The 64,959-nt window shown below is 43.5% G+C and overlaps 4 protein-coding genes across 7 annotated transcripts in view; 1 reads left to right on the plus strand and 3 right to left on the minus strand.

Moving 5' to 3' along the window:
* The window catches only part of LOC133647333 (phospholipid transfer protein-like), a 10,245-nt gene extending 1,380 nt beyond the window's left edge, over positions 1–8,865 (minus strand). The window contains exons 1-9 of the mRNA XM_062043329.1: positions 8,709–8,865; positions 6,505–6,637; positions 6,254–6,353; positions 6,057–6,185; positions 5,818–5,973; positions 571–634; positions 349–504; positions 100–276; positions 1–32 (exon numbers count right to left, since the gene is read on the minus strand). The exon at positions 1–32 is cut by the window's left edge and continues 28 nt beyond it. Coding sequence (XP_061899313.1) covers positions 1–32; positions 100–276; positions 349–504; positions 571–634; positions 5,818–5,973; positions 6,057–6,185; positions 6,254–6,353; positions 6,505–6,616 — 926 coding nt within the window. The 5' untranslated portion in view covers positions 6,617–6,637; positions 8,709–8,865. The remainder of the gene's footprint in view (positions 33–99; positions 277–348; positions 505–570; positions 635–5,817; positions 5,974–6,056; positions 6,186–6,253; positions 6,354–6,504; positions 6,638–8,708) is intronic.
* Positions 8,866–13,242: 4,377 nt separating this feature from the next.
* LOC133647441 (probable ATP-dependent RNA helicase DDX27) lies at positions 13,243–23,279 on the plus strand. Its single transcript, XM_062043337.1, has 21 exons — positions 13,243–13,455; positions 15,002–15,157; positions 15,236–15,295; positions 15,438–15,624; positions 15,699–15,757; positions 15,857–15,940; positions 16,124–16,229; positions 16,301–16,474; positions 16,541–16,691; positions 16,748–16,847; positions 16,934–17,075; positions 17,141–17,294; positions 18,352–18,433; positions 18,502–18,679; positions 18,756–18,862; positions 18,938–19,031; positions 22,193–22,284; positions 22,379–22,499; positions 22,585–22,678; positions 23,005–23,064; positions 23,146–23,279. Exons 1-21 carry the CDS (start codon positions 13,372–13,374, stop codon positions 23,159–23,161), a joined length of 2,301 nt encoding a protein of 766 aa, XP_061899321.1. The 5' UTR covers positions 13,243–13,371; the 3' UTR covers positions 23,162–23,279.
* A 2,800-nt stretch (positions 23,280–26,079) lies between these two features.
* LOC133647405 (potassium voltage-gated channel subfamily KQT member 2-like) lies at positions 26,080–33,507 on the minus strand. Of its 4 annotated transcripts, XM_062043335.1 has the most exons (19): positions 33,229–33,507; positions 32,079–32,226; positions 31,844–31,934; positions 31,648–31,774; positions 31,398–31,573; positions 30,537–30,662; positions 30,312–30,422; positions 30,140–30,235; positions 29,969–30,063; positions 29,830–29,898; positions 29,721–29,750; positions 29,577–29,656; positions 29,300–29,503; positions 29,054–29,101; positions 28,879–28,987; positions 27,247–27,378; positions 27,055–27,175; positions 26,814–26,989; positions 26,080–26,738 (listed from the first exon to the last, which is right to left on the minus strand). In XM_062043335.1, exons 1-19 carry the CDS (start codon positions 33,359–33,361, stop codon positions 26,105–26,107), a joined length of 2,706 nt encoding a protein of 901 aa, XP_061899319.1. In that variant the 5' UTR covers positions 33,362–33,507; the 3' UTR covers positions 26,080–26,104. The 4 variants fall into 4 exon arrangements, 2 of the variants coding, with proteins under 2 accessions (XP_061899319.1, XP_061899320.1); XR_009825677.1 differs by lacking the exons at positions 26,080–26,738; positions 26,814–26,989 and adding an exon at positions 28,713–28,738 and having other exon boundaries at positions 27,056–27,175; XM_062043336.1 differs by lacking the exons at positions 26,080–26,738; positions 26,814–26,989; positions 27,055–27,175; positions 27,247–27,378 and adding an exon at positions 28,342–28,738.
* A 261-nt stretch (positions 33,508–33,768) lies between these two features.
* LOC133646106 (ral GTPase-activating protein subunit beta-like) lies at positions 33,769–60,559 on the minus strand. The gene is made up of 32 exons (XM_062041125.1): positions 60,438–60,559; positions 60,046–60,207; positions 55,316–55,518; positions 55,085–55,251; positions 54,828–55,011; positions 54,627–54,758; positions 54,458–54,570; positions 54,355–54,396; positions 49,762–49,806; positions 49,643–49,690; positions 49,233–49,577; positions 49,062–49,161; positions 48,699–48,866; positions 48,496–48,610; positions 45,432–45,546; positions 45,302–45,363; positions 45,191–45,233; positions 44,982–45,103; positions 44,721–44,903; positions 44,517–44,665; positions 44,271–44,440; positions 38,535–38,644; positions 38,327–38,485; positions 38,080–38,262; positions 37,857–38,015; positions 36,506–36,605; positions 36,279–36,404; positions 36,160–36,200; positions 36,010–36,091; positions 35,883–35,937; positions 34,103–34,242; positions 33,769–34,026 (listed from the first exon to the last, which is right to left on the minus strand). The coding sequence occupies exons 1-32, from the start codon at positions 60,453–60,455 to the stop codon at positions 33,854–33,856; spliced, it is 4,014 nt and encodes a 1,337-aa protein (XP_061897109.1). The 5' UTR covers positions 60,456–60,559; the 3' UTR covers positions 33,769–33,853.
* Positions 60,560–64,959: the final 4,400 nt, after the last annotated feature.

Raw genomic sequence — 64,959 nt, forward strand, 5'->3', positions numbered from 1 at the left:
GTCCTCAGCAGCATCTCCAGATCTTTTGGCATCTTACAAATCAGACAAAGGTCCTTCAGCATGTACTGCTGACCCGCTACGCCGCAAGGGAGCGCTCACCTTCTCGTTTATGATGTGCATCTGGAAGATTCCTGCCTTGTAGTAAGAGAACAAGCCGCTGTCGAAGAAGAACTCTGACAGAGCCAAGTAGACCATCCTGTCGTACTCTCTGATCAGAGGCTCTGCTGCGTAGTTCACCAATGTGTCGTTCTCCTCGGCCAGGTTGTAAAACATTCCCTACACACGCACACACGATCGTGACAAAACACAAACAAAATGACACAGTAATAGTGTGCGAGTCTGCCTTACTCGGAAGTTCATGTCCAGGCTGCGAGAGGTCACCACGGGATCATCCATGAGGGAATAATCGATCCCAATGTAGTTGTCTACATTTGTCCTCACCGGTATTGTCGCCAGCATAGAGTTGATGTGGACCAGAGCTGCGTGGTTCAGAGCTGGACAGATCTGACAAGCCAGAGACACACAGACATGTCAGAGAGAGAGAGACAGGTCATTGAGACAAATAAATACCTTTTGGTTAAGGAGGATGCGCAGGCCGGTTGTGAGGAACTTGGCAAAGAAGTCATAAACTCTCCTACGGTCAAGAAAAGAGGAAGTGACACATTGGTGAGAGTTCAATCAATCAATCAATCAAAGTTTACTTATATAGCCCTTAATCACAAATGTCTCAAAGGGCTGCACAAGCCACTACGACATCCTCGGCACTGATCCCACATCAGGGCAAGAAAAAACTCAACCCAATGAGAACAACGAGAAACCTTGGAAGGGACCGCAGATGTGGGGACCCAACCCCCCCTGGGTGACCGGTGCAATAGATGCCGAGTGGATACAGTTAATAATGTGATATTTCAGTCCATAGTGGGGTCAGAGGGGTTCCTCTTGCATGTAGACAGGTCGGGGCGCAGAGACGTCACCGACTGATGCATAGGGAGTGGTTACCCCGGGTCCTGACTTCATGTGCAAGTCCAGTCCATTGGGAGACTAGCAGGGGATCATCTTGAATGGAGACAAGTCAGCAGTGCAGAGACGTCACCAACTGATGCAAAGGGGAGTGGCCCATCCTGGGTCCCGACTTTGAACAGCTAGCGCATCATCCTTGGAGGCTGATCCGTGGTCATCTGATAACCTCTCCATGCAGGAGAGGGGGTCAGAGCAGAAAAGAGCAGATCAACTGGTCTAAAAGGGGTCTATTTAAAGGCCTACTGAAATAATTTTTTAAAATTTAAACGGGGATAGCAGATCCATTCTATGTGTCATACTTGATCATTTGGCGATATTGCCATATTTTTGATGAAAGGATTTAGTAGAAAACAACGACGATAAAGGTCGCAACTTTTGGTCGCTGATAAAAAAAAGCCTTGCCCATACTGGAAGTAGTGTGACTTCACCGGAGGAAGGACTCCTCACATTTTACCATTGTTTACAATGCAGCGAGAGAGATTCGGACCGAGGAAGCGACGATTACCCCATTAATTTGAGCGAGGATGAAAGATTTGTGGATGAGGAAAGTGAGAGTGAAGGACTAGAGAGGCAGTGCAGGACGTATCTTTTTTCGCTCTGACCGTAACTTAGGTACAAGGGTTCATTGGATTCCACACTTTCTCCTTTTTCTATTGTGGATCACGGATTTGTATTTTAAACCACCTCGGATACTATATCCTCTTGAAAATGAGAGTCGAGAACGCGAAATGGACATTCACAGTGACTTTTATCTCCACGACAATACATCGGCGAAGCTCTTTAGCTACTGAGCTAACGTGATAGCATCGGGCTCAAATGCAGATAGAAACAAAATAAATAAATCCCTGACTGGAAGGATAGACAGAAGATCAACAATACTATTAAACCATGTACATGTAACTACACGGTTAATAATTCCCAGCCTGGCAAAGCTTAACAATACTGTTGCTAATGACGCCATTGAAGCTAACTTAGCAACGGGACCTCACAGAGCTACGATAAAAACATTAGCGCTCCACCTACGCCAGCCCTCATCTGCTCATCAACACCCGTGCTCACCTGCGTTCCAGCGATCGACGGAAGGACGAAGGACTTCACCCGATCATCCGTGCGATTGGCGCCTAGCGTCGGCTAGCGCGTCTGCTATCCAAGTAAGTCCTCCTGGTTGTGTTGCTACAGCCAGCCGCTAATACACTGATCCCACCTACAACTTTCTTCTTTGCAGTCTTCATTGTTCATTAAACAAATTGCAAAAGATTCACCAACACAGATGTCCAGAATACTGTGGAATTTTGAGATGAAAACAGCTTTTTTGTATTGGATTCAATGGGGTACCAATACTTACGGTTCAACGAGTGACGTCACGCGCATACGTCATCATATATAGACGTTTTCAACCGGAAGTTTAGCGGGAAATTTAAAATTGCACTTTATAAGTTAACCCGGCCGTACTGGCATGTGTTGCAATGTTAAGATTTCATCATTGATATATAAACTATCAGACTGTGTGGTCGGTAGTAGTGGGTTTCAGTAGGCCTTTAAAGGCTGGAGTATACAAATACATTTTAAGATGGGACTGAAATGCTTTTACTGTAGCATCTCTAACTGTTACCGGTAGGGCATTGCGGAGTACTCGAGCCCGAATAGAAAACGCTCTAAAGCCTGCAGACTTTTTTGGGGCTCTGGTAATCACCAATAACATTTGGTACAATACAATCAGCAAGATAGGATGGAGCTAGACCTTTTAGTATTTTATACGTAGGTAGTAAAACCTTAAAGTCACATCTTAAGTGTACAGGAAGCCAGTGCAGGTGAGCCAGTATAGGCGTAATATGATCAAACTTTCTTGCTCTTGTCAAAAGTCTTGCAGCAGTATTTTGTACCAACTGTAATTTTTTAATGCTAGATGTAGGGAGACCCAAAAGTAATAAGTTACAGCAATCGAATGCATGAATAATGATTTCAGTGCGGTGGTGGACAAAGTGGGAAAGATTTTAGCAATATTACAGAGATGAAAGAAGGCTGTTTTAGTAACACTCTTAATGTGTGACTCAAATGAAAGAGTTGGGTCGAATATAATACAAAATTATTTACCGAGTCGCTTTGTGTAATTGTTTGGTTGTCAAATAGGAAGGTGGTAATATTAAATAAGTGCTGGTGTCTAGCAGGACCGATAATCAGCATTTCCCTTTTCTTAGCGTTAAGATGCAAAAAGTTGCTGGACATCCATTGTTTAATTTCATTTAGACACGCCTCCACGTGACTACAATCTGCCTTGTTGGTCAGTTTTAGGGGCATCTAGACTTGGGTGTCATCAGCATAACAGTGAAGGCTAACACCGTATTTTCGTACGATGTCACCAACCGGCAGCGTGTAGATGCTGAAGAGTGCAGGGCCAGGACCCGAACCCTGTGGAACTCCGCATGTTACCTTAACATACTCCAGGGTCACAATGTTATGGGAGACGCACTGCATCCTGTCAGTAAGATAGGAGTTAAACAAAAAAAAGGCTAAGTCTGACATACTGTTGGAAGCATATCCATATTTAAGTGTTACTTCTTTCTAAAAACTCCTATAGTCATATTTACATCAGCTAATGTCTCGTGTGGTACAAAGTGCTTGGATTCGAGTGTCCTTGGTTAGAGTCAGAGCGCTGTCTTTGTTGAGACTGCCATTACATTCCTAAGATAAGGTGCACAGCTAGACTGGGGAAACAGCAGGTGGGGGGGACAGGAGAAGCAGGAAGTAGACAGGAGTTCCGGGGTTTTGGTAGACCGATCTGGACCGGGCTAGGGAACGCTTGGGTGCTGGGTTGGTCTCAGGTTTGTCCTCTAAGCTTTGAGAATAAACTACAAAATACCAACTATTGCCTGGAGATTGAATATAAACATCAGCGTATTGCCATAAAAAGAATCTGGGAGAGACCAGCAATTTGAATTCCCCATCGGAGGAATGCTGGTCGACGCAACAATACGTGTTTTGATATGTTCTAATAAAATGTTATGATCGACGGTATCGAAAGCAGCGCTAAGATCAAGTAGAAGCAACACGGATGATGCATCAGCATCCATAATTAGCAATAGGTCATTAGTAATTTTGGCGAGGGCAGTCTCCTTAGAGCGATTTGCCCTGCAACCGGACTGAAAGGGTTCACAGAGATTGTTAGATGCTAATTGTCCATTTAGCTGCTGCGCAACAATTTTTTAGAACATTTTCGAGATTAAGGGAAGGTGGGACAGTTTACCATGAGGTCAGGATTAAGGTTAGGTCTTTTGAGCAGAGAATGAATAACCTCTTTTTTTAAAGCTTGGGGAAAAGTGCCAAAGGAAAGTGATAAGTTAATAATATTTAGCACTGATGGTCCTAATATTACAAACAGCTCCTTGATAAGCTTCCCAGGAAGTGAGTCAAGTAAACATGTTGTTTGTTTTGTCCCATTTACAAGTCACAGGAGTTCCTCTAATGTGAAATCTTCAAAAAGAGAAGAGACTGTTTTGGGGGGCAATATCCGGCGTACAGACATTCGTATCTGTGTTTATAGAACCCGGTTGGAGCTGGCACGCGTTATCTTTATTCTCTTTTCTAATGAGTTCAATTTTCTTATTAAAGAAATTCATTAAGTCATCAGCCGAGTGGGTGGAGCTACTGGGGGGAGTCCCTTGTTGGGTTAGCGATGCTACTGTACTATACAAATATTTACGATCGTTTTTATTGAGGCGGATGAGATTGAAATAGTAATTTGTTTTAGCTAAGGTAAGTGTGTGTTTATAAGTTATTAAACAATTACTCCATGCTTGATGGAAAACCTCAAGTTTATTTGCTTGTCATTTGCGTTCCAGCTTTCTACATGATAGTTTAAGAGCTCTGGTTTCTTCTGTAAACCAGGGGGTACGCCTTTTAGGGGCCTTTTTTTAATGCTTTAGCGGTGCTATACCATTAATGGCGTTGCGCAGGGCATCGTTAAAGTTGTTAGTGAGGTTATCAATAGAGCCCACATAATTTTGGAATGGTGCCATTACCGAAGGCAGTAGGCCAGCAAGAGTTGTAGTTGGACAGCAATGATGTTGCAGCTGCTAAAGCAGTGGTTATTAGTAGCTTGTTGAAAATGAGTCAGAACTTCAAATTGTATAAGGTAATGATCGGACATTACTTTAGTGTACGGGAGTACCATAACTTTGGATGTGGTGACACCCCGGACAAGGACTAGGTCTATCGTATTACCGTTGCGATGCGCGGATTCATTTATTATTTGTGTAAGACCACAACTATCAATTATAGTCTGGAGCGCCACGCACGGAGGGTCTGACGGCGTATTCATATGGATATTAAAATCCCACATTATAATTATATTATCTGCGTGTATCACTAGATTAGCGACATACTCTGAAAATTCACTGATAAAGTCAGAATAAGTCCTAGGGTTCAATAGATATCAGCCAGATGGAGAGGTAGGGGTAAGGTTAAGGCTTTCATCGGATATTAGTGCGACCCCTCCACCCCTTTTAAGGGAACGGGCAACATGTGCACTCATAAATTTAAAAGGAGTTGCTTCGTTAAGTGGGAAAAGTTAATCTGGTTTTAGCCAGGTTTCGCTGAGACCAATGACGTTAAGATTGTTGTCTCTAATGACCTCATTACCTAATAACGTTTTGGGTGGGAGACAATGATCTGATGTTTAAAAAGCCCATATTATACGTAGTGGGCTGTTTTAAGAATTTTTTTTAATGGTATTCGTAGTACTGATGTTAACGTTTCGTTAGTTAATGTCATCCATGATGATAATGGCGATGATGTTACCCAAGCGTGCCGCTGAATTTTGCCCTCATCTTATTGATTTTGGCTTCGCAGGTGATGTTGCTGATCTGCAGTCGGCCATCTTGGTCTCGTACCAGCTTGAGCGCCGTGTTGATGTTGACGTCGTCAGCGGAAGCGTTGATGTATCCTGTGTCGTAACTATGACAACAACACCAACATGTCGTCAGTGGTGACGCCCTTCGCCAACTGAGGTTCTAAACAGGTTCTGCGTGGGAACTGACAAGAACCAGTAGAGCAGCTGCCTGTGGAAGCTCAGCGTGATGGACGAGTTCTGGACATCAAAAAGCAGGCCCACCTCGGGCAGGAAGCTGAGATCAGCGTTGTTCAGGTTCAGCTCCGATACTTTCACACTGGAGGAGACACAACACGTTGAAGACGCCACCCAGACAATTTCTGAAGTGTGAGCTACAGTCTGTACTCAGTGATGTTGTAATGGAAGCGTCCCTCGGTGCCCGTCATCTCTGGCATGGTGATGGTACTCAGCTCCTCCTCCACAAACTTCTGAGTCTCAAATTTCACTGGAAAAACAAACATGACTCATTGTTAGTCACGGCAGGTGGACCATGTGACATCTATGCATGCTAGTTTAGCACCAGGGACAGTGCCATCTTTTGATGGACACGCTCTGCGCCCAATGATGGCTGTAGCGGTCGGATTCCCTGAGCTTACGCATGTTCAGTCCTTTGTCTGTGATGCGGATTTTGCAACCGGACGGTTCTGTGGCTGCCATGATGGAGGACGCCAAGAGGAGGAAGAGACGGGACAACAGGGAAGAAGTCATCCTGGTCCAAAAAGCCCGAGCCTGAGAGACACAAGCAGAAGACAGTGACAACACAGCATGGCGTCCAAAGGAATTGAACATTTGAACCACTGACATTTACTGATGTTTACTGAAAAAGGCATGTGGTTGTGTTTTTTTTTTTTCAAAGCCAAAATGTTCTCAGAGGTGTCAGCTGTTGTCGTCCCGGGGTCAAACATCTTTTGTGTGTCCAAATGTTTCTTGTTTGGCTTCAGTTTGAACAACAGTAGCCTCACTTTCACAATCCCGCCTTCTCCTGTTGCTGCCCCAATTCTTCTTGTTAGTGCAGTGCCTCCCCCTCCTGTTGCTGCCCCGCCCCCTGCTTTTATTGCCCCGCCTCCTCCTGTTACTGCCCGCCCTCTTCTATTTACATCCCCACCTCCCCTTCCCTATGCTCCTCTTGACTTTCTTTGCCTTAAATTAAGTCACTTTTGTCACTTTTTTCTCTTGAATTCCTTTTTCTGTATGCAGCAACAAAATCACAAACAAATAAGACAAAGGCATGTTTGTGGTCTAAAGGAATCGTAGCGTTAAGTAGTTCTAAAGTTTGATGATTAACACAACGAACACACACACAGACACACACACAGACACACACACACACACACACACACACACACACACACACACACACACACACACACACACACACACACACACGTAATCATCCTGTAATCTGTCTTAATGACAGCTCAGTGGACCACATGTGGACATCTGGCTAACCGCTAAGTGCTAACCCCCGATGAAAAAGCTTTGCTTCAAAGAGACAACTTTCGGCTTCCGCCCATCGACCTTTAACCTCTGCAGCCTCCGCAAAGTCTCTCTTTTGAGAGGACAGGTTTAAATGTCCAACCCGAGTCATGATATTAGTATTACGGAGTTTGCTCTTATCCAGAAATAACAGCTTCATGTTGATGCTTCACTAGCTTGTAAAGAAAAAATAGCAAGTGTCGTTGTCACGGTAACCTCGCTGCATAAAATTGCCTGGGAACCCCATGTTAGCATCACTCACACAACTTCATACATGACGAACTCAACCAGCTTGTAAGTGACTCTTTACGCCTCTTATTTTGTATATTCCAGAGAACCAGCGTCCTCGACTGTCAACATCTGATTTTGGTCTATTTATTTTGTCAGAGTTACAGGTGACGCTCTGTGGTTTTTAAGGACCTTCTGCAAAAATAGTGGGTCAAAGATCCTCTCGATGACGGCACGCTAGTGTTTTTTCAGAATCTGCTGCAAAAGTGTTTTTTTACTGAACGTAGCAGTTGAATAGCCCAAATGATCAACGAGAGAGGACCTAAAATGGAACCTTGAGGAACACCACTAGTATAACTAGAGACATTGAACCAATGCCTACTGACTGCATCTGAAGTAAACAAGCTACAGCAATACCTTGGTTACATAGATCACATTTTGAGAAAAGGTAACTACCAAAAAGGAGAGGGCTTAAAGGGGCGCCTAAAGGAACGCCTCAGTTATGTAAATCCTAAATTTGGACCCCATTGCTAGCAAGGTTGAATGTCATTGCAAGGATCTGCCTATGTGTTTACAGTGGTCCAAGTTCCTCCACACAACAGGAACACTGTACTTGTTTTTTAGGACTTTGTTGAAAAAATCTTGAACCTAATTCGAGGGCCAGTATGTTGTCATTACCGGTACGGATTTGGTCCCCGGGCCGCCTGTTGAATATATGTGCTTTAGAGCTTTCACATATTTTATGTTTGCATCACTAGCTAGTTTAACTGACACAAGAGTTTAAATCACAACATTGATTAAAACAACTTTAACTTTTTTTTAACTTTCCGTCCAAGCAAATACCCAACCCTCAGTGGTCACTATGTGCGTGCGTGTGAGAGAGAGAACAGCCAATAAATAAATAAATAAAACAACATATAAGAAAAACGTTGGAGACAAACTCACCTGTCCATCATGTCTGTGTGTTTGTGTCCAGTCTGAACAGTGTGTGTGTGTGTGTGTGTGTGTGTGTGTGTGTGTGTGTGTGTGTGCGTGTGTGTGTTTCTGTGTAAGAGGTCAACTTGGAATGTGTCAAAGTGAAAATAAAGAAACTCACTGGTCAGCAGCCGGAGAGAAGACGCACAAAGTTGAGTTGGTTCTGTGGTTGATGTGTTCTTCTCTTCCTCTCAGCAGACTTTTTATCCCCTGGGACTAACTCCTCCCCCCAGCTCCCCTGCGGTGAGGGACACTGTGGTGTAATGTGTGTGTGTGTGTGTGTGTGTCTTTTTAAAGGACTTTATTTTTGAAGAACACATTAATTAGATGTTTTTTAGTGTCTCCCAGAGGCTTTGTTTTCATTTTCTGGTCGGCGGCTCTGTAAGGTCAATGGTGGGTTGTCTCTGAGAAGACCAAAGCTTTCCGAGAATTATTGCTGTTTAAACGAGTGTGGGTGTGTGGGTGTGGGTGTGTGTGTGTGTGTGTGTGTGTGTGTGTGTGTTACAGCTGTTTGCCCTCACACTGAATCCTAACACAAACACAGATGAGTCGGGGCGGGCGAATCAATACAGATATCAGTACTGTATCACCAAGGGTGTTATCTGCATCAGATCTACTGGCATGATGAGATGGATATTTCTCAGGTTTTTTTTAAATGTTTATTTTACCAAACTGCCTGTTTGGGTTTTTTTTTTGTTCTTCATAATGTTATAGATAAAAACTCAACTCAAGGGAACAAACAGTTTTTGCTTTTGTTTAGTTATTTTGCACTATTGACTTTATTTTGCTGGAGCACTTGTATGTCATAAAGGGAAATAAGGAAACATTTCCATATTTTGTTGTATTGTTTGACCTGCATTGTTGTATTGTTGAATTGGCCACAAATAAGTTTGTTGATAACAATATGTCTTGTTTGTCTGAAATATTTGTCTGATAATAATCATGAATTATGAATAAACACAATTATTCAATGAGCTTGAAAAGTTTTGGTATCTTTATTTGCAATACCATTGTTGTGCCAAAAAGTGATTCCCTCCACGGGATCACGCACCACTTGTTAAAGCTGCACTGCTGGGACTTCATCTCCGCAACTGATTACTACTTGTAAGACAAACACTTATATTTGTGATGGTTATTGTAACAATATGTGTTTGAAATTATATAAGTCTTTGTTGTGTCCAAAAATTGAAGAGTTGGCCATTTCTATGGAATATATGAGCTTGTAAAGGACTGTTATTGATCTGATATTGATGTGCTAAAACATGTTTATTGTTTAGAAGCCACATGCAATAGTAACTGTTCTTTGTTCATGCACATAATAAATATTAATAGTGTTTTGTTGTATTCCTTAAATCAATTATACATATATAACAATACATATAGGATTCTGGCCAGAAATGGTACTGCAATCATGGTCAAAACTCGGTAGTCCCCTACCCCTCTCCCTGACTGAGGTTGCCAGATACGCAGCCAAATCCAGCCGGATCGACGGGGCTACTCCAAGGAACTTCAAATGGCAAGCGAAGAGGACTGACATATGGCTATTGTCATCACTATCAGAAAACAAAGACTAAAACGAACTACAACCAACACTAGCAATGGTTATACTGGTGAAAACAAGTAGAGCATGCTTAGCAGCCTAATGTACGCCCAAAACTAAAGAGACATTTTACCAAGGTATGCCTGAAGGCTACTGTTTCAAACGTTCCAGATTACCATATAACTTGGTAAATATATTGCACAATATGCAAACATGAATGAGGAATCATTTTATCATGTGATTTGGCTGTCTCCATACGTTTCACATTGCCATTACAGCTGTGCTGATGTTGGAACCCATTTCCTCAGCGTACCAGCTGACACTACCCATATCCACATAGGTTTTATTTGTCGAAAATATATTTTGCCCTGTCAGTTGGATGACACATCCACATACAGGCTAACGGACATATATTTCCCCCGTTAGCCTATATGTCGATGTGTCATTGACCGGGCTAGCATGCTAAACATTTGTTGCACCAACATACTAGCTTTCTTAGACAAGATCATAGACTGTATTGGACAATATAGTTTACATACAAAGTGTCCATTTCCATTTATTACAAGTTATAAGAAAACGTAAATGCCTTAGTTAACTATCAAGGAGGAAATTAGCAAGTTTGGCTTCAGATGAAAAAATCTTATTCGCCTTCAATCGTCTCTATTTTCCAAAGGCATCCCCGATACAAATCCTTGTTTTGTTCCTGGCTTGGTCATCAATAAGTTGAGAATTGTAATGACGCCTTTTAGATTCACTAAGGTCTGATATGTTTAGTAACTTTACCAGTGGCAGTAGCTCGACGAAGATGGCGGTGCGTAAATGGCAACCTGGATGTGACACACTCACGGACTTTCTAATTGGTTAAAACGGTAGAGGGCGGGACATCAAAATTAATACAAAAGCAAGATTTCGGGGCTGTAAATCTAATTTTGAAATGAGCATATCCCAGCTGAACTACTGTTATCAGTTATAAAGGTATTCGAAAAGAGCATGAGTGTGAATGTTGTCTGTCTATCTGTGTTGGCCCTGCGATGAGGTGGCGACTTGTCCAGGGTGTACCCCGCCTTCCGCCCAAATGCAGCTGAGATAGGCTCCAGCACCCCCCGTTACCCCGAAAGGGGCAAGCGGTAGAAATAGGATGGATGGAAGATTTATTAATAACTTTTGATATATCAGGGCCATTAAATGATGACCTGACATGAAATTCTTACATATGGCTCCTTTAAAGTAATATTTGTATATTGACACATTTCAACTGTGCATAAATTACTAGAATACTCTTAGGATAGTTACATACAATGTTCCCTGATGTGAGCAACATCAGACGTGCACACTGTGGCTACACCAGCAGCACACCTGTCCCAAACCTGACCAAATAACAAGTTCCATCTCCATCCATCCATCCATTTTCTACCGCTTGTCCCTTTCGGGGTCGCGGGGGGTGCTGGAGCCTATCTGAGCTGCATTCGGGTGCAAGGTGGGGTACACCCTGGACAAGTCGCCACCTCATCGCAGGGCCAACACAGATAGACAGACAACATTCTCTTATTATTATAATCAAATGACAGCAGTCATTTCCGTGAGGTTATTTTCTAATATAAGTGTTTAGGCCCACTTACAATGACAATAACAAAAAATATTGTTTTTCATGAACTGTGTACTTGTATTGTTTGTCTGGGTGGAGGTCCTGCTTTGGAAATAATTTGTACCCCTTTCAGACATTACATTTAGTTCCCATTAAAACATTCACATGTTGCACAATGAGATGTAAGCAGGGGATCATGTGTACATTCCTGCAACTTCCTGTTTGTAAAAAATATATATTATTTTATTAGTATTTATTTAATATACTAACGCATTTCATGATTAATGTTTATAAATTAAGATTCCTAATAAATGACACTAAAATAAGCACACATTTGATTGGTAAATCATAGTGTAACGACCTAGAATGACAGTTTATGTGTGATGTTGGAGTTGTCCGACTTTTTGTGTGGCTGTAAACGCATCACTGGCTAAGTGCCATTTGTGCATGTGTTGGCGCAAGTGAGAAAGAGCGAGTGGCTGCTGTTGATATAACAAAGTGGCTTTTGGTCTGGTTGGTACTGCAGAAAATGACCACTTTTGCTAGATATCATTTTTTTTAAACTAATGTTTTGGTGATGTGTTTATGGCTGTGTCACGCCAAATTTCTTCCCCCCTACAAAAACCTTCCCCCCCATTTACTTCCGGGGCTGCGTCCAATAAAATCACAAAGTTGCCGGGGGTCCTTAACCGGCACGCGACTGTCCTGTTTCGCGCCTGTACAAAAAAAAAAAATAATCGATTTCTTCAGATTCCAGCAGCTGTCAAAGACGAAGTATCCTTCCAGCGACGGGCAGTCAAAGCCGAAGTGCTATCGGTCGCTGTCAATGACGTAAGAGGAAACATGAACACGGAATTAAATGGGGGGGGTTTTGTAGGGGGAAGAAATTTGGCGTGACAGCCGACAATATCAGTATCAGTAAAGTGATGGATGGAATTCATGTCCTCAAAGCGTCTCGACAGACGTTACAATATTTGAACAATGATGACGAAAACTGTTTTCTCTGTCGTGTCCGTGTGTCGAAAATTGTTATGCGCTTATTTTTTAATTTGATTTTGTGCATGGCATAGATTTGCCGTGCGCAGAGGACGCTTGAGCAGTGTGCAATTGCACAGGCGCGCACCTTAGAGGGAAAGTTGGTTAGGTTACATATATAACAATAAAGTACATACTGTCCTGTTTTCCTGGTTTTCAATTCTATTTATCTAAAATATATATATTTCTGTCTTTTTTTTTTTTTTTTTTTTAGCTTAAAGGCGTCTCAACTGGCAGGTATGCTTGATTTGTACCTCATGTGTCCCCGCTACACAAAAACGAGGTTGACGTTATTGACGTTACATATGCCCGCTCGCTCTGATTTCGCAGGTAACCAAACCAATCGTTAATTGCAGTCACGTGACTAAAAATACAATGCTTACATTTAATTTATACATTGTGTACCATTTATTTGTATTTAATGTTAATTCGAATTGGTAACGTACATTTTCAAACTGTAACTAATGAGTAGAAAAAAATAGTGTATGGAACTTGCACCGGAAGCAGACTGTTTGAACTTCCGGGTTTGAGTCCGGACACGTGTGTGTGTGTGTTTTGTGGGCAGATAAACCTGAACTTTTTAGGAATAAACCAGTCTACATTCGTGTATTGATACCATCCGTCATGTTGGAGCAGCTCGGTCTCATCGGGACCATCACGGACGGGGAGAAGAGTCCGGAAGAATCCGACACCGAGTCGGACCAGGAGGTAAGGAACAGCGACCACCACAGCAGTGTTCTCCCCGAAGAAGTACACTTGCAGGCAGCTAAACGAACCACGAGTAGCGCTTCTGTGCGGAGGTGCACACCAAGTCGTAAACACGTTATTTCACACCATAATAGGACAGTGACTAATATCAACACAACACATGGGTGTTGTTCATTGTTGAACAGATTAAGATGGTATTTATTTCCGCTGCTCATTCGAATAGATTTTTTAAAAAAAAGGTCTTGTTGATCTACTGTCAGTGTTCCTACAGGTCGCCTAAACAAATACATACTAACAAACTCATAACAGTATTTAGGTTCTTAGGTTTAGCCATGTTTCAAAATGAATTTAGACTAACTTTATTGATCCACAAGGGAAATTGTTCCACACAGTAGCTCAATTACAAAGGATGGAAATGATAATGCAGGTATAAAGTAGACTAAAAATGTACCATCGTAGCAATATAAAATATAACATACCGTATTCTCCGCACTATAAGGCGCACCGGATTATAAGGCGCACCTTCAATGAGTGGCATATTTCAAAACTTTGTTCATATATAAGGCCCACCTATGCATCCAATAGATGGAGCTGCGCTAAAGGTATTGTCAACAAAACAGTCAGATGGGACAGTCAAACTTTATTAATAGATTACAAACCAGCGTTCTGACAACTCTGTTCACTCCCAAAAGGAATAAACAGCTGTTTTTATTATTTTCCCCAGGTAAAGTCAGTTACGTGGTGTTTTGTTTATCTTTTAACAACAGCAAGGTATAACATGTAGTGCAACATTTACATCACATAGTGGAGGGGAACTTTTCCCTGATTCAATAAACATGTAAAAAACAGTGATACTGTTACGGTAAATCAAACGTTAGTGCAATCACAATATAGTAACACTCGAAATAGTGCAGAGCATTAACAATATATCAATAACTCAACGTTGCTCAAACTTTAATGTCACACAACACAACACAGAAAATAAACATGTAAAGCTCACTTTATGAAGTTATTCCTCATCCACAAATCCCTCAAATTCTTCTTCTTCAGTGTCCGAATTAAACACCATTGATTCGTTTATGTTAAATTCTCTCGCTGCTGCTCTATTCCCGTGTTCTACTGCGTGACTGATCGTCTTAAGTTTAAACTCTGCGTCGTAAGCGTGTCTCTTAATAAGAGCCATTTTTGGGTTAGAAGCGCTTCTTCTTCTACGGGGGAAAATGAAGTCGGCGGCTGCTCACCGTAGAAAAAGAAGCGCTTCTTCTTCTAAGGGGGAAAATGAAGTCGGCGGCTGCTTACCATAGAAGAAGAAGCGCTTCTTCTTCTTCTACGGGAAGAAGAAGAAGTTTAGGTTTGTTGTGGCTCAATATTGGTCCATATATAGGGCGCACCGGATTATAAGGCGCACTGTCAGCTTTTGATAAAATTGGAGGTTTTTAGGTGCGCCTTATAGTGCGGAAAATACGGTATATGTAATATTAGCGTTTCGAATTCCATGGTAGTTCTTGTCCTACTACTCATGATTTGTAATTATTTTGTGTTCCAGGATGAGCCGATCGTTCTGAACAGGAAAAAGAAGTTTGGGAGTCAGAGTCGCGGGGCGAGAGACTTTAACACTGACTTTGTGTTTGGAGAGAGAGACGGGCTGGCCCAAAATGACGAGTGGATCATGGCTGATGTCATGAAGCAGCTCAAGAAGAAGGTAGAACCCAACGGAACATACTCAGTTCTGTTGTGCTTTTGTTTTCTGATCGTTTCCTGGTGTTTGTTTGTGGGGCAGAAAACTCTCACCACTCTGGACCAAAAAATTGAGAAAATCCGAAAGAAGAGGAAAGCTGAGGTATGTCCACTTTGTACTTCTAATATCCAATGCTCTTGTGTTGTTTATTGTGTTGATTATTCACATGCTTTGTGTGTTATACTTTGTTACTGTGTACATGTCTATATAAAGGCTCAAGTTCTACTTCCTTTCTGCTCTGCAGGAGAAATTATCCCAAAGTGATGCAGCCGCATCTTCTGCAGAAAAAACAGAAGACAAAGATGAAGAGGATGAGGGGGAAGAGAAAATGGAAATTAAGACAGATGATGATGAAGAGGCGAAGGAGGAAGAAGATGATGATGATGATGATGAATTTAATTCGGACGATGAGCAGATCTTGACCAAAGCCGGTGAGTCGAACCAACGATGGGGATTTTATTTTGAATTTTTGAGGGAAGCTGTTATAACTGTTGGCTGCTTGCAGACACGCTGAGAGACAAGAAACAACGAGGGAAGAAAAGGAAGGTGGAAGAGGAGGAGGAGGTGAAAATTAGCTAATGGTTGCCTTTGTTCATGGAGGCTTGTGTTTTGTCACAATAATAACAGACCTGTGTGTGTGTGTGCGCACACATGTGTTTTCAGGCTCAGTCGTTCCATGAAGACGCGTCAGAGTTCGATGACACGCTGACCTTTGACAACATGAATCTGTCCAGACCCATCCTGAAGGTAATGCGTCTCTGTAGCGTGATCAACTGATGTTATTGTCAAACCTATACTATGCTATGCTACATGAACTTTGTTTCGTGCTCATCGAGCTACGTTTAGATAAACAAAGGTCAGGCAGGATTAGCCTTCTGTTCTCCATGTGGTGCCAGTTTTGGTTTGTTTGAGTTATCTGGTTCCCTTCAGGCCATCACAGTGTTGGGCTTCAAGCTGCCCACCCCCATCCAGAAGGCCTGTGTCCCCGTTGGACTGTTGGGCCGAGACCTGTGCGCCTGCGCCGCTACCGGGACAGGTATCTTCCTCACAAGGTCCAACATAAATCTGCCGTACCAGATGCTATTGTCAGATTGTTACACTCCTCAGGAAAGACTGCGGCATTCATGTTGCCCGTGTTGGAGCGGTTGGTGTACAAGCCCAAGACGTCCCAAGTGACCCGAGTGTTGGTTCTGGTTCCTACCAGGGAGTTGGGCATTCAGGTTCACTCTGTGGCCCGTCAGCTGGCCCAGTTCACCTCCATCACCACCTGCTTGACCGTCGGTACGACTCTTCACAGGCGTTCACACTGTTGTTGCGAACTTCAGCTCACCTTTCGTCTCTCTGCAGGCGGCTTGGACCTTAAGTCTCAGGAGGCGGCGTTGAGGGCGGGGCCAGACGTCCTTATCGCCACGCCCGGCCGACTCATCGATCACCTTCACAACACGCCCAGCTTTGAGCTGACCCACATTGAGATCCTTATATTGGACGAGGCCGACAGGTAGCGCGAAAGTCAACCGCCCAAAATTATGTAAAATGTTATTTTGTGCTCGTCAGGATGTTGGACGAGTACTTTGAGGAGCAGATGAAGGAGATCATCAAGCTGTGTTCCTACAACAGACAGACAATGTTGTTCTCTGCCACCATGACCGAAGAGGTACTCACACATGACCTCTTACCTGGCGTCAGTGTCATGTGACCTGCGTCTCCACCGCATGAGTATCATGTGATCTCTATTTCTAGGTGAAGGACCTGGCAGCTGTCTCACTGAAGCAGCCCGTCAGGATCTTTGTCAACAGCAACACTGACGTGGCTCCGTACCTGCGACAGGAGTTTGTTCGGATCCGAGCAAACCGCGAGGGAGACCGAGAGGCGGTGGTGGCAGGTAACGTCACCTCTGATTGTAATGCTTGTCTGGTGACATGATGTCCTGATTCATGTATGTGTTAGCTCTGCTGACGAGAACCTTCCAGGATCACGTGATGGTCTTTACGCAAACCAGAAAGCAAGCGCACAGACTGCACATCCTGCTGGGTCTCATGGGGCTCAAGGTCGGGGAACTGCACGGAGAACTGAGCCAGAACCAAAGACTGGAGAACCTCAGGTACACTATATATACCGCTATATAGACAATATAATTTGTATAAATTTGACCGACGGTAGAGTTTTTACTACTATAGTAATATTGGGATAATGCATGTTGACAAGTTCTAGCTATGTTCCACTAATTTGACAGCGACAAGAGAAAACACACTGAAGCGTCTTCGATAGCGAGCTAGTGGTTAGCAAGCATTCCTGCACAGTGCAAAGCTACTTTGAAGTCAGCAATCCTCACCTCCGTAGCGACAAATCGACTAAGTTTTTTTACAAGTACCATAATCACTGGAGAACGAGGAAGAGCTAAACACGCTACACCACACACTTTAGAAGACAATAATCCATGTTAACTGCTAAGCGCAAGTTCTTGAACGTTGGCAAAGGTGGGCGGATCGATACAACTATCGACCGCAACGATAGTATAGTATCAGTATATGGTCAATACTACAGTGATTAGATCTTTTTTTATTATCAAAAAATATTTTGTTGTTTTTGTTATTGTTTACGAACTCAGGAAATAAGTCCCTGGCCACAGGAGGTCTTTAACGCGCCATTCGCTAGCTGGCAACTGACGCGCCAATCGCTAGCTGACATCTAGCACGCCAACTGCTAGTTGACAACTAACGCGCCAATCGCTAGCTGACATCTAGCACGCCAACTGCTAGTTGACAACTAACGTGCCAATTGCTAGCTGACAACTAACACGGCAATCGTTAGCTGACAACTGGTGCGCTAATCGCTAGCTGACAACCGGCTATCTTATTGCTAGCTGACAACTAACACGCCAATCCCTAGGTATCTTAAATGCAAACATGAATACAACAATATATTTAGTCATGATATGTTACTATTTATTGCAGTGTGTTGGCTCAATCTTCATATCTATTTAAAGACATTCACATTTGTGGAAAAATTGCGGGGGGAAATATAAAAAACTAAAAACAATCACCTACAGATTTCACGGCTCCCCTGCGGTACATTTGCAAACCCCCTGTTGAAGACCTGTGGTTTAGAGAGGCAATGGTGATGAAACACAAGACGCCATGGTGTTCATGTGTCTGCAGGCGCTTTAAAGACGACCAGATCGACATCTTGGTGGCCACTGACGTAGCTGCAAGAGGTCTGGACATAAACGGAGTGAAAACGGTGAGAGGCTGCAGGTGGACTTGACAAACAGGCCTGTTGACTGAGGGCGCGTGCTTCTCCTGTGTCAGGTGATCAACTTCACCATGCCGTCCACCGTGAAGCACTATGTGCACCGAGTGGGTCGGACGGCCAGAGCCGGTCGCTCAGGTCGCTCTGTGTCGCTGGTGGGAGAGTCGGAGAGGAAGACGCTGAAGGAAGTGGTCAAGTCGGCCAAGACTGCAGTGAAGGCTCGAGTGCTGCCTGCAGGTCTGCAAAACATTCTCTGCTGGACATCTGCTTCACATTTTCTGGCATTGAAACTCTTTTTGTGTGTCTGACACAGACGTCGTCCTGAAGTTCAGAGACCTCATCGGCAAGCTGGAGAAAGACGTGGAAGCTGTTGTGAAGCTGGAGAGGGAAGAAAGGGAGCTGGCTGCCTCCGAGGCCAAGGTACTGTTTGAGCCAACTGGTGACACGTGTCACGTTAGCAACCATGGAATACAACATGTTGTGTTTTGTGTGTAGTTAAGCGTGGCACAGAAGCGCCTGGATGGCTCCGCCCCCAGTGATACTCCGAGAGTTTGGTTCCAAACGCCACAGGAAAGAAAACAGTGCCGCAGTGAGTAGGAAAATCATACACTAGGAAGGTCCGTTTCAAACGTTCTATATGCTTTAGTTCTTTATTCTAGCTCTTTACACTCATTTTATACACCAATCATTAATGGTGAGTAATGCTGACGACCGATATTTGCAGCCAATATAAATTTACAGTAAAAGTGACACATTGGCGGCAAAATTTAGAATAATACTATTACAAACTCCAACACTTAACATTGTTTAAATGTCTGAAGCATGTTTATTTAAAAAACTAAAAGTTCAGGGAGTTTCCTGGCACAATATCATCTCCTGTAAATTTATAAATACAAATCTTAATAAATATATAGCTCCTTAAAATGTTGTGTCCCTGAAATAATATTTATCCCTTAATAACGTCAACTGTGACTGATGAAATGATTCCAAATTCACAAGTGTTGATATTTACAGACAGTTATCAGACTGATCACCTAGCAATATTACACTTATGGAAAACGTTTTTTAAGACATCATACAGCGATATAAAGTACAAAATACAGATCATCAGAAGCATTATTTAGGCAGAAATATCGCAGGTTACATTAACGTTAACATAACGGTTAGAGCCGACCATCAATGAAGATGTGTGACGTTTTGACAAGCATTTTAAAGCTGTTACTCCTAATTATTAGTTAATGATGGATTTATTTTTATGCTTGTGAATGGTTGTTGCAGTGGGGCATGTACCTTTTTAAAAGCACACAGACAATCCAGAAGGTAGTAAGGTTCATACAGCAACACCACACAATCTTATTTAGCAGTTACTTTATTAATAAGTGATTCCCAATTGATGTACTAATCTTGTCAAATTGTTTGTATTATAGCCAGTAACAGTAAATATTGGGATAGCTTAATATAATTATTATCATATAATTATTTGCAATGAAGGCAGAGGAAATTAATCACAGCAACTGCAGCACATGAGTTTATTCATTTTATACAAGTTACAAAAATACTTTGTTTTTAAATGATCCTCCAAACTGGTATATACGTTTTTGTGACATTGATTTTTGCACTGTTGTGGTCCAAGTCCTCCTTGATTATTCTGCACAGCAAAAAAAACAAACAGAAAAGTTAAACACAAGATTACAACAATTATTAATAGAATAAACATTTTCAAATAACATGCAAATGTACACAAAAAAGAGCAATAACTAATATTGGTACAATGATGCACACATTTACAATACTTCACTATTCCGACCACACAATAATAGAACATAATTAAGTCAACTTATCGCGGTCTAAAAAAGTTAATTAAAAGATGTTAGGCTTTTTTTTCCAACGTTGAAAATAGCTACAGGCACGAAGCCATCTGTGCCCGGATATATGGCTCTCCCTCGGGGTAAAGACAGGAACAAAGAGCACGGAGGTCGCTCAACATTGTGACAGTCGAGATCTCGTATTTGAACACAAATGTATATCACTACTGTCACCCCAGCTTGTCATGTCTGCTTTTAGAAGTTTTAAATGAATAAATAAAGCTCTTACATTTTAATGTCTCTCTTTCTGCTCCGCACAGCATTGTCATGTGGAAAATAATTTTCAGAGTTGAGTGCGCAAAGAATTTCGGGATATGAAAGGACGCGAGTGTCCACAAATGCAACCTGTCTGCTAATGGAAGAAAAGAACACATTTGTCAGCCAGATTCGAAAGACACTTGGAACTTTTTTGAATTGGAACAGCCTTCGTGCACTGCGATGATGTCGGCACCCTACAAATGCGCGGTGCGAAGGATGCAGCCGCCGAATTGAGACAGCGCACATGTAGTCAAACTTTATAACAAGCTGTAGTTCTATACCTTATTTACCCTCGGTCTTGTATACAATCTAGCTATTCACTAGCTCTACAAACCCTAATTCTATGCACTTTAGCTCTATGTACTAGGCCTGAACAATCTAGTCCTCTATACTGTAGCTCTAGCTGGTATGATAAAGTTCCTTCAATCCTAAACTCCAATTCTTTATACCCTAGTTCAGGAGTTGGCAACCCAAAATGTTGAAAGAGCCATATTGGACCAAAAATACAAAAAAAAATCCTTCTGGAGCCGCAAAAATTTAAAAGCCTTATATAAGTCTTATGATGAAGGCGACACAAGGTGTAAGTGTTTATATTAGCTAATAACTATCAGAATGACTGTTTCGCAGGCTGACGCAAATCTTTGTTGATAGAAATGTTTAAATGTAATATTTATTCTACCAATTTTTATAACATTGGAAAACATTAGTAAAACAGGCTTCTCAGAGGGTGAGATAACTCCTGGAAATTACTGGTTTATAATGGCCAAAGGTATAGAGATGTGTGTGTCTAAATTAAAGGAAACTGCAGGCTGTCTTCTTTTAATGGATTTATTACAATCTTTGGCAAGCTCGGTAACGTTTGCTGTGGTCTATAACGACATGTCACACAAACAACGATCAGACATACAGCCAATATTGCATACAGATAATGTGTCATGAGACATGCAAATATAAAATAAATACACAGAGGACATAAGTAAAGGAAAGTAAATAAGCTCAAATATACCTACAAACAAGGCATAATGATGCAATATGTACATACAGCATGTTAGCATTGATTAGCTTGCAGTCATGCCGTGACCAAATATGCCTGATTAGCACTCCACACAAGTCAATACCATCAACAAAGCTCACGTTTGTGCATTCACACACAGCATGAAACATTTGGTGGACAAAATGAGACAAACAAGGACTGGCATAAAACACGTCTTACTGTGGCAGCGTCTGAGAAAGTTGTGCATGTAAAACTACTGTGCGTTCAAGGACCGCCGATATTAGTAGGACAAAACGGCGCTTGTCATATCTTCTCATCAGTGAGGCATGTTTAATATAAACAGGAGTGATTTCTAACAATTAGGAAGGTTTGTGTCATGTTTGCTCTCTTACAGGAACAATATTAAAACAAAAATGTTTTTTTTCCACCATCATTTCCATTTTCATACAATTTTTAAAAAGCTACAGGAAGCCACTAGGGCGGCGCTAAGAGCTGCATGCGGCTCAAGAGCTGCAGGTTGCTGAGCCCCGCCCTAGTTCTATACACTAGCTACGTGTTCTTTACATAACATGTAGCTCACACACTTTAGCACTAGAAATTGTAGTTCTAAGATGGTATTAAATTTGTCATCAGTGTCGAAGGCGCTGCAAGAGTTCGACTTGGCTCTGCGAGGGAAAAAGAAGCGGGCCAAGTTTCTAAAGGACGGCAAGAAGAAAGAAATGACGGTGAGTTTCTGCTTCTCTTTTTGTGACCTCTGTCTCTCCCATTTCACCTGAAGGCAGCACTGTGTGTTTGTGTGTGTGTGTGTGTGTGTGTCAGTCTGAGGACCGCGCTCAGTTCGAGATCCTGAAGGCTCAGATGTTCGCAGAGCGAGCCGCCAAGAGGGAGCGACGGCCGAAGAGAGCGAGAGTGTTGGCTGAGGAGGAGGCGCCCTCTAAAGGTTAGAATACAAACATCACTATAGCAGACCAATGTGCTTCCAACACATAGCCTGAACTTTGCCACGCCCCTCATGTCTTGAACAGCAAATCAGAAAGCAAGAAAAGGAGGGCGCAAGTCAGCGTTTGACAAAGAGCTCACAAATGTCAGCAACAAAGCTCTCAAACATTACAGAGCTGGGTGAGTGTCACATTTATCACTTTTTGTGTATTTTCGGTACATTTGAAAGTTTTCGCTCATCTTTTATATATTCATGAATGAATGAATTTCTTCATTAACTAATCTATTAATTATATTATGGTCATATGTTAATTTAAAGAAATAGTTATTTTATTACATTTCTACTTTAATCATGTTATTTTATTATATTGTTTATTTTACTGTAATCCAGTGTTGATTTTTCTTAATGTATAACTCCATAACATAGCTTTTTCTATTAATTTTATACACCATTTATTTAATGGCTAACTTGAGTCAAATAAAAATAACATTTGTGTGCTATTCAGGCCGTCCTTCGCAGACAGGAAGCGCCTGGGTTTGAACAAGAAGCGTTCCGGCGGATCTAGGTACTTTTTTTTTCTTCTTAAAAGGGCTTTAGGGGTCTTGTTGACATGAGTTATCCTCAAAGCTCTCTTGTGATTTTGCAGGTTCAAGAGGAAATGAGTCGGGTCCAAAATGGCGGCGGTGGGAATTGGCTGTGTATTGTAAATCCTCCTTGTTCTTCAAAGTTTTAAATAAAGGTTAAACTAATGTTACAAAGCTTGGTTTGTCAAACTGACATGTTACATAGAAAATAATCAAAATGTAAAACAAATAAAGCGTGGTTGTTAATGAGCAATGAAGAAGAAACAATGCAACTTTTAATGTGAATACAGGTGAGTACAATTGGTCACACGTGGAAGCCACTGTAAATAAAACACTGCTACAATAACATTGACTGGACGTGACGACGCCCCCTGCTGGCCAGGTGTTGAAGTGCAGTGCTGGTGACAATCTAATTCCATTCCTAAGTAGTGCAAATTAACTTAATGGCTGACATGCTGCATGTATTGTATATCATTAGGATTATGATGACGTAATACCATGGATATTGCTATGTTGTAGTTCAGGGGTGTCCAAAATGTGTCCAAAAACCGGGCAATTGTTTACCGGCCCACCACACATTCTGGAAATACTATTGTAAAAAAAAAAAAAGAACATTAAAAAAAGTGGAATGAGGTGCAATCTAACGAGAAAAAGTTGCAATGTTGACACAAAAGCTGCCATGCAGGCTGTTTTTTTTCTTTTGTCTTCATTTTCTTTTTTTGCCATTGCTCAAAAAAAAAAAAAAAAAGACAAAAAATCCATGTTATAATGAAGTATTTTCAGGGCTCCAATTACTTCAAATATTTCACTTTAAAATGTTTTATGTGGTAAATATTGCATATATTGTGTAGTAGCCATATAAAAACATCAAAGTTTTCTTTGACAAAAGCGCATAAAACAAAGAAAATAATAGTTCCAGCATAAAATTGACAGATATATCTGAAGTTGATCTCGTAACTTAAGTGTTGAAAGTAAAAGAAAAACCTAATAAAAATGTATCACTTTATGAGTGGGGCACCTTTTGGATCCCAAATATATTTAGTGATTTTTTATTTATCTTTTCACTGTGATTACTCAAAAATATGAAATAATTAAAATCAATGGTGTCCTGCATGATTGATCTTTTAGGGCTCTAATTACTAAATACTGCATATTTCAGTTTTACTATAAAAAAACTAAGTTGTTTTTGACAGAAAAGCCATAAAACATTTTTTTTCAATTTGTATTACTTTATATCAACTTGAAGTTGATATAGAGATTTACTGTAAGCGTTAAATAATAATTTAAAAAAAATCTGACTTATTTTTAACATTTCAATGACTTAGACCCTTTATGGTCCCCGGGACCCCTAAAGGTAAAATAAATAAAAAATGCATATATTTTGTTATGGTTTGAAAATGAAAAATATCAAAATGGCCCCCACATGCTTTAATTTTTCCGTGTGCGGCCCTCAGTGGAAAAACTTTGGACACCCCTGTGTTTGTCAGTCGCTGGTTTCACGTGACCTCATACACGAGTATTGTTAGCATTAGCTTTTAAAAACATTTCTCCATTTTACACTAGTACTTGTCAATATATAACATTTGGAATTAGGGTGTGGAACTTGTTAGCATTAGCGCCACTCTTTAATATATAAAGCCATGCTAAATTAGCATAATATGAGATTATAATAGCCTTTAGAATTGGTTTTAGTTCATTTTAGTGCTGCTAGCGTTAGCGGGAATCCGCGACATCGGCAGAAGGTTAGACTGATTGAAAAAGTTTCTATCACGGTTTTTAAAATGTTTAGATAGGAGTTTGTTCTGTGTATTGTTGCCACCTTCAGGCCCGTGTGACATGACACCGACACAGTTAATGGCGACAAGCTTGTCTTTGTGTGACAGTACGTGTAGATAATTACAAAATGTATTTCATGTGGAGACACCAGTGTCAACCAATCAGGAGTGAGTGTATCCCTGCTGTGAATTAATCGGGAGTGAGTGTATCCTGTCAGTGCAGTCTGCCTGTAAGCGAGACAATACAACTATATTGCCAAAAGTATTTTGCCACCTGCCTTGACTCACATATTAATTTTAAGTGCCACCCCATTCCTATCCTGGAGCATTCAAAGTTCCTTTCACTGGAACTAAGGGGCCAAGCTGGTCTCCTGAAAAACAACCCCACACCATAATTCCTGCTCTACCAAATTTCCACCTTGGCACAATGCAGTCTGAAACGTACCGTTCTCCAGGCAACCTCCAAACCCAGACTCGTCCATCAGATTGCCAGATGGAAAAGTGTGATTCATCACTCCAGAGAAGGCGTCTCCACTGTTCTAGAGTCCAGTGGCGATGTGCTTTACACCACTGCACCCTATGATTTGCATTGGACTTGGTGAAGTATGGCTTAGAAGCAGCTGCTCGGCCATGGAAACCAATTCCATGAAGCTCTCTGCATACTGTACGTGGGCTAATTGGAAGGTCACATGAAGTTTGGAGCTCTGTAGCAACTGACTGTGCAGAAAGTCGGCGACCTCTTTGCACTAAGCGCTTCAGCATCCTCTGACCCCTCTTTGTCAGTTTACGTGGCCTACCACTTTGTGGCTGAATTGCTGTTGTTCCCAAACTCTTCCATTTTCTTATATTAAAGCCAACAGTTGACTTTGGAATATTTAGGAGCGATGAAATTTCATGACTGGATTTGTTGCACAGGTGGCATCCTATGACAGTTCCACGCTGGAAATTACTGAGCTCCCGAGAGCGGCCCATTCTTTCACAAATGTTTGTAGAAAGAGTCTCCATGCCTAAGTGCTTGATTTTATACACCTATGGCCGGGCCAAGTGATTAGGACACCTGATTCTGCTCATTTGGATGGGTGGCCAAATACTTTTGGCAATATAATGTAGTTGACATGAAACCAGCTGTGCGTTTTTGCCTCACTTCCGCCAGCTGGTGTTTTTGTCATTCACATTTCTATTATTATTATTGTTATTATTGTTGTTGTTATTACAGTTCTGCTAGTTCTTCCCACTTTACACTACCCTATTTGTTTCCGGTCCAGGCCCGATCTGAGTGTGGGGACGGGGCACAGAGCTCCGAGTCTGAGTCCGACTCGGCCTGTGCTATGTATGGTCGAATGGTAGTGCAGCAGGAAGCCCCGCCCACCCCACGATGGTCCCCCTGGTTAGCGGCAGCTGAGTAGAAGCCGTTGTTGAGGAAGTCCAGGTTCTCTCTGGACTGCGAGATGGAGAAGCCGCTAAAGGAGTGTTCCAGCTCGTCGTGGTCTACGGACGGAATGGATGCAGAGGCGTCGCTGTCCAACTTCTCCTCCTCTTGTCTACCTTCTCCATCGGCGCACTCTGCCCCTCTCTCGGGCCTCTCAGCCGCCCCGCGCTCTGCAGCGTTGTGGCGGTGGGAACGGTTCCCGCCGTGTCGTTCTCCTGCTGGAGGCGGCGGAAGTCGAACAAGCGAGGCGTCCCCCTTCGGGCTTGGTGTGTTACCATGGCTGCGCTGAGGAGAGTGAGGGGCCTGCTGGTGAAGGTGGGAGCTGATTGGCTGCCATGAGGTGGAGGGGGTGCAGGTGGCAGTGTTGTAGTTCCTGTGTCCCATAGAACTGCTGGAGCGGACTATCTTCGTCCCAAAATGACTCTTGTCCGTACTGTCGCCTGGCAACACCCTAAGAAAACAAAACATTTTATTCCAGTTCTGCAAATTTCTGCTGTGGTGTTATGGTGCAGCAGCAGGTACTGACTGGAGGATCTTGTGACTGGACTGGCTCTTCTCAAGCTGCTCCACTGGACTGTGGTAGGGCGGCGCCGGTTCAGGCTCCTTGGATCCAAAGTAGGCGTCTGTCTCTGCCTGAGGGATTCCCATTCGCTGAATGTAGATGTTGACCAAGAAGTCCAGCTTTCTCTCCATGGACAGGACCTGAGGGACACAAAGACAAATGAGAAGTGAAGGTCTGTCACCAGCACAACTTCGAGCAGTCTCACCTGCTTCTCCACCTTCCCCAGTCGTCCCATCATGCTTGGGTCCTCGGGTAGTTCTTCCCCTGCTGCCTTGGGTCGGTCCTTTTCTGTGATTGGTGTTCCTCTGCCCACGATCTGGTCCACTCTGAAACCACGAGAAAAGAAATTCAGACGACCACACGTTGAATAGACGTCGGAAGTCTCGCAAAAGTCTACCTGGACTGAAGGTTCTTGATGCGTGCTAGCATGTCCAGGTGTCCTGCCGAATACTGCTCAATTACATCCATGACGTCATAGGGACGAAGACTCTCTTTAAACTTCCTCTTGGACACCATAAAGCGCATGATACTAGGACAAACAGGAAGTAGGGAGTCAACACTGAGGATGGACTGCTCTCTCTGGACCACACCTGAGTCTTAGATGAACATGCTCAAAAGATTCTACACTTCATTGACATCTTTGATTCTCCTGCATTCTAGATTAAGTCGTATGTGAACTGGCACCTGATGATGATTGTGGATTGGTGTTGTGTTCAACAGCTGTCACTCGAAGACTTGTGTCCAAACGATAAACTGTAGGCTAGAAAGTGTTTGTGGACCGTTTGTCCAGAATTAACTTGTGTTTATAGTCAGTTTGTCGAGAACTGACCGTTTTTGTGACCTGATGGTCAACATTGGACCTAGTTCTAAGTCTGCTTTCTGGGCAGATATGAAAATGATCTGACTCCTTAGTGAATGGGCAACTTTTGGTGGACTGAATGGTGTCTTGTCTTCTGCTGAGAAGGTCCAGCCCCCCTGTCAAACCAGGAACAGTGCTGTCATAAGCAAAAGTATTAAGACAGCTACAGAAAGTGAAAAGTAAATATGATGTGGAGTCTGTGCTTCTAGAACACCTTCCATTCTTCTGGTAGGACTTAGTAAAATATATATGTCAAAATTCACAAAAGTCTTTCACTTAAAACCTCTTTACTCATGCCTTTATGGACACTGCTTTGTGCACTGGAAAAATAAGAGTGTCTTCCTCAAATTGTTCTCAACAAAATGCCCTGTTTATAAAGACCTACGTATGATTCAGGAACAACCTCTGATTGATTACATACACATGTAAAGACTGGCGGAGGTCCAGAGGATGTCTACTAAAGGATAAAGCTGGAAGTGACGTGGCAGCAAACATGGGGCTAAAACTACTACAAAGAAGACATGACAGAGGTGGGAAATAGGAAACAACAACATGGATGCTAGCTAGGACGCTGTGTCTCAATTGGCACACTTGAGTCTTTTGAGTGCATAAGTGCGTCCGCATTGAAAATGCAGTGCACTGTCACTATCCAGATGTTGAATGCAAGTCAAAATGGTGTGTGTGCCCTGCTGGACACTTACAACTCTCAAAAGTTGCCATTTTGGCTATGTTGCGAATGGGGTGGGACTAACAAACAAGTAATTATGCCGCCTCATTTGAAGCATGTGGGTACAGACAAGCAAGGAAAAAGTCATAATCATTTGTAATTATTTTACAATTGAAAAGCGGTGCAAAAATATTGTAGATATTTAAGCAGAGGAAAAGGAAGAGGAGCAACAATATGGACACTACACTGTCAAAATGTGCACACTTAGGAGTAAGTATATACTTATACAAGTGTACGGAAGATGTCTTCCATTGAGACACAGAATGTCTGCTCTTACCCAACAGCTGATGGTGACCTTTGACCCTGGGTGAGCAAAATAAATGAAAGCAAAAATAAATGAAAAAGAATAAAAAGTAAACTGACTTCAGTGCAGCAAATAAACAGCAAGCAAAGCGATGATGAAGTGAATAAAATGGACGTGAACGTTCTAGACGAGTCCATACCAAATGGCTCTGATGGTGACCTTTATGCCTGGCGTCAGGTCCTGCGAGACGAACTCGCAGTGACAGCTCTTGTTGTCGTCGGCCAAGTCTTCTCCTGGTAGACTGGCATCTGCAACAGCAACAAGTCACTAGCTATCATGCACATGCGTGTATGCATGGGTGCATGCACGCTAACCTGGTGAGCTCTTCTGTCTGAACTCTTCATCCTGCATCTCTATGAGAACTGACAAGACAAAAATAACCTCAGCACCATCACAACAACAACAAGATGAATCATTACACTTGTCCAATGAGAAACAAAGCATCCTCACTTCCTGCCTCCTTTTCTTGTCTCCTACCTTCATTTGTGGAGGTTGAAATGGATCAAAGACTGAATAAGACTAGTAAGGACAAATGACGTAATGAGCTCTGACACACTTACCTTCAGAGTTCTGACGGGAAGCGGCTCCTCGGATCCTGAAGGCCTGTCTGGTTCTGCTGCGTTCTCCAAAGCTCCAGCTCTTAGGGACCTTACTGGGACTGTCCTCCAGACTGGGATCTATGCTTGGGGATCGTCGTAAGGCCTGAACACCCCCAGGGACACCAGGAACTCCAGGAGCAACTCCTGGTCCAACCACTGGGACCACTGGAAAAAAGAAGTAATTGGTTGATCCACTTCCTATCATCCGAAAGACTACCACTTTGTGGACATCACTTACCGTTTTGTGGAGAATTTTTTCCTTTGGTTCCTGAACTGCGTGGAGATGAGAAGACCCTCTCCTTCAGACTTACCTTCTGACTGTGGGGACAGGTCTATGGTCAAAGAGTGCTTGTTTTACTTTCAAACTACTTTTGGACTATACCTAGGAGACTGTTCTGGTTGGACGTCCTTCCTGCAGGTGGACAAAGCAGACACACAATTAAGTACAAAGTCCTCTGTGCTTCACATAGACAATACCAAAAACATCCAACCTGAATGAAAGTCCTGACTTGTTCTTCAGGTTCCTCAGAAGGTCCAGCTGATTGAGGGGAGGAATTAACCTGCACAGACACACGATGACACCTCCTGCTACCACGACCTGATCTTTGTCTCCAGGGGGATTGCATTCACCTGTACATGGGGACAGACACAGTCCTCTCGTAATAGTCCCACGTTGACGTCAGGTCGGAGCGACTCAAATTTGTGGCGTACACCCTCCACGCCGCCTGGGCAAGGAGACATGGAAGGTTAGTTCTGCTGTGATGTCATACCTTAAAAAGTCCAAATGCGATAATGTCGTACCTGAATGAGTCCAGCTGCTGGGTTACGTCTCTTCTCAAAGTGTTTCTGTCTGTGCTGCTCCTGAACCTTTAGAGCAAAACCAGAACCCAGGATGCCCTGACAAAGAACAAAATAAACAAGCAGGAGAGCAGGTCAGTCACTTGGCTAACTCAGGACACTCACACACACTTACAGCTGGAAGGGCAAAGAAGGACACTCCAATGAGAGTGAAGGTTGCTGCCAGCAGGCGTCCATTCCAGGTGATCGGGAACTTGTCTCCATAACCGATGGTTGTCAAAGTAATCTGACGGAGACAAAGAGCAATCAGATGTCCTCTTTGTGGAGGATGACACAAAACGACTAGTTTGTTGACATGTTTAACTTTCATATTTGAGGACATGGTTCGTTTGACTCTCACCAATCCCCACCAGAGGGCGTCTGCGTAAGTCTCAAACTGCTCATTGTCTTCTTTCTCTGCCAAATAAACCAGGAAACTGGCCAGAATGAGACACAGAAAGCCGATGTACCAGGCAGTGATCAGCTCCTACACACACACACACACACACACACACACACACACACACACACACACACACACACACACACACACACACACACACACACACACACACACACACACACACACACACACACACACACACACACACACACACACACACACACACACAAAGTCATTTATACATCTAGTTTCCTCCCCAGAGACATCATCATCATTAAGCAACCATCAATATTGTCCACAATCGATGCAGTCCAACTCGCTGTGAGGGATAGCCGCATGCTGCTGTCCTGTGTCTCGATGAAAATTAGTATGCCAAAATTTAAATGTGACCGTCAAATGTAATTATATTTTTGTGAGGCAACCACGTAGCATCACAACGACACTTAGTAACGTGGAGTACAAACTTTTCCTAAGTGGCTGCGTCTTAAATGGACTACATCGTGTACTTAGTTCCGGAGTGTGCACATTTCGATTACACATTTTGTCCTTAATGTGTACTTTCCGGAAATCATTATTTCAGTATTTACCTGGTTGTTCCCCTTCCCTCTTTCCGGGTGATTGTAACCAATTGTTTTAGCTCATGGCCAAGGTGGCACCTTTTGAGGGTTGTAAATGTCCAGCACTGCAGTTTTAAGTGTGACATCCGGGGTTTGCCCTAATTTTGAGTGTGAACACACTTATGCACTCAAAAGACTAAGTGTGCACCAATTGAAAGCCATGGTGTAACCTGCCGTCCTGGCATCAAAGATCATGGATTACCTTGCTGTGGGCATACACCACGGAGCCCAGCAGCTTCCAGGTTCCTCCCCGTCGGTCCATTCGGATCATTCTGAGAATCTGAAGGAAACGCAGCGAGCGGATAGCCGAGGTGGCAAAGACGTTTCCCTGCGTCCCCGCGGCCAGCACCGATATGGACGCAATCAACACCATGATGTCTGCGGTCGGATGAAAGATCGGGTCAGTCGTCGCTGCCTTGGACCGTGGAGATCACGCGGGTGTCCACACTCACCGATGACACAGAACGGTTTCCGGGCAAATTTTAGTCGACCTCTCCAGCCTCTGTAGCGACAGCAGCACCCGGCAGCCCAGATGCGAACCATGTACTCCACCCCGAACACCACGATGGTCACCACTTCCTGTTGACGACAAGACAGCCATGCTCTGGGTCAGAGTAATGACCAATTGATGGCTCTGACAGACGTTACCAGGATGTAGAGAGCGTCCTCTGAGCTCTTCTCGTATTCTCGGATGGTGGAGAAGACGGACAGGACCAGACAGGAGAGGACCAAGAGGAACCTATAAGAAAAGAACACTTTAAGGACCAAGAGGAACCTATAAGAAAAGAACACTTTAAGACAGGAAGCGTCTTGTCTTTCTGAAAGTGATCAGCGTTTCCGGTGACAGATGTGAAATATAAGGACTTATTGATCCAAGACTCACACGTAGGCGTGATAGATGAAGGCCCAGCCTCGCGGTCTCTCCAGGACATTGTACAGAAAGTTCTGCAGCCGCCTGTAAAGGGCGTTTCTTTTGGGGGGCTTCCTGACTCCTGAGACGCTGCTGCGCTGCCGGCGAGGACCTTCATCAGCTCCGCAAAACAATCATTTGTGTTGTCAAACAACAGAGATAGGGTGGCATTCACAGCTAGTCTGATACTCTGGTCCAGATCAAAATATAGCAAAAGACACTTGATGGTCAACTTGGTGCGGTTCGGTTATCGTTCCTTGTCACCTACGATTGTATAGGAACTTTTTTTACATTCTGGAATTTTTTATCAGCTGAGATGTAGCAAAGAGGATATTGATAACTTCAAGACGTCCTGGAGAGTGTGAGAGTTTCAGACGTCTTCATCGAACTGTAATCATCAACAAAGGCACTAAAAAGAGCCATACTGTATTTATTAGGGGTGTTCAATGATTTTTAAAATGAAGCATGAATATTCAATAGCAACCGGCTGGAAATTAAACCCCCAATAAATACAATTCTTGAATAGAAAATATACTCCAAAATGTAATCAGTGCAGAAAGCCCACGGACAAATACTAAAAGGAAATAAAAGACACAACTCGACTTGATGCAGCCGAAGTAATAACAATTGTACATTGTTAAATAATACATAACATTAATTGACTATCATCAATTATGTATATCTAGGGATGACTTATGAAGTGTACAATTAAGTCAGAACGTTCTGGCCAGCATGTACTGTATATTTAGTCTCAATTTGCTTATTAAAAAAAACAAAAACAATTATTTATGATATTATTTTTTAACACCTTCCTTGCTTTTACACAGAAAGTGAACTGAATTGAAACATGCGAAAGATATGTTGTGAATGAATTATCAGATTGATAAGCAATTGCTACCTCTTTTCAGTTTGTGCGAATCATTTCTTATTTTCACAGTGCAGTGCCTCTGACTTAGCAACGTTAGAATACAATTCCCTGAAAAAAATGTGCGATAAACTATAATCAGTACGGTCCGGACCAGGCTGGTCCAAATACTCCCGCTTTGTTGACTCGCGGTATTATCTCCTGACGTGACGTCAATGCACGAAACAAGCGGTAGGAAATTGATGGATGGATGTATACCTGCAATGAGTAGAGCTCCATCCCTGCTGGACTCGGTCCCCCCGGCCTCCAGACCCACGAAACCGACCTTCAGCTTCTTCTGGTCGGCCTGGGCTCCTGGAAACACGCCGCCGTTCCGCGACTTTTGCACCATGACGGAAGGGAGACGAGCCCGATGTTTACTGACTTCCGGCAGACACTCCTCTGACGGCGGCCCAGTCCGATTGGAGCATCGCGCAAGGATGGATGCAGAGTTGGGATGCTGAGGAGACAAAGGCTGCTGATCAGCAGATTATGTTGTCTCCGCCTCAGCGACTTCCCGCGCAGACAGGAAGCGAAATGACGTCACTGGCTTGTATTGACATAAAAAAACCTCCATCTCATATTTGATCAACGAAACAGCACGCAGACCACGTGCACCGTGATTAATGTCATACCCTTGGTCACCATGCCAACGCCCCTTGGTTACCTTGACAACCTGCACCGAAGGAACAGATAGGAGATTGTATAAGAGGAAGACCATGTGAATTTGTCATTAATGGAGAGAGCCAGTCAGTACGTTTAGGTTATTTTTATTGATGGTGTTACTGATGATTACATCCAAAAGCAACAGCGACTGTTGCCATGGCGAAGCAGGTAGGTGGGGTCAGGGGTCATGGAAAAGGGCGCTGTAGAAAGCGGGCTCAGAGTGGCGGCAGCGGTAACGAAAGATCATGTCACTGATCATGTGCTTCCTTTTGATGTGTGGCGGGGGGGCGGAGTCACTCCACAGCTGTCGCCGATGGCAACAGTTGATCGCCATCTCTCTGACCGACGTGCCTGAGGACAGAGAGACATGAGGACAGGAGGACGCAGCACAGAAAGACGAGTGGGACAGACAGACGGATGGACAAACCCAAACTCCATTTGCTGAGCACGCTACCGCTGACCAGTGGAACTACCAAATTGAATTTGCCGGTGGACTTTTCTCGGACCGTGATGTGGAAAAGTCCACTATTTAGGCGACGGATGAAGACAATCTGGACATGGGAGAGACTGACAGGCAGACAGGGACAACGTCAACAAGTTAGCACATTGTCATTCTGTAACCAGCGCTTGCATTGGTCAGTGACTGTAATTCCAGTATTATCCACAAGGTGGTGTGTTTCCTCTCGAACAGTTTCTGCTCACTGTCACCCCATGAGGAGCACTGTGGTACTGCAAAGGACACAGATCTCCAACGTGCGGCCTATTGGCTTATCAGCGCACAGTTCCTTTATCGGCCCTCGGCATAATGAAAAAATAACATCTTTATTAATCATTTATTGGAATACAACTTTGTTTTATCGCCTTTAAAAAAATATAAGCTTTTGTTTTATTTTAGATATCTTAGCATTCATTGACCTATAATTCATTAATATTAGCTAGGCGTTTCTCGATTCACACAGCAACAGCAGCAATGACCAAATTAAGCAAAATATGGAAAAGCAACATCAACTTCAAGACAAAGTTCAAACTTTACAAATCTCTAATAACATCAATATTGCTGTATGGATGCGAGACCTGGACACTCCTGGTAGAATCAGAACGAAAAATACAAGCCTTTGAAAACAAATGCCTCAGAAGAATACTCAAGAAAACATACCACGAACACAAAACCAATGAGTATGTGCGAGGTGAAGTCGAAAGACTTGTTGGTCACCAAGAACCCCTGCTCGCAACAGTTAAAAGAAGGAAATTTGCTTGGTTCGGCCACATATGCTGCCACGACACCGTGCAAGACCATCATGCAGGGCACACTAGAGGGTGGAAGGAAACGAGGAAGACCACGGAAATCCTGGACAGACAACATCAAGACATGGACGGACCTGTTGACCCCAGAGCTATTGACGACCACTAAGGACCGTGGGAACTGGCGCAGACTGGCTGCTTCTTCATCGCAGTTTCCCCCCCGACGACTTGACAGTCATGGGAAAGAGTGAGAGTGAGTTCTATATATAATATCAGACCGATATCAGATATCGGTCTGATATTAGCAAAAACATGAGTATTGGATTATATCGGCTTGCATGTAAAATCTCCGATACATGCAGTCATGCATTGTGTTTACTTGTGCAAAGCAGACTGGAGCCAGTTAACATCTAAATGTCGTCCAATAAGCACACAGGGTTGGTCTTTTCATTATTTTAGTCTAATCATTTACAAAATGGTAACATGCTAGGCTATATGGGGTACTAGGAGAAGCACACAATAGCACACAAGCTAGACATATGTAATAAGTGTCCTTCATTGAACAATTTGCAGTCTAAAACAGCACATTTGTCAATATAAAATATTAAAAATAGTTGCATATTACTTAAACTTACAACATCTCCAATGCAGAAACGTTTTAGAAAGTATATCCGCATCGTTCAACTTTGTGAATTTTTGTGGTGTTATCAAAAACACAATTACCACTCCAATTCAAATTAAAGACATCATACATCCATTACAGACTGTTAATGATAAAAAAAAGAGTGATTTTCATACCTACCATTGTTCTCTGTTTGACTAATTTCACTCGATTAAACCGTTTCGAACATTCCACACTACAACATAATACAAGTATGTATAATTCCTGCTGATATCCTTTCAGAAGTGAAAAAGTTATATCGCGACACTTATAGTTTTAGCTTATTTTATATTTCAGGTTTTACCTGTTCACAGTTTCTGCTTCATTGAGCGACAGCAGCTGGCAAACAGGAAACGTCTCTGAAACCCAAACATCACATCATGGCTTCCTTAGAATGACTTATTTTTGTAGACAAGCTGTTTTGTGCGTACCAATGTCCTCCAAGTCTTCCAGCCAAACAATGAGCAATGATGATACAACATGAGGACATTTAACGTTTTCGGCAGTGGACGTCTGGACAAACAGAGGAGTTATAAATTTAAAAAATCTACTATAATTTTTAAAGTGCAGGTTGGGCTGACCGCTGAATGCCCCGCCTCCTTCCAGCGCATTGACCAATTAACTGGAAGCAGAGAAATATTAACATCACAGTCAATTACATAATTTTTTTCTTTTTTTCATGCACAAACAAAGATATGACCTCGTGTTGATGATGATGATGAGGGGACAATGAAGGTGATGTCCGTCAGAGCGTCAGCGTACTTCAGCACAAACCTGTCCCCATCAAACACACCCCCTCCACTGTCTCCGAGCATGGCATGGAATTCTGGGAAATGGCCCGACACAAATGACCTCAGGTAATCTTTAGCATCTGAAGTTGTCATGTGGTCACACGCCGCTAACGCTAACCCAAAGTGCAGGTCGCACCGTCTTGACCATGTCCAGTCCTCGCCGGCCAGCCCAGATTTGAAAGAAAGTCCAGGAAGTGAGACGAGACGTTGCTGACAGACTCAACGTTCCTCAGAATCTGTGAAGGGAAAATTGGTTTGAGTCACGGTACTGAGCCAAACTCAGCCCCTCCAGGAGTTGCAAACTTTTTTTGTAATAATAGCGGCCTAAAATGTCTAAATATACAGGAGTTTTATCAAAATTGCGGCAAAAGCTGCGATGTTTTAAGGCAAGTGTCCCCAAACTTTTTGACTTGGGGGCCGCATTGGGTTAAAAAATTTGGCCGGGGGCCGGGCTCTGTGTGTGTGTGTGTGTGTGTGTATATATATATAGAAATATATATATATATATATATATATATATATATATATATATATATATATTCTGAGTGCGAAGATGCCACGTTATTGATGGGAAAATGCACTTTGATTTGCCTGAGCAGCTAGGAGACACCGAGAGTAACAAGCGGTAGAAAATGGATTTGAAAAAAAAAAAAAAAAAAAAACCCAATAATTTCAAAAAAATACAATAAAGAAATAAATGTTTTTTGTTTTTTTTACTTGGGACGTTCCGCAGGCCGGATTTTGGACGCTGGCGGGCCAGATCCGAATGAATTTGTGATTTTAGGAATTTTTTTGTCAATGTGTCAAGTGTTCTTTGTAACCTCAAAAAGCACAGGGTTTCAACAAATACTGTATTGATGTTTTGCTCATTATATACCACGCTGACTTAAAAGTGGACACTAGAGGGCAGTAAACGCACTTACTAGAACTCATTGCTGCGCAATTACTCTGTTTTAAATAATTATATAATTAACAATAATAATCATTCATTATGTTAAGAGCATTGGTGAACTGTTGAGAGCGATCTATTGCGCAAATAGCATTTGGTAAATGAGAGATTTTGATCTCACTTCAACATCTCTAACATGTAAATGTTGTCTCTTTGCTCGGTCAGCATTGAAAATGAAAAACTGCTCTTAATTGTCTTACCCTGGAAAAATAAATGTTAAATACGGTAAATCAATAAATACATGACAACTAGGAAGTAAATGTGTATTTACTACGTTACCCAGAAGGCTTAGCACTGTAGAAAGGAACAGGAAGTAGGTCCGAGCAACACAAGTTGTTGTTAATTTGTCGACACAAGAAACAAACATAAGTTTTGAATATGGCGAAAGTGACGCTGATTGGCTAAAATTTGCGGGTAAGTTGCGGTCTTTGGATAAAATTGCAAGGCTGCGCAAAATTTGCGGGGTTTGGAGGAATTTGCGAGAACTGTCGCAAATGCAAATTCCTGGAGGGGCTGCAAACTGACAGATGGGGTAAACCTCGGCAGCAGTCTTCTGTCCTGCCCTGACATAGAAGACAAAGACACTGTCACAGCTCCTGGACGGAATCTGGTCCAAACGTCTCAGGTCCTCGTAGAAGCCCGGCAGAGACGGATCCAGAGATGTTAACTGAGCAGGCGTCCCCACTGTACCTGGATCCTTCAGACGGATGAGACGTACAGGTGAGACAGACACATTTAAGTCTTTAGTCCCTAAAGTCTACCTGCAGGGTCTCAGGGGTCAACAGGCCCATGTGGGACAGGAACAGTCTCGCCGTCTGGAAGTGGGCGGTAGAAGGCGGTGGCGGCAAACGAGTCGTCATGGCAACCGTCCGGCTGCTCACCTGCGGCTGATCTTCCAGCTGCTCCTGTCGCCGCAAGGCGGCTCGAAGACGTTCCAACTGTGCCTAACAGACGCAGATATCAGTTCCGGGAAGTTCTGCATTCACCTAGCATGTACCAGCGTATCACCTGGTCAGTCACGCTCTCCCACTGGTCCGGAATGCTCAGGTCGGCTTGAACACGGAAAACTTTGCTGATGTTGTCAGGAAGTGGCTCAGGTATGACACATGATGTTCCATGGGCGTCTCCCCGGCCTTTACCGTGACACTCCGGCCCGCCTGGAAGAGTCTGTGAAAAATTATCAGAAATTATTTTCCTCTATCGAGTCACTGCTCACCTTTGTGCTTGTTCTTCCCTCTCTGGGCTGAAGGTGGTGCTGTAGAGTCCAAGCATGACGTGACCACGGTCCTCGGATCAGTGCGGTGAGTGACGGACATGACACAGACTCTGCAGGGCAAATCAAAAGGTTCTGGTTAGTTTTTCATTACTGGAAATAAGCATGGGCGATACGGCCTAAGATCTATATTGCGATATATACTGTAGCCTCTTGCAATAATGATATAACTCACGATATATGGTTATAAATGATAACAATAACATCTTTTTTGACAGTATGTTTTTCAAAACTATTATTCATCTACTTGCTAATTTACTGTTAATATCTGGGTACTTTCTGTTGTAACATGTTCTATCTACACTTCTGTTAAAATGTAATATTCACTTATTCTTCTATTTGGATACTTGACATTAGTTTTGGTCGATACTACAAATTTCGGTATCAATCGAATACCAAGTAGTTGCAGGGGCAGCATTGATCATATCAGTGCTGATACTGATACTTCAAATTTTCATTATCATTGAATGATAGCATTTTTGATGACAACTTAAATCCGACAAACACATTAATAACAATATCAATATTTAAATGATTTCCTTGATCCCGTTTCCTATTTAAACATAAGCAGAAACTGCTATTGGCTCTAATTTAAGTCCTTTGGTTTTTGTCTTTAAAGTCCTCTAATGTCCGCGGACGTATTTCCTGAGTTTGCATACAAAAAAAAAATGACACAAAAAATCACTTTGGTGATAATAAAAAGTATAAATCTAATCACTGTAGTATCGACCATATAATGATACTACACTTGTCATCGCTACTGTCAATGATTGTATCGATCCGCCTGCCCCTGCTTACATTTAAGAGCTCTAGCTTAGTGGTTGGCATGGCTTATAGGCATTTAAACTAGGGTTGCCCATGTATGCAGTACTCCTGCCACCCTACAGGGTGAAACAGGGAGGCATATGTGTCACAATGAAGCAGCAGTGGGGTGAGTAGAAGAAGACTACTCATTCAACCCCGGGAAAAAAATCCAAATAAATTGCGAAAATCTGACTTTTAGCAATGACTGGAAAACAAAGTATGAATTTTCTTCCCCGAGCAAGTGCTCGAGTCATTGTTTTCAGGTGGATCTTTTAAGCGGCGGACAAATTTTTCTAGACAAGCAGCAATGGTAGAAATATGCAAATCATGAAATTTGGTCAAATCTTTGTAAATAGATATTGTGCACAAATATATTTAGTTTGTTTTGTATTGAAATTGCTGACTGTGTGATGTCTTTTGTATTTGTGGTCGTGTTGTTTTTTGTCTGGGAGTAACTCTGGGCGATCAGAGCTCATATAATACATGTTTTTGACCAGTATAAGGTAATAACGCTACACCTTAGGTTTAATTGTGATGAGTCGAGGCGAGGATGTCGTTGTGGCTTGTGCAGCCCTTTGAGACACATTTAGGGCTATATAAATAAACTTTGATTGATTAATTGATTGGTTGAGTCACATTCATGTTTGATGTAAATGTTTTTTATTTTCGATATACGTAAACATACTATTGTGTGAATGTATTAACACTAAACCCTCTATTTTATTCATGTAAAATAAACAGTGGACATTATTTATGTAAATTACACAATAGGCGCTATGCCTTTGTAATGTTTATTTAATTTTCAGTCTTACAATCCTAAATGAATGAAGAAATGCGAAGAAATAAAATTGAGGAAGGAAAATTATTTAAAAGAAGGAACAGTAATCCCCAACAAAACCTCTGGAGCTTCTGGTTGTTCCTACTATTAACTAGCTGTACACGCTGGAAACTAGTAGCGATGGCAGAATAAAGAATTTATAGACAGTGCAGTGTGAAAGCCGATGTGTTTACTTTGCAATGAAGTAAACTAAGCCTCAAAGGAATATAACCTGCATTGGCACTTTCTAACAAAACAACCACATTTTGATGTCTGGCCCCGGAGCCCTCGGACTCTTGAAATTGCATACCTCTTCATTATGTAGTTGAATAGCCCTGTCCTACAGTGTGTATTGTAACATGTTTAGGAAGTCCTCAACCTCCCGTGTAAGAAATAAATCTATCAATCATCAACCAAAGTTGACTTCCATCCATCCATCTTCTTCCGCTTATCCGAGGTTGAGTCGCGGGGGCAGCAGCCGAAGCAGGGAAGCCCAGACTTCCCTCTCCCCAGCCACTTCGTCCAGCTTTTCCCGGGGGATCCTGAGGCGTTCCCAGGCCAGCTGGGAGACATAGTCTTCCCAACGTGTCCTGGGTCTTCCCCGTGGCCTCCCACCGGTCAGACGTGCCCTAAACACCTCCCTAGGGAGGCATTCGGGTGGCATCCAGACCAGATGCCCGAACCACCTCATCTGGCTCCTCTCGATGTAGAGGAGCAGCGGCTTTACTTTGAGCTCCCTCCGGATGGCAGAGCTTCTCACCTTGTCTCTAAGGGAGAGCCCTGCCACCCGGCGGAGGAAACTCATTTCGGCCGCTTGTACCCGTAATCTTGTCCTTTCAGTCATAACCCAAAGCTCATGACCATAGGTGAGGATGGGAACATAGATCGACCGGTAAATTGAGAGCTTTGCCTTCCGGCTCAGCTCCTTCTTCACCACTACGGATCGATACAGCGTCCGCATTACTGAAGACGCCGCAGTAATCCGCTTGTCGATCTCACGATCCACTCTTCCCTCACTCGTGAACAAGACTCCCAGGTACTTGAACTCCTCTACCCGGGGCAGGGTCTCCTCCCCAACCTGGAGATGGCACTCCACCCTTTTCCGGGCGAGAACCATGGACTCGGAATTGGAGGTGCTGATTCTCATCCCAGTCGCTTCACACTCGGCTGCGAACCGATCCAGTGAGAGCTGAAGATCCTGGCCAGATGAAGCCATCAGGACCACATCATCTGCAAAAAGCAGAGACCTAAACCTGCAGCTACCAAACCGGATCCCCTCAACGCCTTGACTGCGCCTAGAAATTATGTCCATAAAAGTTATGAACAGAATCGGTGACATAAGGCAGCCTTGGCGGAGTCCAACCCTCACTGGAAACGTTATCGACTTACCGCCGGCAATGCGGACCAAGCTCTGACACTGATCGTACAGGGAGCGGACCGCCACAATCAGACAGTCCGTTACCCCATACTCTCTGAGCACTCCCCACAGGACTTCCCGAGGGACACGGTCGAATGCCTTCTCCAAGTCCACAAAGCACATATAGACCGGTTGGGCAAACTCCCATGCACCCTCAAGACCCCTGTTGGTCCACAGTTCCACAACCAGGACGAAAACCACACTGCTCCTCCTGAATCCGAGGTTTGTATATCCGGCGTAGCCTCCTCTCCAGTACACCTGAATAGATCTTACCGGGAAGGCTGAGGAGTGTGATCCCACGATAGTTGGAACACACCCTCCGGTTCCCCTTCTTAAAGAGAGGAACCACCACCCCGGTCTGCCAATCCAGAGGTACTGCCCCCGATGTCCACGCGATGCTGCAGAGTCTTGTCAACCAAGACAGCCCCACAGCATCCAGAGCCTTAAGAAACTCCGGGCGGATCTCTTCCACCCCCGGGGCCTTGTCACCGAGGAGCTTTTTAACTACCTCAGCAACTTCAGCCCCAGAAATAGGGGAGCCCACCACAGATTCCCCAGGTACTGCTTCTTCATAGGAATACGTGTTGGTGGGATTGAGGAGGTCTTCGAAGTATTCTCTCCACCGATCCACAACATCCGCAGTCGAGGTCAGCGAAACACCATCCTCACCATACACGGTGTTGACAGTGCACGATTCCCCTTCCTGAGGCAGCGGATGGTGGTCCAGAATTGCTTTGAAGCCATACGGAAGTCGTTTTCCATGGCTTCCTCCCATGTCCGAGTTTTTGCCTCCGTGACCGCTGAAGCCGCACATTGCTTGGCCTGTCGGTACCTGTCCGCTCCCTCCGAAGTCCTATGAGCCAAAAGAACCCGATAGGACTCTTTCTTCAGCTTGACGGCATCCCCCACCGCTGGTGTCCACCAACGGGTTCTAGGATTACCGCCACGACAGGCACCAACTACCTTGCGGCCACAGCTCCAATCAGCCGCCTCGACAATAGAGGTGCGTAACATGGTCTACTCAGACTCAATGTCCAGCACCTCCCTTGTGACATGTTCAAAGTTCTTCCGGAGGTGGGAATTGAAACTCTCTCTGACAGGAGACTCTGCTAGACGTTCCAAGCAGACCCTCACAATGCGTTTGGGCCTGCCATGTCTGTCCGGCATCCCCCCCCACCATCGCAGCCAACTCACCACCAGGTGGTGATCGGTAGAAAGCTCCGCCCCTCTCTCCACCCGAGTGTCCAAAACATGAGGCCGCAAATCTGGTGACACAACTACAAAGTCGATCATGGAACTGCGGCCTAGGGTGTCCTGGTGCCAAGAGCACCAGGACACCCTTATGTTTGAACATGGTGTTTGTTATGGACAATCTGTGACAAGCACAAAAGTCCAATAACAAAACACCACTCGGGTTCAGATCCGGGCGGCCATTCTTCCCAATCATGCCTCTCCAGGTTTCACTGTCGTTGCCAACATGAGCGTTGAAGTCCCCAAGGGAATCACCCGGGGGAGCACTTTCCAGTACTCCCTCGAGTGCATCCAAAAAGGGTGGGTACTCTGAGCTGCTGTTTGGTGCGTAAGCAGAAACAGTCAGGACCCGTCCCCCTACCCGAAGGCGGAGGAAAGCTACCCTATCGTCCACTGGGTTGAACTCCAACGTGCAGGCTTTGAGCCGGGGGGCTACAAGAATTGCTACCCCAGCCTGTCGCCTCTCACTGTGTGCAACGCCAGTGTGGAAGAGAGTCCAGCCCCTCTGGAGAGAACTGTTTCCAGAGCCCTTGCTGTGTGTCAAAGTGAGTCCGACTATATCCAGCCGGAACTTCTCCACCTCGCGCACTAGCTCAGGCTCCTTTCCCCCAACAAAGTGACATTCCACGTCCCAAGAGCTAGCTTATGTAGCCGAGGATCGGACCGCTAAGTGCCCTGCCTTCGGCTACCGCCCAGCTCACAACGCACCCAACCTCTATGGCCCCTCCCATGAGTGGTGAGCCCATTGGAGGGGGGACCCACATTGCCTCTTTGGGCTGTGCCCGGCCGGGCCCCATGGGGACAGGCCCGGCCACCAGGCGCTCGCCATCGTGTCCCATCGTGGCTCCAGAGGGGGGTCCGGTGACCCACGTCCGGGCGAGGGAAATCGGAGTCTCGGTTTTTGTAATCCCATAGAAGTCTTTGAGCTGCTGTTTGTCTGATCCTTCACCTAGGACCTGCTTGTCTTGGGAGACCCTAACAGTGGGCATGGAAGCCCCTGGACAACATAGCTCCTAGGATCATTGGGACACTCAAACTCCTCTACCACGATAAGGTGGAAGCAGAGGAGACAAAGTTGATTTATATAGCCCTTAATCACAAATTTCTCAAAGGGTTGCACAAGCCACAACGACATCCTCGGCTCAGATCCCACATCAGGGCAAGAAAAAACCCAATGGGAACAACGTACTCCTAGAGGTGAGGATTAGCAAGGACGCTACATTACGTTGAGAATGTTAGTTGTTGGCTTGTTGCTATCAAATTAGCGGGACATGATATTCAGATAGAACTGAAAACTATCGTTGGCCAAGTTGATAACATTAATATTGTGTATACCACGCAACCCTAATCTGGAGCAGACTTTCAACTAAGTCAGGATTCCACAACGCACCTTTTTCAGGTGCCTGCGCTTTTTCCAGAATCCCCAGGATCACAGAAACATTGACCGCAAAATATCTCAGCTTGTGCAGGTTTGTGACTCGTGGACTGGAGACGCCCATCAGAGCGTCCTCATCCGGTGGGCCTCCGGATGGTGGGAAGGCTCCTGACACCTGCATGATGCTAATACAGGCGCACAAGATGAGGCGTGGAAGACCAGAGAAAGGTTTTGAGGCCAGGGTGTTTTTGTTTTTCTCACCAGTTGAGCGTGACCTCAGCCGCCTCCTTCACCCTCAAAGACACTGGGTTCAGTTCCTTCTTCTCTTTGCATAGCACTTCTTCTTCCTGTCTGGACTTGCTGCCTGAAATGCCCAGTTCCACCGTCTCCAGAACCTCCAGCAAACAGTCCTGGATGCACACGTTGTTCAGTTAGTTAGTCACCTGGCGATGAGTCTGCGGCTACCTGTTGATCCAAGATGGTGGGGTGCTGAGTCAGCCAGGTGCTGAGGCAGTAAAACGCCGCCACAATAATAGAGTGAAGGTCTCTGGAGTGGAGCGGAGGAGGACGGCCGCACTGGAACTCAATGTGGCGGCAGACCGAAGTGACCGCTCTCTTCTTTTCCGCCTCAGCCACGCCCACCTTCACCTGCGGGACAGGTGGCAGCGCAAGTGAAGCGGGACATTTCCCGTGGTTGTTGGCATATTCTGCAGGTGGTCATGTGACCTTGGCCAGTCCTTCCAGAACCTCCATCGCCGCCAGACAAACTGCCGAGTCATTCCTCCATTGCGACGTCAGGTGCTGTGTTAGCAGATGCACAAACTGAACCCACAGGACCCCTGCTGTGGCTGTTTGGTTGCCATGGAAACACACAAACAAACATTATAGTAGCATAAGGACAGATGAAAACAATTGAAAATAACTCAAGGTCTTACTGGATACTTCAGTCCGTTTAGTTCTACTGGTTTCGGCCTGCAGCTGCTGGAAAATGTGGAACGTAAACATGCTGCGGGCTGCCAGGATGGGGTCAAGGAACAAGAACTCACCCGCTGAGTTTGTCCTGCAACCTCGAGCTGAGCCGAGTCCTGAACCAGAATCAACATGGCCGCTGCCAAAGCAACGACAGCTGAATGAAATCGCATGAAAAAAAAAATCAAAAGCTCTGATCGAACTTACCCAGAATCATCTGCGTGTTGGTACTGTCAGTCTCTGTCTGCAGGGAGCCAATTAGCACGCTGAGGAGGCGGGGCTTTAGAGACAGGAAACTTTCATCATCATCACCACCACCGAGCTGCACCGGAAGACACGCACCTGAATGTTGGAGGTTAACTTCTAGAAAGGTTTTCTATCCAGAGGTGGGTCGTAACAAACTACATTTACTTAAGTAACGTTTTGGGTAAATTGTACTTGTGAGACTAGTTTAAAGGCAACATAAGTATTTTTGCGTTGAATAAACTACTTTTACTTTGTTACCTTGAGTTTCAGTCTAATTGCTACTATTTATTGATATTTGTAATCTATTGATTACTGCTCGCGAAGGCGTTTTTATTTGGCTCTTTAGAAAGACTTTTGTCACATGACTGCTTTACCAATCCAACGTAAGCACTAGTGACCTTTCACTCTATTTCCAAAATTTAACGACGCCTGGCAGTCAAATGATCACAGTCAAACTACACACTGTAAAAAGTGACATAATGTCATGACTCTTCAGTGTTTACTTACAAAATATGAAATATAACATTTATTTCATCTGTGTCAGCAGAAAGATTTACATTTCAGCCTACCAGTGGCGGGCCGTGCGTTTCCCACCTAGGCCTTCAGTGATGTCCGACTTCAATGATTACCTCTCAAAATACCATAATTTATGTCACCACATGACCATTGCTGGAGAAATACTATACAGAAACACATTTACGCACTAATGGGCATGGTACAAAACGGGTTATTTGCTGGCGCATTTAAAAATCAATAAACCAGCATCAGCAATTAAAACATGTCTTATGTGGTACTGTCAACATTTAAATTGCAAAAAACATATTAAACATGAAAAAAAAAAGAAATAAAATATCTGAACTCACATTTCATCGCCGGGTCAGCTGAGCTAGCTTCCGGGGTTGGCCGACATCGTCTCACAAGATGTAGTTTCTCTATAAATATCCTTCTTGAAAATGACCTTGCGAATATATTTGTTGTCTTGTCTAATCATAAAAGATGCAGACGAGGCGTGTTGGCTGAGTTCTTAAAGTATACTCCACAGCGTGCTCGTCGATAACATCAAGCTGCCGGCATGGCTCCATTCAACAACCTAAACGGGGCTATTATGCATGCTCTTCACTACTGTGGCATGCTGGGTAATGGAGTTATTATGTTACCTAGCTCATATGATCACAATATATATATCTGCCTTAGGCCAGCGAGAAGGCCTTACTGACAACAACTTGTGATCTGATTGGCTATTGCAACCGTCTGTCAAATGTTTGTGTCCGTTCACTTACAGTGCACGGACGCCCGCATTGTTGATTCTGAAGGCCTTGGCAGATTTCGTACAGCATGGCAACATAAGCTAGCTGAATTCTGATTGGATAAAAACTCTATAACCTAAAAACAACAGCGCTGGAAGGAGCATAATATGACATGAAGAGAATATGAATACTTTTAGATATTTAGGGGAAGTAAATAAAAAAGTACTTTTATCTTTAATTATGATCATGATTTCTGGTTATGTTAGGCCAGCAGAGAAGGCCTTGCTGGCCCTAACGGCACACCCCTGCAGCCTACAATAATTCCACTCCCAACTAGAGAAAACATGTTGCAATAAGTTGTAGATGTTTTCTTTTTTTTTTATGTTTTAGCTGTGCATAAGCTAACAGTCCTGTGATAACGTCATAAATAACTGTAAAAAATGCAACTTTTGTGGGCTGACCCTCCCTAAATTGGGGCCCTAAGCAGGATTTTATTTGAGGCCCCCATTACAAAATGTTTTTTTTTTTTACACTTTTTTAGTTGTATGTAATATTTTTTACACTTTTTGAATTTCAGTTAAATTTGATGCATGTTTGTATTAAACAGATTAATGGGAAAGAAATGAACTTTTTAGTGAAAAATAACAAATTTAACATTATTAATACATACAGTACATTTACACAACTTCTTGACGCTTCACCAGTCGGAACTTGATCCTGGTACAACTGTTTCCCAGTCGAGCACTAAGGCTGCACGCCACCGGAGACAATAAAACTTAAGGAAACATTTTCCATTGTCAGCGACTGAGCAGGAAGGGGCTAGGAACACGTTTGTGATCAGATCTAGTTTCATTAATTGACATTTCACGAAAAACAGGGCCACCCACATATCGCAGGACCCTGCGCACAGTCAAAAGTTACTCACCAGTTACTCAGTACTTGAGTAGTTTTTTTTCACAGAATACTTTTGGATAACTACTTTTTACTTTTACTGGAGACATATTACTAGAAAGTAACAGTACTCTTATTGTGACGATCTGTCACTTCACTTCTGGTGGTGATTCCTTGTTTGGTGTTTGTGTCCTGTCGGTGCTCTTATTTTTGTTCCCCTTCCTGCTTTTCTCCCTGGGCGCTTGTTTTCCTCACCTGTCCCTGATTGGCAGCCCGGCACACTTGGTTGGAGTTGCCAATCAGGCTGCTATATATGCCTGCCTTGCCTGTTCCTCAGGGCTCGAAGATTAATGACTATGTTAAGAACCTTACTTGCCAACTGCTTCCTTCTCTGTTTTGAGTATTAAGAGACTCTTACCTGATCATCATTCTCCTGGTTCCTGCATCTTGGGGTCACTAACTACCACTGCAGCCATGCAGGTTCTCAACATAGTCATTAATCCTGGAGCCCTGAGGAACAGGCGAGGCAGGCATATATATAGCAGCCTGATTGGCAACTGCAACCAGGTGTGCCGGGCTGCCAATCAGGGACAGGTGAGGAAAACGAGCGCTCAGGGAGAAAATCAGGAAGGGGAAAGAAAATAAGAGCGCCGACAGGAAACAAACACCAAACAAGGAACCACCACCAAGAGTGAAGTGACAGATCGTCACACTTATTTAAGTAAAACTATTGGCTTTTACTCACCTCTGGTTTTATCCTCCTGATAAGCAGTGATAAATATTTATTTTCGCTCTTTTTCTTTTACAATTTTCGGAATAAAAACAGTTCAATACGTAAATGTCCACTGCATAGAATGCTGGTTCTCAGAAGGATAAGACAAAGTTACCTCCAAGTGGACACGTCCAAACTGCTGAGGGAGGGGCAACAGTGACATCAATGTCAGGATGCAACCTCGCCTCAAGTCCACCAGACTCACTAAAGTTTTGAAGCTCAACAGTTCCCTGCCAGAGGAACATGGTGGTAGTCTACTGTAATACTACTAGTACTAATGTAGTAGTACTCTTGTTAACAGTGTAGTGTTTGTGCTACCTGTCAATCAGCACTGTTTCCAGAGCGCAGACGAAGGAGGGGAGCAGCAGGTTGACTCCTGGTAGGTCGCAACAGAACAAGGAGGAGGAGTTGAGGAGGATGGAGGCCAGAACCGGAGGACTCTTCTTCTCTGCCACCTGAAGACCTTGCAGGAGAACCGCATAGAACCTGAAAGAAGGCAACATATCCCTATGAAGGTTCTCATTCATCCAGGTCGTTCAATCGAATGAGCGGCCAAATGTCTTCCGAGACAAACTGAGCAGTCCACTTGCAAACGATTGAATGCCCTGAGAAGGCAACATATCATCTAATAAAGTATGAAGACAATTTGAATGAAGTAATGGAGGCTAAGCTGCTACACACCTGGACAGGTGGACAGGAAGGATGTCTTCTGTATTTTTCTTGCAGCTGAAAATCCTACAAAGTGTCCCGCAGGCCTCAGCTCGACCATCAGCCCACCTCTCTGACATCACACCGACTGTTTACTCTTTGTTGTGTAGTACAGGATCAGCTCGCTGTAGTACACATACTCACCAGCAGGAGCAGAGTCTCTGTCAAGGACAGCGGCATCAAACAGGAAGGAGCCGAAGAGACTGAGGAGCGAGTTCACCTTACCCCTGAGGGGGGAGGGGCGAAGCGGAGGACGAGAGGAAGACCTCCAGCGATGGAGGGAGGGGGACGTCTGAGGGGAGAAGACAAGCGCTGAAGGTTGGTGACACGGACGTGTTAGGACATGTGGACATGGAAAGACCTGTGAGGACATCGCCTTGGAAACGGTCGATATTTTCAGCCGACCGTGCAAGAGAGGGGGGGAGTTACTACTGGGTGAGACGTTCACTGGGGTGGGTGGGGCACTTCCAGAACGAGGCCGCGAGATACCTGAAGGGACGAGAAAAAAGTTTGTTTGGTATCGACCAATGAAAGGCGGGTTTGGCAAATCTTACCGTAGGAGGGCAGGCGGTCTCTGAAAGGACTTCGAGTCACTGCAACACCTGCTTGGAGCACCAACTCCTTCATGAGGAGTTAGTCAACACCTCCATGCTTTGACTGGTCAAGGTCTTACCGACAGAAGGCAGCCGGTCTCTGAAATGGATCCTTGCTGCGAGTCCTGCAAGAAGACAACAAGAAAAGCTAGAAAAAGCAGTTTCAGTAGAAATTGCGTGTGAATGCTGAAAAGCTCAACTCAAATGCTAACGGTTAGCATGCTAGCCAAATAGCGTGAAGTAAAACAAAAATATGACTCTTAAATGTATAGCCTACCTAGCGGTTAGCATGTAGTCAGTAGATGTGGGTTGGAAACTACGTTTGGGCATCTCTGTGTGGAGATCGCATGCATGTTACCCCATGCGTGCGTGGGTTTTCTCAGGGTACTCCGGCTTCCTCTCACATTCCAAAAATATACATGTTAGACTCTAAATTGTCCATATGAATGTGAGTGTGAACGGTCTCTGTGGGGTTGGCTGGCGACCAGATTGTACCTGGTCTCTTGCCCGACTTCAGCTGGGACAGGCTACAGTTTACCCGTGACCCGAGTGAAGAAGTGGTACAGAGAATAGATGGATAGCATTTTGACTTTGGAATGGTTTGAATCGGTTAAGAAATGTAGGAAATGTGGACATTTGACAAATAGTTCTTTCATTTCGAATGGGAAGAAAATGTGGACATTTTTTTGAAAATATAAAATGGTGGCATATGTGCAACTGTCACAGAAAACATCATGTAAAATTTAGGCTCAATCCCAATACACCTCCCCACTCACTACCACTAGCCCTCACCCACTACCACTACACCCTCGAAGTGAAGTAAAAAGGGGTAGAGCTTTGTAATCTTCCCTAAGAATTGGGACACCACTTGCTACGTCACAGCATAGTTTATGTTCGGGCACGTAAGCGACTACGTAGTTACGTTTGCACATACGTCCCACCTAGAGTTGTACCGACACTAATATTTTGGTACCAAAATGTATATCGTTATGTATTTCAATACTTTTTGATACTCAATCAGGCATGTGATTTTTTCATCTATAGTCGGAAATCCATATTTTTTATCTCTGTAAAAATATATTTTTTAAATTTCCGTTTTTCTTAGTTTTTTCCAACCTACAATGTGTATGAAAATCTTGATCCGTCTCTTTGCCATACCTGCCAACAACTACGGTTTTCCCATAATGAGTACGGTTTCTGATAATCCATTACGATTTACGGCTGCAGTGTTAAAAACTACGGTTTTCCATTAAAATGATTAACTTCCAAATCGAAAATGTAGCTTAACTACATTTCCCAGTAGCTTAGCTACTTTTTAAACAAGTATGGAGTTCTGTAGCTTAGCTATTTTTAGACCCATGTAGTGGTTAGCTAAGCTACATGCCACAAAAGGAGAGAGAGGGAGAAGAGAAAGAGAGAACTGGACTAGTGCAACTCCACGGGCAGGGGACAACATATACGGGAAACATCAATGATGATTGGTTGGTTTACGTATAAGAATATCCATGATTGGTTGGTTGGTTTACTATGATGAGTCTCGATTGGTTAAGATTAAGGCAAAACATTACGGACAGGCCAATCAGAGGCAAGATAGGGCGGGTCATCAAACCAGGAAGGGAAATCACTTCATACGCGCACGTCCCAAATGAGAGAGTCGTAGAAGAGAAGAGGGAATATTCAAGCGGGCGATTTATATATTAAAATAACTAGTGGAAGATGGCAAAGAGATTCTCTTCTTGGACATGCCAGTACAGAGTGTACTCGGTATAAAGTGGAATGTGGAGGATGATGTGTTTTCTTTTAGTGTGGTTCTCAAAGAAAAGCCTGCCACACAAAGAGGAATCCTAGTGACAGTCGCTAGTGTGTACGATCCGTTACGGTTTTTCTCCCTCTACATTTTGACTGGTAAAAAAGCGCTGCAAGAAATGTGCAAGCGCGGTGTTGGATGGGATGATCCTGTTCCGTCTTCAGTCAAGACTAAGTGGAAAATATGGCTCCATAACCTGGAAAACTTTCAAATAATTCAAATACCAAGATGTCCCATTCCTGAAGACTTTAGTTCAGTCCAAAAAATTGAGCTGCATCATTTTTCGGATGCTAGCAGCTGTGGTTATAGACAATGTTCCTACATCAGGATTGTAACAGAATAAAAAGGTTCATTGTACGCTGGTCATGGGGAAGGCCCGAGTAGCACCCTTGAACGTTGTCACCATCCTACGCCTGGAGCTTACAGCTGCTGTTTCTGCTGGAATAAGTAACTTCCTCAGATCAGAGCTCGAGTTGAAAATCGATAAAGAATTTTTCTGGACAGATTCGCAAGTTGTGCTAGGCTATATTAAGAATGAAGCTCGCTCTTTTCATGTTTTTGTTGCAAACCTTTGTCTAGAAAATAAGAGACACTACAGGTCCAAAGCAATGGTTCTACATCGAAACTGATCAAAATCCGGCTGACCGTGCTTCTAGAAATTTCAAGGTGGCAGAACTGATGGAATCAAACTGGTTGGAGCTGATGGAAACATTGACACACCTCTACACGCCCCCGAACTTGTCGTTGGTGATCCAGAGGTGAAGGTTTTGAAGACAAATGCCCTTGGCAAGGTTCTCAAGATTTCCAGAGTGGAATACAGCTGTCAATGTTGTTGCCAGGATTAAAAGACTAGCAAAGAGACAAAGTTCTGAAGCAATAAGTGTGGAGGAAAGAAAAATGGCTGATCTTGCACTGATGCAAGCACCACAAAGAGAAGCCTTTGGAGAAGAGCTGAAATTGTTCAGCCGAAATTCAGCAAAGCTGTCAAAATGTCATAAAATGTACCAGCTTGACTCGATCCTTATAAACAACTTGCTAAGGGTCGGAGGGCGGTCACATAAGTCCTCTTCAACATTTGAGCTGAAACATTCAGTAATCTTACCCAAGGAATGTATTGCTACACAACTGATACTTGACCACTGTCACAAGAAAACGCAACACCAGGGCAATGGCCAAACACTAAATTAACTCAGAGCCAGGGGATATTGAAAAATAGGTGCCAGCAAAGTAGTAGCTAAGCATATCAAGTGCTGTGTCATTTGCAGAAAGGTGCGGTGACCCGTCAAAAACAGCTAATAGTGGGCTTACCAGTCGACCGTGTAGATCCATCACCTCCTTTCGCCTACACTGGACTAGACTGTTTTGGCCCCTTTTATACAAAACAGGGTCGAAAAGAATACAAACGATATGGCTTGTTGTTCACATGTTTGAGCTCCACATTGAAATTGAAATGACCACTGATGCATTCATAAATCTTTTGAGATGTTTCATAGCAATAAGGGGATCAGTGAGGCAAATACGATCCGTAGGTACAAACTTTGAAGGGGCAAAGAGTGAGATGGACAGGGGTTTGATGGAGATGGAAAAAGAAAGGATTTCTACCTACCTGCCTCAATACTAATGTAACTTCCAAATTAAGGTTCCGGAAGCATGCCACAGAGGCGGTGTTTGGGAACGCCAAATACGGACAGTCAGGAGTGTAATGAGTTCTGTCTTGACACGAGTCAATGGAAGACTTAATGACACCTCTTTGAGAACATTTTTCTACGAAGCAATGGCGATTATCAATAATCGACCACTCACTACAAATACCATTCGTGATCCAAAGAGTTTTGAGCCCCTGACACCTGACCCTTTGTTCCCTCTGAAGACATCCCTGCCCCTTCCTCCTCCTGGCAATTTTGTTGCAGAAGATTTTTATGCATGGAAAAGGTGGCGAAGGTTTCAGAATCTGACTGAAAATATTTGACGAACATTAGTCTAGGACAGTGGTTCTTAACCTTGTTGGAGGTACCGAACCCCACCAGTTTCATATGCGCATTCACCGAACCCTTCTTTAGTGAAAAATAAAATGTTGTTTTTTTTCAAATTCAAGAAAAGGTTATGTTTTTTTACTGGTGCACAAAATGAACCGTGCATGAACATCACCTTGTTCAAAGAACAAAACCAACACAGTGCATGAACTCACAACAAATTTAGTGGTCAATTGTACGGAACATGTACTGTACTGTGTAAACTGTACTGTTTCATATAATATATTCTCTTCCTTTGCAATGTACTAGTAAAAGTTTCAATCAATCAAAAAACCTGCAAATCAGATGGAAAATTAGAGGGAACATTGTTTGGGGGTATCCATAATACGCTGATAGGGAGAAGTTTTTATTTACACGATAAGCCGGATGTGTCTTTACCTCCGTGGCGGAGAATCCGCCGAACCCCTGAGGCCGACTCACCGAACCACTAGGGTTCGATCGAACCCAGGTTAAGAACCCATGGTCTAAGACAACAGTGGCACACTCCTAAAAGAAACGTTGAAGTGGTGATAAATTGTGGTGATTGTGAAAGAGGATAACATTCCCAGGAATGAGTGGACATTGGCCAGAGTAGTTGAAACAAGTAAGGATGAGGATGGTGTTGTGCGAAAGGTTAGGATACAGGTAGGACAAAGAGCCACAGGAAAGAAAGATGAAAATGTACAGCAACCAACTTTTCTTGAGTGGCCAATTCAGAAACTAGTGGTACTAGCCGAAAACCAAAAAATGACGTCAAAATTGAATGAAAAATGAGGTAGAAGAGGTCAAACCTTTCAGCATTCCCACAACAAGGAGAACATGACCTAGTCAATGCTACAGGTGGTGTTGACTACCTGAGTTTATCTGCTGGTCTTCTGAGCATGTCTCAAACAGACCTGCAACAACAACACTTTCATCATGCATCGTGTCACACAAATGTACAATTTGGTCCAGTACCCAGAAAGGCGTTGACCATCTTGCTCACTGCTGTCATGGCTGTAAGGAACACGTCCTCCTGGGCCGGGGAAGCTGAACCATCATCCGGCGCACACCTCAGCTCAGCAGGATTGCTGAGAGATAGGAACTATGTCACTGTAAAGGGCATGTCAGTTGAAGGTAGCAGTACCTGAGCACATGCAGGAAGCGGAACCAGGTCTGGAGTGTGCGCTGGCGGCCCAAGTCAGCAGGGATCAGAGCAGCGTCTTCAACCGGGATCTTGAAGGACGGAAAAGCTGGACCGAAGGTCAGCGGCAGCAACCTGTGGCCATGAAGCACGTGAAAGCCACAAGTCCACGGATGGAGGTAGAAGTATTCGCTGGACGCTGACCTGGAGGTTAAAGCTGAGACCACGCGGGTCCACAGGTCTACTGTGGCAGGCTGGTACCTCCAGCTTTTCATCATTTGTCTCCACGTGAGCCACAAAGACTGAGACGGGAAACAGCGAGAGCAAGACAGAAGCCACACCTGGAAGAGGACGTCCATGGACAGGTGGGAGAGCTGCTGGGACATAGCTGCAGCGGACACACAATACGCAGGCAGTGAGACACAAAACTCAAGACAAAAAGGGTGTGGTCTTTTGCTTACGTGCAGAGGTTGGTGGGGCTAGCACTGACTGGTTGGCGCAAAGCAGGAAGTGAAGAAGTGTCTCCCAGGTGTCTTGACTCATCATAGTGCTCTCACTGGCCAGACGTTGAACTGCACTTAGCACCTGTTGACAGAGGGCCTGGTGCACCACGCTGGACTGGTCCCTTCTGAAAAAGACAGCAGTTCTTGAAATATTCAGCAAGTCTCTAAGGTGACTGCTAACTTGTCTACCTGGACAAGAAGAGTGTGCGCAGATGTCTCAAGATCTTCTGAACGTAGATGTTGGGCTCCTTGACGATTGGTGGAGGAATGGAGTCTCGCGGGGACACGAGGACCAGCAGCCAGTTGGTGTAGATGTCCACGCAGAGTTTGACCGTGTCACAGTCCAGCGGCAGGGACAAGGCGTGGCACAACACCTCCATTGTCCATTTCACCTGAAGACAGAGGACCAACGAGAATGTTTTATGGTTTTATAAGCCTCGTTTACAGGCAACACAAAAATTTGACTCAAAGTCCCACAATGTCGCGCCAAGTCACGCAAATTCAACCAATCCCTGTAAATAATCATCTCAGAGTGGCGCGTTTTAGGCCCCCTGGGCCCTATTCTGACTTTATCAGTGAATTTTCAGAGTTTGTCGCCGATCTAGTGACGCAGGCAGATAATATAATTATAATGTGGGATTTCAATATCCATATGAATACCCTGCTCCAGACTATAATTGATAGCTGTGGTCTTACACAAATAATAAATGAACCCGCACATCACAACGGTAATACGATAGACCGAGTTCTTGTCCGGGGTTTTACCACCTCCAAAATTAAGGTACTACCGTACACTAAAGTAATGTCTGATCACTACCTTATAAAATTTGAAGTTCTGACTATCATGTAGAAAGCTGGAACGCAAATGGCGTGCGACTAAACTTGAGGTTCTCCATCAAGCATGGAGTGATAGTTTAATAACTTATAAACACGCTCTTACCTTAGCTAAAACAAATTACTACTCCGATCTCTTCTGCCTTAATAAAAACGATGCTAAATGTTTGTTCAATACAGTAGATTTGCTTACCCAACCATGGACTCCTCCCAGTAGCTCCACCCACAAGAAAATTGAACTCAGAGAGGAGATTAAACATAATGCGTCCCAGCTCCAACTGGGACGCATTGCCCTCCAAAATAAACTCTCTCTTTTTGAAGAAATAACAGAGGAACTGGGAAACTTATCAAGGAACTGTTTGTAATATTAGGACCATCAGTTCTGTATATTAACGTATCACTTTCCTCTAGTACTGTTCCCCTAGCATTGAAAAAAACAGCTATTCATCCTTTGATCAAAAGACCTAACCTCGATCCTGGCCTCATGGTAAACTACCGGCCGGTATCCCACCTTACCTTTATCTCGAAAATCTTCAAAAAAATTGTTGTACAGCAGCTAAATAAACACTTGGCGTCTAACAATCTTTGTGACTCCTTTCAGTCTGAAACCAGACTGAAAGGAGTCACAGAGATAGATAGATAGATAGATACATACATACATACATACATACATACATACATACATCTTAAGGTTGTCCATCGTATCCGATGACGACAATCCATCTCTATGTTTTGTGAGTCCTCATGTGGCTGAATAGTCCAATCCGTGATCCACATGATCTGCCGCAAACAGAGCAGGTGAAGGCACTGACTGGGGGTGCAGGTGTGGCAATGGCTTCATGCCTTCTTTGACGCTTCCTGGCTCGTTGACCACTTCGGTCCTCCTCAAGCTTATGAACTCCTTGTTGGAGGAGCTTCCGCCAGGTGGAACGTTGGACTGCAGTGTCCTCCAGCTGGGTCGGGTTCAGGCCGCATTTCTTCATGACAGTCTTCATTTGATCTTTATAACGCTTTTTTGGGCCTCCTGCCAAGCGGTGACCAAGATGAAGCTGACCATAAAGCACCTTGCGTGGTAAGCGTTCTTCTGGCATCCTGATAACGTGGCCTAGCCAGCGAAGTTGGTGCTGGGTGACTGTAGCCTCCACACTGGTGCAGTTGGTCTTGCAGAGTATTTCAGTGTGGGGGACTCTGTCCTTCCAGGATATCCCCAGGATGCATTGTAAGCACCTGATGTGGAAGGCCTCCAGCATCCTGAGGTGGCGGCTGTACAGGGTCCACGCTTCACAGCTGTAGAGGAGGGTCGTCATGACCACAGCTAAATAGACCGCTACCTTGGTATGTAGCTTAAGGTCTTTGTTCTGGAAGACCCTTCCCCTGAGTCTGCCAAAAGATGCTGACGCCTGCTTGATCCGGTTTTGAACCTCCCTGTCGATACTGCAATCGTCAGAGAGAAAGCTGCCAAGGTATTTGAAAGAGTCCACTACTGCTAGTGGTTTACTGTTGATGGTGAAGGTTGGTGGATGAGGTGGAGGAGTGGATGCCCACTGGCATATTACCTCGGTTTTTGCCACGTTGACAGAGAGGCCCAGTCTGCCATAAGCACTTGCAGCGGCTGAGAGGGTAGCTTGCAGCGCTTCCGGTGTGTGGGCCACAACTGCGCAGTCATCTGCGTATTGGAGTTCGATGACTTGCACTGGTGTGACTTTTGTGACTGCTTGGAGCCTCCGGATGTTAAACAGGTTCCCGTCAAGTCGGAAGTTGACGGTAACGCCACTGCCCTTCTTGATCCTCTCATGAAGCAGCAGTGTCACACACAGGAGGAAGATATTAAACAAGACTGGAGCAAGAACACATCCCTGGCGTACACCGGTGCACACCTTAAAGGGTTCTGATTCCTGGCCGCCAATAGTCACACGTGACATCATCCCTTCATGGAATTGCCTTAGGATGTTGACAAACTTCTGTGGGCAGCCGAACTTCAGGAGGATATTCCAGAGAAGCTCCCTGTTGACAGTGTCAAAAGCCTTCGACAGATCAATGAAAGCAACAAAGAGGTCCTGGTGCTGCTCCCTACATTTCTCCTGAAGCTGCCGTGTTGTGAACACCATGTCCACAGTGCTCCTGTTCTTCCTGAAACCACATTGTGACTCCGGCAACAGGTCTTCCGTGATGTTGTTCACCAGCCTGTGTAGCATGACTTTAGCCAAGACTTTACCAGCAACAGCCAGAAGTGATAAACTCTCTCTTTTTGAAGAAATAACAGAGGAACTGGGAAACTTATCAAGGAACTGTTTGTAATGTTAGGACCATCAGTTCTGTATATTAACGTATCACTTTCCTCTGGTACTGTTCCCCTAGCATTGAAAAAAACAGCTATTCATCCTCTGATCAAAAGACCTAACCTCGATCCTGGCCTCATGGTAAACTACCGGCCGGTATCCCACCTTACCTTTATCTCGAAAATCTTCAAAAAAATTGTTGTACAGCAGCTAAATAAACACTTGGCGTCTAACAATCTTTGTGACTCCTTTCAGTCTGAAACCAGACTGAAAGGAGTCACAGAGATAGATAGATAGATACATACATACATACATACATACATACATATATACATATATATGTATATATATATATATATGTACAGCCCTTACCTTTGGGCTGGTACCGAGGGCGACTGTGTTGACCAGTTTGACGCGTGTAAATGATAGAATGTCCAGTACTGTAGAACTGTGTTTGGATATGACAACCCGTTTATTCCAGCTATCTAAATTAAATCAAATGTAGGTTAAATAACAAAGTATGCTGACCTTGAATGGCACATTATCACGGCATTGTCACGGCACGATACAACACGATACCACATGACACGTCACGACACAAACACGGTCGAAAACTGTTTGTCCTCCAATCGCCCTCCCGTACTCACACCTGAACCTAATTTATGGAGGCCACCATGGTAACCGCACCATAGCAACAGTCCCCTCCCCCGTCAATACTTCCTGGTTCTTAACAGGAAGTGAGTGGAGCAATCTGCCGAAAAGGAAATTAAACATGCTGAACCCAACAATCAATTAGAGAAAATAAAAATAAAAACAATATAAACAAATAAGGAATTTTGGCTCCAACAATATATATATATATATGTATATATATATATATATATATATATATATATATATATATATATATATATATATATATACTACCGTTCAAAAGTTTGGGGTCACCCAAACAATTTTGTGGAATAGCCTTCATTTCTAAGAACAAGAATAGACTGTCGAGTTTCAGATGAAAGTTCTCTTTTTCTGGCCATTTTGAGCGTTTAATTGACCCCACAAATGTGATGCTCCAGAAACTCAATCTTCTCAAAGGAAGGTCAGTTTTGTAGCTTCTGTAACGAGCTAAACTGTTTTCAGATGTGTGAACATGATTGCACAAGGGTTTTCTAATCATCAATTAGCCTTCTGAGCCAATGAGCAAACACATTGTACCATTAGAACACTGGAGTGATAGTTGCTGGAAATGGGCCTCTATACACCTATGTAGATATTGCACCAAAAACCAGACATTTGCAGCTAGAATAGTCATATATCACATTAGCAATGTATAGAGTGTATTTCTTTAAAGTTAAGACTAGTTTAAAGTTATCTTCATTGAAAAGTACAGTGCTTTTCCTTCAAAAATAAGGACATTTCAATGTGACCCCAAACTTTTGAACGGTAGTGTATATATATATATATATATATATATATATATATATATATATATATATATATATATACATACATGTATATAAACACATTAGAAGTCCAAAGCATGGACAAAACATTAGCAACCCACAGATGAATCGGACTTGAATGTCCTGTGTGGGTTGTTAATGTTTTGTCCATGCTTTGGACTTCTCGTCACACACACACGAGCGATTGCCCGCGCACGCACGCACACACACACACACACACACACACACACACACACACACACACACACACACACACACACACACACACACACACACACACACACACACACACACACACACACACACACACACACACACACACACACACACACACACACACACACACCTGTGCCTCTGTGCGCAGAAGGCTGCGGCTGTTGGGGCTTCCCAGGCTGACGCCAAGGGGCGTCACCACGGCAACAGCCACATCTCTGGCGACAGTGGGCGGGAAGCAAGTAAGCACGCTGGCATGACTCCTCCCACTTCGGGCTGATTGGTCCATGAGTGGCTGTCAAGTAGGAGACCAGAAATTATTTGCAAAAAACAGCAAAAGTCACTGAATGTTGAACAAGGTAACATATTAACAGTCCCAAATTCCTCCTTCACCATGACGTCATCTGGTCACGCCACTGAAACATCTTGCAGACTGGAGCAGAGTTATCAATAATGAGGATGTTTAAACATATCATCATGAGCAACTGCAAGCATTGCATATGTGCGCAAGCAAGGGAATCAAACCTGTGACTTTTTGGACATCAAGCACGCCGGTCCTGCGTCTGGGTCAAAGGTCAAACGTGCACAGGTGAGTCCAGGTGAACTAGCACTTGCTGACAAGTCCAAAAAATGCCACAAGAGTCCAAAGTCAGTCGAAAGTGCTGCTGCCTTCAGGGTTGGCTGGGGAAGGCCACGCCTCCATCAACCTGTCACATGACCACAGTGGCTTTCAGCTGTTTAGTGTAAACACACCTGCATGTCATCAAAACACACATTTGGAATTGTCAACATCGCAAAAGAAAAACTAACTTGACATTTTACTGCCTATGTTGTCATTGGATATGTAGTGGAGACTTTAGTAAAGGTTTTATGCATTATTTTAATGTTAATAGTTGTGGAAACTACTTGAAATGTTAGTTTTAAAAGTCTCTGAAATGGTTTAAAAAAAAAAGATGTTTTTGCTTCGGGTGACCAGCAGGGAGCAGCATGAGGAAGGTCATTGAAAAAGATGTTTCTATTGTTTACATCCATGAGTCAAAATATTAAAAACAGTATTTTACAGGAACTATGATATACATAATGTTCATTGTTAGGTAAAAGTCAACATTCTTATGTTTGCGAAGGATAAATGTTTGGATTTTGGAAAGTGGTAAAGGTGGTACCCTCCACACAGGCACCTCCTGGCAGTCCTTAAGACCCCCACCAGCAACACCACCACTACTACTGCTCAGCCCCGCCCACTTTGGTCCAGGAACATTCTGGACTGCCTTTAACTGTTTTAATTGGTTTTACCCTTTAAGATCGTTTTTAATCATATTTATTTTTTATATTGTTTTTGTATTGGTTTTCTATTCATTTATTCTTTGTTTTTATTCAGTCATTGGTGTAGCATAATATTGTTTTTAATATTGTTTTTAACATGGCTGTGCAGCACTTTGGAAACATTCTTGTTGTGTAAATGTGCTATATAAATAAAGTGGATTGGATTAACCCTAATGTCTGCAAAAATATTGTACTCATTTACAGGTTTATTGAGCACAAAAGTACACTTAAGCAAATATAGGAAATAAAAAAATAAACCCAAAGCTCAAACTCTCATTTTTTTCAGGTTGTATGGAGGAACCCTCCCACAAACTCATAAGTGGTTCCGGCAGGACCCAAAATTGGTAATTTAAAGAAATTACTGCCATTTTTGATGCCAACAATTTTGGGGCTGTTGGAACCAAAACGACCACTAAAACTAACTCCAACCACAACTCTAAACTTAGCCCTAACTCTGGCTCCGAAACCAATCCAAACCCAAAGGATAACCATAGCCATAACCATAACCCCAACTCTAAACCTGTCCCAACCCGAACCTCAAACATTACCCCAATCTTAACCATAACTCCAATCACAAACCTAAACCCAATCCCAACCCAAATGATAACCATAACCCAACCCCAATTACAGTATAAACCCAACCATGACTCTTAAACCTGTCCTAACCCTAGCATATTCCACTACCCCAATCCTAACCCCACCTTCAAATTTAACCCTAACCCCAACTCCAACCCTAAACACAGTCGCAATCAGAATAACCACAACTTCAACCCAAACCCTAAACTGCAACCTTAACTCTAAACCTGTCTCATCCCTAACCACAACCTTAACTCTAAGCTTGTCCCTACGCTAACGTCAAACCCTACCCTATCACCTACCCCAATCCTAACCATGATTCCAATCCCAAACCCAACCTGAATGATAACCATAACCTAACCACAATTGTAAACCCAAACCTAACTATAAACCTGTCCGTACAAATAAGGTCAAACCCTAACCTTTTCCACTACCCCAACCTAACCCTCAAGCCAATCCCATGCCTGCCTATAACCACAACCCCAACCCCAACCCCAACCTACCCAAACTTGACCCCAAGTAATGGAGGCTTGCAATTAACCCATACTTGCCAACCCTCCCGTTTTTAGCGGGAGAATCCCGTTATTCAGCACCTCTCCCGACAACCTCCCGGCAGAGATTTTCTCCCGACAAACTCCCGGTATTCAGCCGGAGCTGGAGGCCACGCCCCCTCCAGCTCAATGCGGACCTGAGATTGAGTGGGGACAGCCTATTCTCACGTCCGCTTTCCCACAATATAAATACGCTTGCAAGTTCCAAAACGAATGGAAACAAGAATTTCAGTTCATCCAGGACAGTTCGAAGGGGAAGGTGTATGTTGCCTGTAAATATGTAGAACAGACTTCTCCATTGAACACGGTGGCCGAAATGATTTCTCAGTCATGAACAGAGAAGTTAAACAGGACAATACTGCCATCTAATGGATAGATAATTCAAGTATTTCTTTTATGTAAATAAAATAAATATATATATATATATAGCTAGAATTCACTGAAAGTCAAGTATTTCATACATATATATATATATATATATATATATATATATATATATATATATATATATATATATATATATATATATATATATATATATATATATATATATGAAATACTCGAGTTGGTGAATTCTAGCGGTAAATATCCACGCCCCCAACCCTCCCTACCCCCCACCTCCCGATATTGGAGGTCTCAAGGTTGGCAAGTATGAATTAACCTAAAAAAGGGAATTTTGTGACAAGTCAGAACATCCATCCATCCAGTGATGGCACAGAATCCATGGGGGTCTTGTTGGACAGCTGATTTCAGAGTTCATTGACGGGGAAGCTAAGAGGGCACAAAATCAACATTTTTTGTCTTTTTCACTTCACTATTAGAATTAGCATTCCTAGCATGCTTTGTTAGCCTCCGACAATTAGCACCGTGTTGACTGACAGTTGATCGGACTTCTTCTAGTTCTTAGCAAGCTATTAGCTTCTCTCGTTTTATCTGCGTTAGCCATCACTCACATGGACAGATGACAGAATAATGGCAAGGGCTACGTTCACACTGCAGGGTAGGATGTCCAATTCCGATCTTTTTATGTAGTTGTTCACATGACAAAAAATGAGATGCCTATTGAGAACGCAAACTGACCCACATGCAGACATGACGTCATGATGTCACATGTGCTGCTGTGTTCACGGAAATTAACCAATAGTTAGTGTATGTTTGGTCCTTTAATTCTATTTTTATAAATGGAAATAAAAAAACAAAAAAATGACTGGTTTATTTGAATTTCATTTGAAAATGCAGCTGAGATAGGCTCCAGCACCCCCCGCTACCCCAGAAAGGGACAAGTGGTAGAAAATGGATGGATGGAATACAAAAAAGCAAATGGAAAAACAAAGCGTTTTTCTTTTTTGGTGTTTAAAAGCAATAACAAAATACAAAAAACGGTTTGATTTTCATTTTATATTTCAAAAAAGACAAATGATAATCCTCAGTAAACAAGAATGGAAAAACAGACCAAATCACATGTTTTATCATTTGCAGACACCAGAAGTTTTATTTTCAATGTCAAGGCGGGATTAATTACTACAGTACCCTTTAGCCTGTGACCCCGGCTAAAATGTCTTTGGAGTCCTACACAGAAAATATTTTAGACATGACACGAGGACTGACATCGACAGAAATATCGACGAACATATCAACAGAAACCTAAACTGGAAAACAGACCAAAACGGATTTGCTTTCAAATTCCAACACCATACTCTGATGTAGCGATTTTACAGACAGGACCATGGACTGGCCTGTGAGAGAATCTGTACTATGGTGCGTCATCAGGTTCTTTTTGCCTCCACTTTCGTGTGATATGTGTGTATAGATATCTGTAGATAGTCCTTGTGGGCCATGTCTAAAATTATTTCTGTGTAGGACTCCAAATGTATTTTAGCCAGACACACAGATACTGTATTATCTCCACTTTTACTTTGAAAATCCAAACTTCCGGTGTCAGATTGTGACAAAAATCTCAATTTTGGTCTTTTTTTCTATTTCTGTTCATTATGGATCTTTATTTTTCTATAATGAAATATCAAATGGGCAGCACTGTGGAAGAGGGGTTAGTGAATGTGCCTCACAATACGAAGGTCCTGAGTAGTCCTGAGTTCAATCCAGGGCTCGGGGAGTTTGCATGTTCTCCCCGTGACTGTGTGGGTTCCCTCCGGGTACTCCGGCTTCTTCCCACCTCCAAAGACATGCACCTGGGGATAGGTGGATTGGCAACACTATAAAGTGTGTGAATGTGAGTGTGAATGTTGTCTGTCTATCTGTGTTGGCCCTGTGATGAGGTGGCGACTTGTCCAGGGTGTACCCCGCCTTCCGCCCGAATGCAGCTGAGATAGGCTCCAGCACCCCCCGCAACCCCAAAAGGGACAAGTGGTAGAAAATGGATGGATGGATGGATGGAAATATCAAATGAAAATCAAACTGTTTTTTAAATTGTGTTACTGCTTTTCAACACCAAACATTTTATTTTTTTTAAATTTCTTTTTTGCATTTAAAAAAAAAAATTCAAATAAACCAGTTGTTTTTTGTATTTTAATTTCCATTTATGAAAAGAAAATTAAATGACCAAAACATACACTGACCTACAATTCTGGTGCAATCAA

Source organism: Entelurus aequoreus, linkage group LG01, assembly GCF_033978785.1.
Source record: "Entelurus aequoreus isolate RoL-2023_Sb linkage group LG01, RoL_Eaeq_v1.1, whole genome shotgun sequence".
NCBI lineage: Eukaryota > Metazoa > Chordata > Actinopteri > Syngnathiformes > Syngnathidae > Entelurus > Entelurus aequoreus.

What these genes read in the sequence shown, in the direction of transcription:
- LOC133647405 (XM_062043335.1), bottom strand. Translation starts at nt 33,361, where the DNA reads ATGGTGCAAAAGTCGCGGAACGGCGGCGTGTTTCCAGGAGCCCAGGCC. An exon ending in CCTTCTTTGCCCTTCCAGCT is followed by an intron (nt 30,236 to 30,311) that starts GTAAGTGTGTGT and finishes GTTCTTTGTCAG; the next exon opens with GGCATCCTGGGTTCTGGTTT. An exon ending in AAGTCAGGACTTTCATTCAG is followed by an intron (nt 29,751 to 29,829) that starts GTTGGATGTTTT and finishes GTCCACCTGCAG; the next exon opens with GAAGGACGTCCAACCAGAAC.
- LOC133647441 (XM_062043337.1), top strand. Translation starts at nt 13,372, where the DNA reads ATGTTGGAGCAGCTCGGTCTCATCGGGACCATCACGGACGGGGAGAAG. An exon ending in GGCTCGAGTGCTGCCTGCAG is followed by an intron (nt 18,680 to 18,755) that starts GTCTGCAAAACA and finishes TGTCTGACACAG; the next exon opens with ACGTCGTCCTGAAGTTCAGA. An exon ending in TGGCTGCCTCCGAGGCCAAG is followed by an intron (nt 18,863 to 18,937) that starts GTACTGTTTGAG and finishes TTTTGTGTGTAG; the next exon opens with TTAAGCGTGGCACAGAAGCG.
- LOC133646106 (XM_062041125.1), bottom strand. An exon ending in CTTCCTGTCCACCTGTCCAG is followed by an intron (nt 48,867 to 49,061) that starts GTGTGTAGCAGC and finishes GCCTTCTTTCAG; the next exon opens with GTTCTATGCGGTTCTCCTGC. An exon ending in GAAACAGTGCTGATTGACAG is followed by an intron (nt 48,611 to 48,698) that starts GTAGCACAAACA and finishes TTCCTCTGGCAG; the next exon opens with GGAACTGTTGAGCTTCAAAA.